Source organism: Cygnus atratus, chromosome 3, assembly GCF_013377495.2.
Source record: "Cygnus atratus isolate AKBS03 ecotype Queensland, Australia chromosome 3, CAtr_DNAZoo_HiC_assembly, whole genome shotgun sequence".
Taxonomy (NCBI): domain Eukaryota; kingdom Metazoa; phylum Chordata; class Aves; order Anseriformes; family Anatidae; genus Cygnus; species Cygnus atratus.
Window position 1 is genome coordinate 107,074,504 of NC_066364.1, and position 68,253 is coordinate 107,142,756.

The 68,253-nt window shown below is 53.6% G+C and overlaps 2 protein-coding genes and 1 long non-coding RNA gene across 10 annotated transcripts; 2 read left to right on the forward strand and 1 right to left on the reverse strand.

Annotated features, from left to right (window-relative positions):
- The first annotated feature begins 13,501 nt into the window (after positions 1–13,501).
- On the forward strand, positions 13,502–39,085 carry RRBP1 (ribosome binding protein 1). 8 transcript variants are annotated; one of them, XM_050709717.1, is made up of 27 exons: positions 14,408–14,788; positions 15,216–16,191; positions 16,506–16,599; positions 16,676–17,349; positions 20,166–20,870; positions 23,131–23,279; positions 23,538–23,660; positions 24,119–24,271; positions 24,596–24,714; positions 25,549–25,702; positions 28,490–28,628; positions 28,914–29,101; positions 29,250–29,287; positions 30,365–30,455; positions 31,104–31,196; positions 31,576–31,668; positions 31,781–31,861; positions 31,960–32,049; positions 32,506–32,598; positions 34,072–34,143; positions 34,352–34,447; positions 34,855–34,938; positions 36,192–36,284; positions 37,191–37,274; positions 37,510–37,608; positions 38,095–38,238; positions 38,522–39,085. In XM_050709717.1, exons 5-27 carry the CDS (start codon positions 20,186–20,188, stop codon positions 38,558–38,560), a joined length of 3,000 nt encoding a protein of 999 aa, XP_050565674.1. In that variant the 5' UTR covers positions 14,408–14,788; positions 15,216–16,191; positions 16,506–16,599; positions 16,676–17,349; positions 20,166–20,185; the 3' UTR covers positions 38,561–39,085. The 8 variants fall into 8 exon arrangements, with proteins under 8 accessions (XP_035414475.1, XP_035414510.1, XP_035414493.1 ...); XM_050709718.1 differs by having other exon boundaries at positions 14,408–16,191; positions 16,676–16,838; XM_035558600.2 differs by having other exon boundaries at positions 14,015–16,599; positions 16,722–16,838.
- Positions 39,086–43,172: 4,087 nt separating this feature from the next.
- DSTN (destrin, actin depolymerizing factor) lies at positions 43,173–53,668 on the reverse strand. The gene is made up of 4 exons (XM_035556559.1): positions 53,039–53,668; positions 44,992–45,299; positions 44,682–44,758; positions 43,173–43,460 (listed from the first exon to the last, which is right to left on the reverse strand). The coding sequence occupies exons 1-4, from the start codon at positions 53,039–53,041 to the stop codon at positions 43,351–43,353; spliced, it is 498 nt and encodes a 165-aa protein (XP_035412452.1). The 5' UTR covers positions 53,042–53,668; the 3' UTR covers positions 43,173–43,350.
- LOC118252862 (uncharacterized) lies at positions 46,887–53,944 on the forward strand. The gene is made up of 2 exons (XR_004780281.1): positions 46,887–52,164; positions 53,741–53,944. It is a non-coding gene; the product is annotated as an uncharacterized LOC118252862 (long non-coding RNA).
- The last annotated feature ends 14,309 nt before the right edge of the window (positions 53,945–68,253 follow it).

The following is a 68,253-nucleotide window of genomic DNA, read 5'->3' on the forward strand; positions in this document are numbered from 1 at the left end:
GCTAGCCTGTGTCAGACCCCAGAGGTTGTGTTGGCTAACACACGTCAGCAAGGAAGCCTTCCATGCTGTCTTTGAAAGTGCCAGGAGAGATCATGAGTCGCAGAGGCTCCTGGAGAAATACCATTAAATTGTATGTAGGAAAAACCTCTTTGACACTTCAAAATACTATGATGAAGGGGAAATAACTGTAAGAAAAGAGAGGAGACCAGGTCTTTTTTCTCTGGTGTAAGGTGACCTGGGGAAAGGGGGGAAAGGGATGGAGCCTCTGGTTCTTGACCTCCAGAGAAGTTAAGTTGTGCACCTGATCTGATCCACTGCTGAGATGGTAACCTCATGGGTAACCTCATTTGGGTCGATGCAGAGCTGGTTCTGGTAGGTGATGCTGAATCTAGCATGGGAACTGGCTCATCTGTCCTCTGATGGAGAGATGAGATCTCTCCCTGTTTCTTCTGGACCATTAGAGGGTAGTTCTCTTTAGCTGGGGCTAGTCTTATTGCATTTCTCTGCCTGGTTCTGCTGCACTGTAGTAGTCAGGACTTAACTTGCCTTTGTTAAACTTCAGAAGTCGGTTGCTTTGCTTTGGCCAGAGTATTAGGCTAGCTCTGTGCCTTGACCAGCATGTCTCTAGTCCTTGGACAAAGCTCTAGGGGGCTGGGACATGGATCCTTCAGGCCCTTCCTCTAACAAAAGTTGGGTGTCTCTAGCTCTAGGGATCGGCAGGGAGGCAGACACCTTTGTAATGCTGATGGCCCTTGAGAAAGTGTGTCCTGACCCTCCCTGGCAGAGTCATAAATTCCACCTGAGAATGGGGAAGTCAATAGGAAGGTCAGCTGTAACACTGACCAATGCCAGAAGATCATACTGTGCCTCAGTAAAGGATGAAAATCCCAAAATGGTGACCATGGCACAAATGTCTGAGGTGCTTCTCTGGCTCTTGGAAGAGGTTTGGTGCTGGGAGGTGACGCGGGTGGGAAGACGTGTTTCACTTCAGCCATGCGACTGACATTTTCTGCAAAGCAGACCTGGCCAGACTGAAGCCACCTGATCTGCTGGCCTTTGATTTCGTAAAAAGGAAACCCGTCTGGTTGCTGTGGTGGGAAAAAAGCTAGGGGAAGAGGCATGCAAGTTTACAGCAGGGGAAGTCCCCTGGAAGCACCTTTAAACCATTAGCGGGACCCAGCCTGGACCTTCGAGGTGGCACACTGAGCCCAAACCTCCCAGAAGGGAGAGAACAGGGCATGGTCCACACTTTCCCAGAGGTCCACAGAGGTCACACCACAGAGGTGGGGTGCATCACACCACCACCAGCGATTCTGAACGTTGCTAATTTTGGGTGCCAGCTCTGGACCTGTGCTGTCACCAGCGTGGAGGGTGGCGCCATGTGGGTGGTGACACACTGCCTGCCTCATTCGGCGAGGATGTGACCTCCGGGGAGTGGATGGTGGGCATGGAAAACCTGAAACTTTGCCGCCACGTCGTCCCACCTTGGTTTTCTCCTCGCCCACAGGCAGATGCCAGCTGTGGGTCTCATGGGTGGCAAAGCTGCGGGGCCCTGCAGCACTGTGTGCCCTTGCAGCCGAACTGGCTCCCAGCTGCTGGCACCGAAGCCCATCAGGCTCACGTCCCTCAGGACAAGGACCTATCCCAAGTGGTTGTGCCCATCTGATGCCTGGGACTAGGGATCTGTGCCTGGCTATGGCTTTTCTGATGTCTGATGGTGGCTGAACTCATGCTCCTTGCTGCTGGGCTTTGTAGGAGCTCTTCTCCATCTCCCTTGTCCTCAGAAAACTCATGGGAACGTAACTATCTTCAAAAGCTCTCACGCCCTGCCAAAGCTGTTTGAAAGCTCTTGGTGGGTTAAAATGTTAGAAGAGGGGGAGTGAGGAGCAGATGCAGCTCTTGCTTAATTTTTACGGCCTTAAGGACCCGTGCTAAAAACAAGTTAAGAAAAAAGTGTTGTTTCCAGGAAAAGTTTTCAAAAGTCTCAGCTTCATTTCCTTTCCAGGGTCATGAAAGCTGCTCTTTGATAAAAATTATAATTTAAAAAAACAAAAACAAAAACAACAGTCTTATTTTTTTCTACACTTTAATGTTGTAAATTCTGTGGGGGAAGGGAGTGCTCAGAAATAATGGCAGAGGAAGAAAAAAAAAGGTCTGTGCTTTCTCACAGCTTGTTCTTAGGAAGATACTTTTTTTTTTTTTTTTTTTTTTCTGACAAAGATCTTTGGAAAGTGGTTTTCTTAGCTCTGCCCTGACCTGAAACTGGGGGTAAAACTTGTCAGCGTGGAGAAACTGAGTGGCCTGGCCAGAGGGGAACAGCACTCATGGTAGCACCAGCAATTTTTCCTCTGACTCCACTGGACCGGTGCTGAGCGATCCCACTCGTGAGCAAACCCTCAAGCTCTAGTGCAGCTGCTGACTCGAGGCACATTTCTTTTCCCAGATGTCACCTCGGGTTTCCTCCCCCTGTCCCCAGCCTCTCTGGATTTCTAGGATGCCTGAACTCATTGCTGACTGTGGTAGTGCTGATGTGGATGGGCTGGGCTGCATATTTGGGATCTGATTCAAAGCCCACTGAAGGCAGGAGCAGTTTGCTGCTGATGTCAGTGGTCTCGGGAGCAGGCACTGTGTAACTGTTATTTGTTATATGGACAATCACAGTTAAAGGGACCGAAGGAAAAAAAACATTCATTTTAAAGGTAAATAAAGGAGGCGTGATTCTCCTGGACTCTTCCTAGCCCATGAGCATCTGGGATCCCTCCCAGACTCTGCCAGCCTCTTACTTTTTGGGGATTTGCAACTGGCCCGCAGCAAGCAAGCATCCCTCTTTCTGTGCCTTCCCTTGGCAGCTGGTGAATGCCTTTCCAGCCTGCCTCCTGCAGCCTGCAGCTGGGCTTTCTCTGCCTCCCGTGGCACTACAGCACCCCAGGCTTTTCTTGGCAGGCTGCGGACGGGGTGTCTGGGGGCGTTTCCAGCTCTGTCTGCCCAGAACCAAGAGGCCAACCCACGGCTGGGTGGCCTGGGGGATGGAAAGATGCCCCCTTGCCCACCTTGATGCCTCTGTGGCCGTTGCCAATAATAATAATAGCAAGGGCCTGTCCACCTCCGTCCATGCCCACAGCTCAATGCCTGCTCTGCCAGCTGCTGAGCAGCCAAAGTAAGGATCCTGCTTAAACCAGAGCATTGCACCCCCAAAGCACAGAGACACCAACTTGCTGAGGCTGCCTGCTTTAAAAGAGAGTTTTTACTTGCTCTTGTGTTTGAAGCAAAAGAAGAGATTTGCGAAGGGAGAAAAAAAGCCCACAGTGACCTTACAATCACACACCTCTGTGCCATGCCTGCGCTGCCAGGGCCCGCAGGAGAGCAGAGCAGGATCCGTGCTGCCCATAGCAGGGAGCAGCGTCTGGGAGGTTTGTACCTTGGAGAGAGGGCAGTGAGTTATAGAAAGCGCTGAATTTGTCAGCTGCGACCAGTCCTGGGATAGGCAGGGGGTGTGATTATTCTTACTTTTTCTCGTAATTTCAATTCTCATAGAGGCAGCTGCTCCGGAAGAGATGTTTATGCACAATGCGTGCAGGCTGGTGCATGCCACCAATGACCGAGTTCAGTGGAGAAAACTAAGGACAATACAGGACCCGTAGAATCAGGCAGTGGGCTTAAAAACCAGAGGATTGGTTAAATGGTTTTTGGAAGAAGGGAACTGTTTTCTTTTTGCATTGCGGACCTCTGGATGGCGGCTGGGCTGCATGCTGGTGCAAACTCCCAGCGTGGGGCAAGGCTGCAGGTGAGGAGCTGCCAGATGAGGTGTGTGAGATTTGGGTGGGTATTTAATTGGGGAGAATTACCGAGTCATTGGGACTGGATTGCTTATTTGACTTTCTTTGGGCTTCATCCAAAGCTTGCTAAAACTAACGTGATTTTTTCCACTGACTTCCGTGGGCTTTGGATCGGGATCTTTGTGCCTACAGGGTTATCTCAATTTCCTGGAACTCGCTCACTGTTTGAATTTGCTAAGTATATTTACCGCCAGCCTTCTTTCTTCTTTAACTCCCGCAGTTGGATTGCAAAAAGTTCCCGGCAGCTGCTGGTCGCAGGGGCCACGTCGCTGTCTCGCAATCCGCCACGGAGGTCCCTGGGTGTCCCCTGCCCTGGCTGGCTCCGTGTAACCCTTACCAAGTCAGATCCGCTGTGAATTTCCCTCTTGCAGGAGGAGTTGAGCCTTCTGAAGCAGCTGAAGATTCAGGAGTGTCAGAAAGAATTATGATGTTTTTCTTTTGGAGCCTCAGACCCTCTTTCTCCAAGGCATGGCTGCCAGGAGATGAATTTGCTCAGAGCTCACCCCCAGCACCATCACTCACACATCGCCCCCCCCCGTGCTGGGGCTCGCCCCGCGGTCCCCGTGTGAGCCTGTCCCCCCTTGTGGGCCCTGCTGGGGATGGGGTTCATTTGGGGCCCTTCTCTGAGCTCGTGTAGGGTTTGGTACCATGGTTTTCAGCGGTGGTGCAGGCACGGAGACCTGCCTGCTGTCAGTAAGAGCGAAAGCGAGGATCTGAGTTTGCACAGTCCACAGTACAAGCCGTGATGTACTGTACTGTACTCATACAAGTGCTGATGGAAATCTCAGTCTTTCAGGAAAATACATATTTGTTTTTCATCCAGGAGTCAAGATAGTCCTTTAATTTTGGGAACCAAATGAATAAAAAAGAACAGCTTTAAACCAGCCCCCTCTTCCCTCGAGCATTTCTGAGCCCTCCAAGTAGACCCGGACTCCTACGTGGGGGACAGCCTGTCTTCTTATGACATGTATTTTCTGGAGACAGTGTTCAACGTGAGTGTCTGACCCTGGACTGCCATTTTAGATGGGCTTGGAGTCTACTTCGAGCTTCGTTCATTTATTTTTAACTAGTGATTTGCATTTCAAAAGTTGATGAGTTAGTCTACAATTAGGAGCAGAGGTAGATTGTAGACAAGCTTTACATTGTCATGCTCAAGGTAAATATTTCCCTTGAGCACACAGAGCCAAAGTACAGCTTGCATATATATAAAACCAGGGACAAGCTGCAGCTTTCCAGCAGCGAATATGCCTGTTTTATTCTGGGTCAGTGCTGGCACAGTCCTCTTCTGCCCGGGTGCTGCGACCTCTTGCAGTTATAGCATGGGCTGCTGCCACTGTGAAGCTCTGCCCCAAGCCTGCTCCTCCAGCATCGTGTGGACATGTGAGATTGCAGCTGCTAGCAGAAAGCACGTGTGTCCATTTCTAACCCGGATGGCCAGGAAAAAGTCTAGAAACTACGACCCTCTTCCCTCTACTAAGTCATATTGAGTCAGAAGGACCCTAAATGAATTATTTGAAGGGATCCAGTGTTTTTTTTGTTTTGTTTTGTTTTGTATTAATTTAAGATAATCTTGGCATGTATGTCACATCATAATGCTCAGGGTTTACAACACGTTGTTCTTGACAAGTGACTTCCACGGCTCAATTACGTCGTATGAAGAGATTAATTAGCTTTACGAGAGTCGCAGCCTCTGGCAGTGGAAGCAGGAACCGCGCCTGCCGGCTGGGCTGGATCCAAGCTGATTCTGCACAAAGACTTTGGCTGGGCGCACTCCTCCTCCCTGGCACCCGAGCAGCGTGCGAGCCCGGCAAGCGGGGATACGGCACACGGGTCTCCAAAGCGTGGAGGTGGTGGAGCTTTGCTGTCCCCCCTGCCACAGACATTCCCCCCCGAGCACAACAGTGCTTTGGGAGGTGTTTTCCCTTTGCACGGGGCTGTCTGAGACCTCCCCACTGCTCCCACTGCGTGGTCCCAGGAGGAGCCCGGGCGGTGCGGCGCTGCTGTGTCAGAGCGCTTCAAACTGACACATGTCGCGATGACCTTATTTCCCCAGCTTTCCCTTGTTCAGCCTCTTCGTGGCCTGGTTTTATTTTTAAGGCCGTGGACAAAGACCGAAAAATGTTCCCCTTTGCCAAGGCGAGCGCTGGCCAAAAGTCCTCTGTGCCGCTGCGCTCCTCGCCACTCACCCACGGCTCGGGAGGACCCCGCACCGGGCTCAAACATCAGCCTGGGACCGGGGCACAATCATGCTCTTACTCGGAGAGGTCTGTCTTATTTGCTAATGTAAAAATCCCTGAGTACAAGGCGTTGTTTTGAGGCTGAAAGGCGAGCACAGCGTGTTCTCGGACGGCGGGGTGCAGGTACGCGGCGCTGCCCTAAGAAGAGCAATTCAGAGCTGGGATTTACCTTGGCATCGCTTGGTGCCACCTCACACAGGTTTAACCTCTCCCAAGGCCTGACGTTCCCCGATGGATTTTTTGGAAGAAAAACTGCTTAACATTTATTTCCCCTCCTCCCCCCTTTTTTTTTCCTCATTTTTTCTCTTAACTTCTTCTTTTCTTTTTCTCCTTCTTCTACTTCTCCATCTTCCCCTCAGGATCTGGTTCACCGGTGCCGTTACGGAGGCAGTGTGTTCAGAGCACTCCCCTCACAGCTGCTCTGCTTCTCTGGGTAAATAACCATCCCTAGGTGTGTCTGGACGCATTTCCATGCTGATGTGGCAGATCCCAGGAGCTCTGCAGCCAGGCTTTTCCTGCACAGACGGAGAGGCACTGCTGGCCCTTTTGTGTAGCCCCCAACGCAGTAGTGAAAAGTTGCTCTCCATCTTTTTTATAAGCGCCCTTTAAGTACTGAAAGGCCGCGATGAGGTCTCCCTGGAGCCTCCTCTTCTCCAGGCTGAACACCCCCAGCTCTCTCAGCCTTCCTTCATAGGATTGGTGCTCCAGCTCTATTTGATTTATACGAGTGTGGGACACGGTTTTCTGGGACGAATCACTCTGCATCAACAACCACAGATGGTGGGACATGCTCAAAGGGGAGTCAGCACACTCAGCTAGGACGTAGGAGATCCCTCCACCACTGGCCCCGCAGAGACCTAGGAGAAGCTGCATCCTCCTGACTGAGCTTCTTTTCCCAAAAAGCGAGGTTGATGCTGCTGCCTTTCTATCCCAAGTGCTTTGCAGCTGCTTGGTGTCACATTCTGGAAATTGGCATTCGTAGCGTGTCCGTGAGGACCCAACACAAAGCCTCAGGGAGAGACTTTCCTGCTGGCTCGTGCTCAAGTGCCCCTGGGCAGCCCAGGACGGTGACTTCGGACACGTGTGTTTGCCTTTCCCACTTCTCTTTGCTGAGCAGGACCCGGGGTAGGAGAGCCTCACACATGGTAAATGCTGCGTGCCAGGATGACGTGGTGGTTATAAATAAAGATGTAAAACCAAATTACCTGTCTGGAGGCGAGCGTCCGGGTGGAAGGCGTTATCTCTGCCTGCAGCTTTGATTGCGTTACAGAACAGCAGAAACCCCTTCAGATCTTCGCTCTCCCTTTCTGGCCCTCATGCCACCATTTCGCCATCCCTCCGGATACACCAAAGCCTCCGACCACAGAGGTGGTTCATACTTTTCTCCCTTTGAATCCAGGAAAAAACAGCCTGGAGAGAAGAGTATGGGGAGCTGGTGTGGCATGGTGAGGGCTGTCCTGATTTGCCTACCAGCCACTCTTTCAGCTCCCTCTTCTCTTTGCCCTTAGGGGGTACAGGTGGCTTGTTGGTGTAGTTTTGTGGTGTGGTTTTTATTGGGTGGGAAGCCAGGCCATCCCTGCTGCTCTTCATGTAGTGGTTAGCCCCTCCTGACAGCTTGTTGTGATTTGCACCATGGACATGAACTCTTATACCACGGAAAGTGAGAAAAGCCCCCCAGATATGACCAGCGATTGCCCTGTTACACTCTAATGGCAGTGGAGGAAAACACGCTGCATGTCCCTGAGTCACCTCACCAGGTTTTGTAAGTCCTGAAGCATTCGCTGTTTCTCATTTTGGAGTCACAGAGCTTCTGTCCAGCCAAACTTTGGGGAGAGGCATAAAGTTACCTAGACCTAAAGCCAGTTTGGGAGGGAGATGGGATGCTCCCCCTCCCTGAATGACCCCTCCTGAGGATGAAGAAGGGCCTCTGAAGGAGCTCCCACTACCTTTTTCCTTGCCCGGAGGGGAATGCCCTTTCTTCCAAGCTGTATACAGCCCTTGGTTGCACGGCGAAGGATTAGGTAATTTCCTTCCCTCCCCTTATGGAAGGTGCTTTGATTAGCGTAACCATTGTGTTCCCAAATTAGCTCCTGTCTCTGGCTGTGCCTTTAGGCTGGCTCTTCCTGTCACAAGCACGCTCTGGCACTGTGATACAGCTTTCCACCCATCAGCCTGCTGCTGACGTCCCAGCCACCCCACTGACACTGGTGGTGCACTGGGCAGGAGGCAGGGGCCTGATCCTGATAAACCAAAGCAAAGATAAACTGCCCGCAGCCCCTGGTCCTCCTTGGCCTCAGGGGCTGGCAGTCCCAGATGGGACAAGAAGGGAGGGTCAGCACCCTGCTGCGTGGGGTGGATGGACGGATGTCATGCCAGTAGCTGGCGTTTCTCCTTGTCTGAATTACGCAGGCATAGGCAGTCACAAATCATGCCAAGGTCGCTGATGAGTTTTCCCAAGATTTCCTCAGGCCTGTCATTGCCAGGCTGCCCAGAAGAAGCAGCACAACAGCTGGGAGTCCTGCAGCCGTGCCAGAAGGACACATGAAATGAAGACATTTTAACAGGAAAAGGTGCTTTCAGGCCATAAAGGTGGATCCAGCTGTTCTTCGCGACTTATTTTTTTCCCTTGCACAGCTGTAATATGAAGATGAGTGACATGGCGAGAAGATCAGACTTGGTGCGTATCAGAGAACCACAGGATGGCTGAGGTGGGAAGGGACCTTGGGAGGTCACCTGGTCCAGGTATGCCTATGTTGCCCCTATCATTCACCAAGACACCACGTGAGCCCATCAGTTTTCGGTTCAGGGTGGATCTGGCTATGCCCCGTCTACCAGCTGCCCTTCCAGAGTTCATGTACCTCACGGTGGGACTACAGACAGCTCGTCCTGCTGCTCTCCAGTGCCTGGGACAGGTGTGTTAAAGCTTTCAGACAAACAGGCTTTGATGTGAAGCTTGTGGGACCATGGCATTTCCTGGGCTGAGACCAGCAGCAGAAGGAACAAAGGTGCATCTCCTTCTCTGCCATGGCATCAGAGAGAACATGGAGCCCTCGCTCAGGGAAAGGGTTGGAGGTAGAGTTTACTGCGGAGCAAGGACAGACTGTGCTGATCAGGCACACGGCACGGCCAGACAAGCACACTGACCAGCCCCTGCAGGGCTTTTGTTCCCTTATCCCTGTTTTCCTCGAGTTACCACACCTGCCATTGTTCCTCTGGGCTCTCTCGGTGTGCCTGCAGACAAACTTCTCACTGCTTCGCCTTGCACATTGTTCCAATGCCTGGCACTGGGAAGTTACGCTTTCTCTGCTCTCTGGGCCCTGCTGGTGCTTCACCCCGTGCTGTTCTCCAGAGCCACAGGTGTCATCCCACTAGGTCTGTGCACATCTTGTTCCTCAGCTCTGCGGCTGTGAACCCTTTGGTTCACAAGCCACCAGGGTAGTTGCTTTTCAAAAAAACTTCATTTAAGCCCCTAGAAGACCAAGTGACTCTTTCAGGAGGAGGAACTGGCCTAGCAGGACGCATGCCTGGAAAGTGTAGCAGGAGAGCATATACTGGCTTACAAATTATGTTACAGGAGACATACGACTTCCCTGCAAACCACGTTAGCTGATCTGAAAGCCAGGGCTCCGGGTAATGTCTGTGGGCAAATGTAGCTGGGATGGCTCCTTCTTCTGCTGCCCAGCTCATGTCCCTCTTGTTGGCTGCAATCAGGCTTCCCCATATGTCTTCAGAGAAGGAAGGGAGCAGCTATGGGGCTACATCTCCTGCTCACAGGTCCCAGGGCAGTGCCGATGGCACTAGAGATGGGAGAAATCAGTGTGCAAAGCCCATGGTGGTCGATCAGGGATTGCCACGGAGAGCAGGACCTGCTTGCAGAGCAGCTCTGGTCAGGCATGCAGCTGGGAAGCTGAAGCTAGCGGTTGGCAAGTCTCTTTGGTGTCAGGTCTTGTCCCCAGAAGGTGTGTCCAGGGGTCCCAAATCAGCTAGCTAACACTCACGGCTGGCTGAGCCATGGGAGGTGGCGTTGCAGTTGCACAACCCCCTCCCTGCTGAGATAAGTCTGTTCAAGAAAATTCGGCAGCAGCACGAGTTTAAATATGCGCTGCCTGAAGCCTCTCTGAAGACGGATGAAGACACTGATGAACCACACGGACATTTGACCTTGCCCCACTTCAAAGCACGTGTCGCCACGCCTTCAAATGGCCCGGAGCAATCTGACACCAGACTTCAGGCAGACTTACACAGTGGGAGCCCTGTTACAGCCAGGGAGGCAGAAGAAAGGACACCACTATGTGATGTTCTCGATGAGGTCAGCGGGCAAAGCGGGAAGTAGTTGGGGAGGAAAGAAAGAGATTATCTAGTACAAAACTTTATCACTTTATCAGCTAATTCAACTCCAGGCTCCTCATCAATGCCATCTACTTCTGTAATAGTTTTATCGTCAGAGGTCCTAAAGTCACTGAACTTTTGGCTTCTGGTTGCCATTTCTGCAGGCTGGAGTGGTTGGAAAAATGAGGGAAAAAAATAAGCTAAAATACTGATGGGTGGCTCGTCATTAGGTGCTAGGCACTAGTACAGATGTGGTCGCAAGAGCAGGGGCTGGCCAGCAGCCTCTGGATCACACAGCCGAGGTGGTCTCATCACCTGGGGACAGCTGTGCTGTGACACTCTTTTCTTCAACCCCCTTGCTCCGTCGCGGCTGGGTTTTGTGGCTGTGTGCTCACCCCCACATGGCTTGGCCGTGCCAGGTGCCTTGTTTTGCAGGCTGAAAATCTGTGGATGGGTTTGTTTGTTTCTCTGCCAGAACAGCCTCTTAACTCCTCGCTTAACGTTCTGCTCTCCCTAGCATGCTTCCCGTGCTGTTCTTAGGGGAAGCCAGGGGATACCTTGCTGCAGAAGCAGGCCTGGTCACCTCTGCAGTGACACGGCGATCTTGCCAACCCAAACCTCAGCCACGCTGCTGCAGAAATGTCTGCAAGGAGCAGCAGGACTGATCCAGAGGTGATCGCTGTGACCTCCATGTGTCTGCATGGCGGCCCCGCTGGTATATAAAGCAGAGCCTGTAGTGCAGTCACATCCCGAGCAAAGGCCGCCTCTCCTCTGGCTCCTACCAGCCTTTGCGGCGTGTTTCTGTACCAGCAAGCCACGGCAGCAAGGGTGGCAGACACGTCCCCACGTCCCTGCGGGCACCACCAGGTCCTCTAACACAACACAGGCTGTCTGCGAGCTGAGCCCCAGCCCTGAGGCAGGACTTGGTGATCGTCTCTGCAGGGTCTCGCCTGGCCTTCCAGGAGGAGGAGGGACCTGGGGAGCCCTGCGGAGCATCCCCCTGCCTCGCAGCAGGGTTTGTTTGACGACCGCTGTGCAGAGCTAAAAATATCCCCGCGATGGTTATGAATTTAGGATAACTAATACATCTAGCGGAAAGATTTGGAGCTGCTCCAGGGCTAAACAACAGCTTCTTCACCGGCGGCCAAAGACTTGTGGATGCAAAAATAACTAGGGACTAAAAAACTTGAGCTGGAGCAGGGGATTTTCAGATGGAACCCAAGAAAAACTTTCTAGCGGTGAGGATGACCGTGGATAGTCGCCAGCACTTCGGTTATTTTAACAACAGGGTACACAGGGCTCTGGTGGGGCTAGATTTGGTCTGGATGCTGCCTCTGGGCAAGGACTGGGCTGGGTGACTTGCTGGGGGCCCCCGGGCCGTGATCACGGCCGGGCAGACCCCTGCACCCTAGCTGCCCTCCTCGGCAGGTTAGAGTGCTGCCCTCCTTGGTTAGAGTATTTCATTGCTTTGCCCTTTGCTTACACCTCTTAGGAGATGAACTTTTTGCTCTTTGGCATGGAAGACTTAAAAAACAAACAAACACGGGACTCATCCCTGTTGCTGTAGCAGAGGACACCCAGGTCCAAAACCTCCATGCCTTTACCTGAAGGGCTGAGCGTTGGATCGCTCTCTGCCCATGTCCATCCTTTGTGCTCATGGGTCTTGCCAGTCCAGGTCCAGCCTGTGGCGGGGAGCCCTGCCCTGCCTTGCCCAACCACCTGCTTTGCCTGCAGCACGCAGAAAACCCACAAAAGTCTCCAAGATCTCACGAGTGCTGAGAATAGAAGTGTTGGTGCCCCTTTCAGGTCCCCCTGCAGAAGCTGCATTATCATAATTAGCCGAAACGTTTCTCCATTGGCATATTTTGCTCAAATTTCATCACACCGGTCTGCATAAAACAGTTGCTTATTCTCCTTGCCATTGTGTCGAGATGTACCAGGCTGAGGACAGGACCTGCTGCCCGGCCCAGCCCGGCCTCAATAGCACAGCTTGTTCTCTGCGCAAGGGGTGGCGATGCCGTGGCAGCTGATGTACATCCCAGGGATGCCGCTGAGAACAGCCCCATTTGCCACCCTGTGAGAGCCGCTGAAACGCATTAACGTTGTTATCCCCCTCACTCTTCAATCGCCTGAAATTTCATTCTGCCCAAATGCTGAATTTTCCCCGGGGACCCAGCTCTGCTGCCTCCGAGATCACAAGTCCCTGCAACAATGTTAAATTATCCCTCCCAGCCACTTCCCATAACAAATTAACTTCTTACTCTATATTCAGTGCCTAACAATGCAGGAGCCATGGTGTGCACCACAACGGGGCCAGGGCTGAGCAGGAGAGGGAAGGAGATGGCTTTGAGCTTGGCTGAAGATGTGGAGACATGAGGGGCATTCCCACCTGAGTCCAGGCCATTTGTGCAAATTTGGGTGAAAAGCACAGCTAATGCAATTCCCGGGTTACAGAGTAGGCAGCAAACTTCTGCTCTAGCCCTTTTCATTGCTCATCAGCCTATGGTTCCTGCCTGGTTGGGTGGTCAGCTGGTTTGTTGGGTGGTTGGTTGAGCAGGTAGTTGTTTTTCTGGGAGGTGGGTTGGTTGGTTTGTTGGTTGGTTGCGCAGGTAGTTGGTTTGTTGGGTGGTTGGGTGGTTGGTTGGGGGGTTGGTTTGGAGGCACAGTCCTATGGAGATGGGCCTCTGGCCATAGCACGATGGCTCTCACGGCACACGTTAGGGTAGAGCATCTCCCAAAGAGTGCCCTAGCTCTCCTCTAACGGTTCAACCTAATAATTACTCCACCCAACGCGAACAGAGCCCCTCCCAGCCCTTTCTTTTTCACCTCCAAGACGCCGAAGCACCTAACCGATCCCACCCAGCCAACTCCCCGTGCCACAAACAGGCCCCCGAGACCCACGCCCCCCGTCCCACCACGGACCAGCACACACACGGCGCCCTGACGGGACCCCACCGGCTGCCCCCGCTCCCTCGGGGCCCCCCCTCGTCTCCCCCCAAACCCCCTCCCCCGGTGCCCCGCGGGGCGGATCGGGGGGACTACAGCCCCCAGGGGCCGGCGCGGCCCGGCCCGGCCCGGCCCGGCCCGCCCCGCCGCGCTGAGTGGCCCCGCGGCCGGGAGCGGGGCGGGCCCGGCAGAAAAGTGCCACGACTCCACACGGCCGCGGCGGCGGGCAGGGACCGCGACACGGCGCCGGTAGGGACCGCCGGGCACCGGCACCGGGGGCGGGGGGCTCGGGGACCGGGGGGGGGGGGGGCGCTGCGCCGCGGGGGGGTCGCTCGGAGCCGGGGTGGGACCCCCACCGCGACCCCCCCCCCCCCCCCCAACAGGGACCCTCTACCCCAATTGGGACCCCCGCACCGGGACCCCCCCCGGTGTGGACCCCCGCACCGGGATCCCCCCAACCCAACCGGGGACCCCCCCCCACCCGGTGCCCCCCCCAGTGCTGCGGGGTCCCGAGCGGGGAGGTGGTGGTGGGGAGGGGGGGGGGGGTCCCGTCCCGCGCCCCCTCCCCGCCGCTGCCGCGTCCCCCACCGGGGGGAGAAGGGGATGGGGGGGTCCGGGGGGGTCCCCCGGGGGGGTCCCCGGCCGGGGGGCGGCGGTGGATGAATGGCCCGCGGCGTGCCAGGGCGGTGCGGAATGGCGACGTGTGCAGGCGGCCGGGGAGGGGCCGCCCCGCCGGATGATGGACGAGGCCGCCGCCTCCTCTTCCTCCCCCGGCCCCCTCCGCCGCTGTGGGGCTGAGGGGACACCCCCCGTTACCCCCAAGCCCCCGGGTACCCCCCCTTCAATCCCGGGGTACCCCCATCCCGGGGCACCCCCCCCTTCCCTCTCCCCCTCGAACTTGGCGCCCCGCTCGCCCCGTCTGCGGTTGTCCCGAAGAAATTGCCAGGAGCCGGCCGTAGGAAATTCCGTAAGCTGATGAAGTGCGGTTGCAAAAAAAAAAAAAAAAAAAAAAAAAGGTCACAGCTACGAGGAGGTTGTTCCTTTTTTTCTTCAGCCAGGCGAAACGTGTCGCCCAGCCCGCACGGCCCTTGGGGAGCGGCGGCAGCGAGGGGTCCGGGCACGGGAGAGATGCTGGAGGGGACCGCAGGAGAGAGGCGGCGTCCCCCGTGTGGGGAAGGTGGGATGGGACGGGGTGTCTGGCACTCCATGGGCACCACAGTATTTCCAGGCTGGCCCGTACGAGCTGTCCTGCAGGTTTCTCCGTGTGGTGCCCATAGCGGGACGTCCCGCCGGGGCAGGAGCCCGGTGGGGAGAGCGTGTGCGAGGCCACCTCCGTGCCCGAAATGTCGGCTTTCAGGCAATGGCTCCTGCTTGTCCCCATCGCAGAAGGGGACGAGACCCAGCAGCAGAGTGCCACTTGGGGCCAGGGAGAGGAGAGAGGTGTGTAATAGCCGCCACAGAGAGGAGTCAAGCCACAGCTGTGCTACGTGTTGCACTGTGCTTCCTTCTAGTCTATATATGTGTGATATATACATCGATATACCCCTGCCTTTTTATTCGGGAAGGGAGCCGGCAGCGCTGCAAAGGGCCACGGGCAGGGCTGGCACTCCGCTAATGGAGCACTAACGCAGATGCAATTAAGTTGGGAGGGAACTGCTGGTAGTGGTGTGGCTGCTAACCTGAAGTCACGGCGTGTTGCTGTTTGCGCTGAGCGCCACGTGCCAGGCGAGACCAGAAAAGCGCGGTCACTTATTCAGAAAGCCTATTTACCCGGAGGCTCCCGGGGACGTGGGTAGGATCCGCTCGAGGCGTGTGGGTTTGGCTGGGGTTTTTCTTGGGCTTTCAATTTTGCCTCTGTCTGTTGCAGCCGGGTGGAGGGAGAAGCTTCAGGAGGTGGATCTGGTGATCGTCTTTTATCTGCTGACAGCGCTGCCTTCTGCTGCTGCCAGGCTGCCCTGCTATCAGCAGGATCTGGCCTCCAAGTTCCCTCTCGCTCCTTTGTGCTGGAGGAGCGCTGTCCCCAGCGATGGGGAGCCCCTGAAGCATCAGAGCAGGGCGAGCCTTTATACCCCAGAGCTGGGGCTGGGCAGCGCCCTCCCAAAAGGGCTGACCTCAGGCCAGTCCCTTAGGTGCTGCTCATGCTGGTGACCTGGGAGATAACTTCGCCCTTTGGCAGGAACCGAAATTTCAGCCTGGAAACTTGTGTGCCAGGTCAGCCAGCCTCGACACACCTGCGTGTGGTTAGGGTGCTGTAAAGCAAAGGGAGCCGCAGGCGCTGTGCAGGCAGACATTGCTTCGGGCTGTGCAGAGCCCAGCTGCACGAACCCGGTTCTCTGCCCTCCAACAACTGTTCACATCTTCTTCTGCGTTACCATAGCTGGAGGCACTGCTTTGGCACTAGAGCAAAGTGCAGGCTTTGGATTGCAGGGGGACGCGGTGCCCTGGTTGCAAAGAGCATCTTATCCCACCCCTTGAAAAGCAGGGGTAGATAGTAGGTGCATTTCCCTTTGGCTGTAGGAAAATAAGGCTTCTGTGGTTGCTGCGCAACCTGTCTCTTCCTTTGCTCCTGCCACTTGACCTGGGTGATTTAAACCAGCACTTGTGGAGGTCTGAGTTTCAGAGACACCCTGTGGATTTTGTGGAAGCGTTTGCAGAGAGGAGGAAAGCTTGGACAGAGGGGAAGGCCGTAGCCGGAGTTTTGACTCTTCCCTGCTTCTGGCAAATGCACATGCAAGGCACCGAGCAGGGCCCATGTGCCACACGTGTGTGGCCACGCGTCCTGGAGGCTGTTCCACGCTTAAAGCCAGCGAGGCCGAGGGCTTTGCTGGTTTCACTTCCTTATGGTGAGTTGGACTTTTGCTCGGGGCAAACAGAGGTGACTCTGTGGTGCGAGGTGGTGAGGGAAATCTGCTCTCCTGGGCTGTTAGCTGGGGTTTTTGGAAGTTTGATGGATAACTAGAAAAAGCCACAGGGACTGAAGAGTTAGAGGACAACTTTGCAGGTAGCTCCTTTACGGGAAAAGGCAAAATAGTGGTTGTCTGTCTTGTTCCTGTTCTGGTGGCGGTAAAAGAGCTTTATCTGAACAAGCTATTTTTGGGAAGGAGCAGGAAGGAGTTTGCATGTGGAGGTGTTTGATGATTTTCACTGTTTTGACTAGGGTGGTGACTAGGGGGTGATCCTGTCTGAGGAACTTCACGCAGATTAACGTGCTCTGTGTCAGACGTGAGCTTGATCTTTGGACATGGACTCAGGTGGGTGTCAGAGCACCCCTCATGCTCAGCATGATGCCAGTCTGGGCATCGGGCTGAAAAATACTCCTGCGGGCAGGAAATCACGGGCTACCCCTGCACCTATCCTCCGGTTTGCGCTTCAGGAGCAGGTACAGAGGGGAAGATGCTGAAGTCTGGAAGCCTCAACAGAGCCCGGCCGTTGAACCAAGCCCACCAAGCGTGAGATGTCGCTCAAGGCATCGGCGAGCAGATAAGCCGCGGTACCTCCGGTGCCCTATTTTCCCTGCCTTCGCTGAGGCTTGGTGCAGACGCGAAGTGTTGGCAGGCTTTCCTGCCGAGCGGCAAGGCACACGCTCTTCTGTCGCCAAGCTCGCGAGAGGGGCTGTGCCTTGCTGTGAAAACCCAGAAGCAAACTTTGAGCCCTTCAAAGGCAGAGCTGGGGCTCCTGGGGGAGGCAGCAAGCTCAGGAAATGCCAAAGCGGAGCTTTGCTCCCGATGCTGGCGCTGCGGCGCGCTGAGTCTTAACATTTGTGCAGCGGGAAGTTCCCGGAGGAAGCCTTTTAAAGAAGACTCCCAGTCCAGGCTGGTTTGGTGTAAATGCACGTGGTGCTTGTCCAGCCTGCTGCCGTCTTAGTGCATGCACGCGTCCCGGAGAGGGCTGCTGGGCTGCCCTGCACCACGTCTCTGCTGCCACTGCTTGCTCCTCGCAGCCAGCCCCACGAGATCCACGACAGGACTGACATCCCCTTCGCCTGGAGGCGTTGCTGCCCGGTTGGTGTTTCTCATCCTCCTTTTGGGTTTTATCCTTGGGAGCAGCCGAGGGGCCGCCTCGGGGTCTGCCTCCTCTGTGCTGCTTCTGGGAGCTCCCGAGGAGCTCTGTGACCGCTCTGCCAGCAGGTTCAAGGCGTCCTCCTAAGTCAGTGGGGTAATGGGATGCCTCCCTCCTCGCAAAGAGGCTTCGTGGCTTCAGCAAAAACCCCCCAAACGCTGCCCCGTCACCACAGCTTTGCCACGCGGATGTTAATGTGCCAGGTCAGATTCTCTCCCTTGTTCAGCAGCAAAACCACTGAAGGTGCCGGAGCCCGGAGGGGGAAAATCAGGACCCTTTGTGCCAGGCAGTGGCTGGTGCTCTGGGTTTTTTGTATTTTTTTTTTTTTTTTGGAGGTGGGGGCTGTTTGGTTTAGCTAGGAAGGACTTCTTACTGCTAATCTCCGCTGTTATCTCGCCCTGGCTGTAAAGTGCACGAGGAGGCAAGGTACAGGCTTTTACTGCAGCGTGGCTGGGTGAGGCTCAGGCACCCTGCTCCGGGTCCCCGCGTGGGCTTTGCGGAGGGGCAGCAGCGTGGGGTGGGACGTGGGGCGGGCAAGGAGCTCTGGCACTGCCTGTCTCACCCCCTTACTGCTCCAGCCCCTGCGTGGCAGCGCTGTCCTGCCTCCTCGGGCTCCCCGTGCACATCGGACGTGTCCGCAGCAGAGGCTGGAGCCAAGTGCTGGGGCTTGAGAGCTGCAGGAGCCTCCTCTGCAGCACCCTGCCGCCGGCACTGCTTGTGGGTACGGCACAGACGCAGCCACAGGGCTGCCAGAGCCAGCAAAATTTTGGGCACAAAGTCTTGGCTGAGCTCTGGAAAGGTGCTTCTGATGCCAGCCTGTTGTTTTTTCTTTTCTTTTTAATTCCATTCCTATCCTCCCTAGGCTCCGTGCAGCTGCTTTTGGAGGTGGTGGTGGCAGCTGGTGGGGCTGGGTTGGATTTGCCAGCTCTTGGTGATGCCCTTGCCCCAAGCTGGAGCAGCACATTTGCTCTAAGTACAAACAGCGTGAGGGCAGGAAGGGTTTATTCTTACCAATGTGTGGCGGCTGCTGGGTGAGAAATGCAGGTCACGTTGTTCTGTCCCCAGAATCATCTCAACAGCTCGCAGACACCTCAGTGTAACCCTAAAACCAGTATTAGGTTGTAGATGCGTGTTCTTCAGCCCTACTTTCTAGTTGCTGCAGGGGAGAGGAAATCCTGCCTTTTTCACCCGGCGGGTTAGGAGCGATCCGTTTCTGTCCTGGTGGGAAAGACCCCGAAGCGCTCACTTGCTACAGCCAGAGGGAAGTGACCCAGCACTCAGTGTGCTGGGACGGAGCAGGCTGAGGCTGTTTAAATCCCGAATGACAGGGTGAGATGTGAAACGGTGAGTGCTGTAGTGTCAGCGGGGATCTAGAGCAGTGCCCGGGGCAGAAAGTTGGTCCTTCCAGGGGCGGCTGGTTCCAGCTGGCATTCAGAGCCCTCCTGCCTGCCAGCTTCCTCCGCTTCGCCCGGGATGCTCGGGGAGGGCCGGGCTCCTGGTGACAGTGCTCCTCCCCGGGCAGGTGAGTGTCTGCAGTGGGAGAGGGCTGGTCTGCGGCTCCTTCTGGCTCTGCATCGTCTTCTTTAGCATTGGAGAAGGGTTTCGATGCGCGTGACGTGTGTTGTGGTGGCTGTCTTCATCGCGCCGTCACCCGCTAGCTGCAAGCGTGGCTTGGGCTTCAGCTCTGGGTGTGAGTTCACTGCTCGGGCTGGTAGAAAGAAAAAGCCACCGAGGGTTTGAAGAGATGCTGATCTCCTTAGTTTTTCTTAGTTTTGCCTACTCCCCTCCCTCCTCAACCCACAACCTCTTAGAAAGGAAACTTGATAATGTTTACAGTTAAGTGTGGGGATGGGAACTTCGAAGGGCTTTCTGCATCTTCCTGATTATGTTTTGAGGCACAATGATGAGAAACTGTCTTTGCCTTCCTGGAAAGCGTTCCTTTGCATCTCAACTGGTCAGCTCCTGCATCCCCATCTGGGGATTAACGATCCGCCTCGGGACCACGTGGAGGTTATCCTCTGGTAGGAGAAATGCAAGCGGGACAGCAGGGAAGAGACTGTTTTAGGAGCTTGGGACATGGTTCAGTTAGAAATTACGCAGCTTGTGCTTTCGCAAGGCGAACGCTCTCCAGAAGTCACCGGTGTGATGGCAAGGGGAGAAGGGCAGGGCTGTTGCACAGCAGGTGCTTCTGCGTTTGGAAGCAAGCAGGGAAAGCTGTCCTCCTCGTGCCTTCTTCTTCCTTTCTTCTTGGTTGTTGTATTCCAGAGTTGAGATCTGAACGTGTGTCTGGGCTGAAGTGCTCCGAGGACTCGGGAGAGGTCCTGGCAGAGCCCAGCTCTTGGCCAGCCTGCCCCAAGCTGTCTGAGGAGGGGCTCTGGTGTTGCCCCTGTGCCACAGTTATTGCCTAGGGTCATGCAAAACCATCCCGGTGGACACGTAAGAGGTGCTTGCTCGTTTCCATCTCTGATCACATCCCTGGTGTTTTCCTTCCGGCTCTTTGGTTCCTCTGGAGATGGCTACCAGTGGCATTGGTTGCAGCAGGAAAACTGGAGAACGGTGGATAGGCAACGTGGTGGAGGGGCAAAAGCTGGTGATGTATATGGCCTGCTGGCCCTCACCAAGGGGCTATGAATCTTGGCCATTTGGCCATCACTGCAAGATGACTGGAAATGCAAATGTTCTTTCAAACTCCCTGCTTGGCGAGGTGATTGCGTCTTTGGGTTTTCCCCTGGCTAACTGTTGCTCTCATGTCTTGCAGGCGCAGAAGAATAAGGCAGGATGGATGTGTATGATCCTCAGACGCTGGGTGTTGTGGTCTTTGGAGGCTTTATGGTGATATCGGCCATTGGGATCTTTCTGGTGTCCACCTTCTCCATGAAGGAGACGTCTTATGAGGAAGCCTTGGCAAAGCAGCGTAAAGAGCTTGAGAAGACCAACCAGCACAAAATAGAGAAAAAGAAGAAAGAGAAACCTGTTGAGAAAAAAGGAAAAGCAAAGAAAAAGGAAGAAAAACCTAATGGAAAGATACCGGAGCAGCAGCTGCCTCAGGAAGTGACAGACTCTTCCAAGGATGTGGTTCTTGAGCCTGCCGCGGTGCCTGAGCCCGTAACTCCCGTTGAGCCTCCGATCGCAGTGGTGTCAGTGCCCCCCCAGGAAAAGGAGAAACCTGCTCCGTCTCCTAAGGAGAAGAGGAAGAAGGAGAAGAAGGTGGCAAAGGTAGAGCCTGCTCCTAGCCCAGCGCTGGCTTCCCCTCCTGTCAGCGTTCCCAAAGGTTCTCCTGTCTTGGAGGTGACCCCTAAGGAGGTGCCTGTTGTGGCCGTGCCACCAGTGGGCACGCAGCAAAGTGCCCCAGTTGTCAGCTCGGTCCCCGTCAAAAAAAACGAGGCTCTTCCAGCCCACGAGGAGCAAAAGCATGATGGACCTGTCAAGAAGAAGGCCGCATCCAAGAAGAAGTCTGAGCCAGGTAAGGCCAAATTCCTGTGTGTATCCCCGCTGAGTAAGCAAACAGGGAGTCGTGGTGCTGTTAAAACAGCTGTCCTGTTCTGAGATCTTTGTTCTCCTTCCCTGTTGGAAACAGGGCAGCTATAGAGCGGCCGTGTCTGGTGAGATGGACCTTCTGTGGGAAGGTGGGTGACTCTAAAAGTTTCCTCCTCATTCAGCGGAGGTGAAAAGGTGCCCGGTGGAGGAGAGAGGAATGAAGTTGTTTTACACTGCAGGGGACTCGTCATGGAATAGTTTGAGAGAAGTGCCTAGCTATGTCAGGGCAAAGGGAAGTTTGCCTGTCACAGTTCAAGCCTCACCTGATTGACTTGGAGATAGAAGAGATCAAAGAACGGGGGCTTACCCTTTCCCGGGTGTGAATAGGTGTGGGGAGGGAAGAAACAGCTTTGTAGCTGGATTCCTGCCTCTCGTTGCACCGATGTGAACAGTTTATTTTTTGTTTTTGGTTAAATGACACTTGCAGGCTCTGAAGTGCTTTAGCTTGTGTGCTGCCCTACCTGTAGAAGTATTTCCATATGGACATGTCACAGAAATCTCTCAGGTGTTCTCAAAAGTGTGATGTGATGCCTGTGTCCTTTTTGTGAGTGAACACTTTACGTGGTGGCCTTCTCCAGCATATCCAAACCCAGGCTGCCATGCAACCCATTAGGTTTTGCACCCATGTTTTGGGAGAGGACCTGCTACTCAGCAGGAAATCTTGCAGCCACGGGTCTCCAAGGTCAGGTTAAAGCCCTTGGATCTGCTTCTCTGACGAAAGGATTTTATTAAAGGCCAACTCCATATAAAAGTGGGGTTTCACATTGTTTGAGCTCGGGAGCAACTGCTGCTGAAGTCTATTGCAGCAATAGGAAATCGGAGGTGACTGGTTTGGCATGTGCACCTGGGGATCCAGCACCGCCTCTCCAGCACTGAAAAACATCGCCATGAATCCAAGCTGGAACAGCTGGGGCAACATGGATGGGAGACAAACTCTTAGCTCTTGTTTACAGCGGGGAGTTTTTTGGCTGCCATGCGCATCCATTCCTTCAGATACGAAGTACAGATCCCGCGTGTCTTAGAGGCCAAGAGTGTCTGAGGTGCTCCTGTGGGATTTTTCAAAGGAAAGCTCTTGGCAATGTTTGCACCACAAAGCTGACTGCAGTTGGCCCGTGGTGTTGCGGGCAGCCTCTCAGTGCGTGCTGCGATGTCTCTCCCCTTTTCAAAGGCAGAAGCAACAAATTATCCCGCGGCAGATAAAAACCCAGGGTGTTCAAAGGCATGTCTTCGGCGCTCGAACAGACAGCAAATCCGACAGGAGTGGCCTGGGGGTCTCGCGTGGTTTGTTTTTAGTCTCCGGCACTGCGAAAAACGCTTGCTTGCAAGTGGTTAATGTGTACTTGGGTCCCAGGTCGTTAGCTCTGATAGTAGGAGCTGGGCTCTGCCTTGAAACGCCTGTGGGTGCCTGGTCTGGGCTGCGCTGCTGAATCAGCTCCTGCCTTTGGGCCTCCAGGCAAGCAGCAATTCGTGTCTCCGGTGCCACGTGTCCCCCGGGGTTTGAGAAGTGGCTCTTCGGGCCCCTCGTCCCCGCCGTGCTTCCCCGTGGCAGCTTCGCCAGGGCATTGCTCCGCCACGGCTTCTTGTTTCGCCGCTTCCTTTTGCGGAGACGGGCTGAGGCGGAGCAGGCCTCGTGCCGTGCCTTGGCAGGCTGCCCCGGCCCCGTTCGCCGGCTGGGAGGTGGCGGTCGTGTCGTGCCCTCCTCGTGCAAAGACAGCGCGTGTAACGCTGCCGGGAGATGGGCAGAATTTCCCCGGTGGGTCCCTTCGCCCAGCGGGACCGGGCTGAGGAAAGGGACGTGCTCTCACCCGCGTGGATGAGATGCGAGCCAGATGTGAGCCATGGGGCAGCCCCGGCCTCTCCTCACAGAGGCGGTGGCTCAGCCTGGCGGGGTCGGGCTGTACCGGGGTGGCCTCCATGCCCGCTCCTGCCCAAGCTTGTCCTTCACACGTTAGCAGATGGATAGGGAATTGTGGAAATGCAGAACGGTTGAGGATGGAAGGCACCTCTGGAGGCCGTCTGGGCCAGCCCCCTGCTCGTGCAGGGACACCTAGAGCTGCTTGCCCAGACGTGGAAGGAACTGAAATATCAGTTGTGGGGTTGGAGCCTGCTTAAGGCATTTGTTTTAAAAGCAGGTGATGCTCTGCCATTGACTTGAGTGGTCCCAGTTCCTCTTCTTTCCTCCCTAGCACCTGCGGACTCGGATGGGCCCCTCTACCTGCCCTACAAGACGCTTGTGTCCAGCATCAGCAGCATGGTGTTCAGCGAGGGAGAGGCCCAGCAGCTCATCGAGATCCTGTCGGAGAAAGCGGGCATCGTCCAGGACACCTGGCACACGGTAGGCCTCTGAGCACCTCGGTGGCCATTTACTCCTGACCCTGCCTCTCTGCTGAGCCTTGGGAGGGAGAGCTCCGTGTTTTTTGGCAGGCTGGGGGCCCCGCTAACCCCAAGGGCCAGTTCTAGAGACCAGAGCTGGGTTTTTGTTGGAAATAGAGGGCAGGAACCTGTCCTGCATGTTGGGTGGCTCCTGCCTGTAGGAAAAGAGGGTGGGTTTGGAGGTGGTCGTCCTCACTGATGTGCTGCCTCACGCTCACAGGCAACGCAGAAGGGGGACCCGGTCACCGCCCTGAAACGCCAGCTGGAAGAGAAGGAGAAGCAGCTCGCTGCTGAGCAGGAGGACGTGTCTGCTGCCAGAAACAAGCTGCGGGAGCTGAGCAAGGTAGGTGCTGTGCAGCCTTCCTGGTGTCGTTGTAGCTCACCCTGTTCTGACAAAGCGGCGGTGCCACGAGCCTCTTGCTCCCCGACATTTCATCCCCCTGGGAAGTGGAGTATTTAATATTTGGTATTTAGTGTTTTTTTTTTTTTCCTCCCTGCTTTGTGCCAAATTTTGTGTGATGATCCAGAGGAAAAAAAAAAAATCTAGACTGTCTTACTCCTTTCTCATTGCTGGCCCAGTGTGGAACAACAGTGGCATCCAGTGGCCACAGTGCCCAAAACAAAATGCAAAAGGAAATGAAAGTGCTAAGTGACTTGGCTTGGCTGTGCTGCGCAGGTGGCTGGTAGCTCTTAAAAGGCAGAACTTTTAAGTCTTCTGAATTAGAAGGCCCAGTTCTGCATTTCCTTGAAACGAGGAAACTGGAGCACCGAGGACTAAGCAGGTGACTTCTCTCCTTGCAGGAACTTGCAGCTGAGAAGGCCAAGGCGGTGGCCAGCGAGAGCAAGCTGAAGGAGCAGCTGGTTGCTCGCGAGCGGGAGATCACCGCAGTTCAGGCACGGATGCAGGCGAGCTACCAGGACCACGTCAACGAAACGCAGCAGCTCCAGGGAAAGGTAGGCTCTGGAGCATCCTCCTCTGGCTGCCTGATGGATTTTGGCCTCTGGGAGTCTACAGAGATGGAGAGCGGGGAGACCAGAGATGTGGGGAGGTGGGGGTGACCCTGTGATGCTCAGTTCCCCTGTGAGGACTTTCCTGGACCATGGTGCGGGTGTGTGGGAGCATCCTCACGAGGCATTGCATTCCTGGGGGCCGTCAGTGTCTGTAGACTGAGGAAGGGGGTGAAGCTCCCGTGGGCATGTCCCTCTGTGCTCAGCAGGCTGGGCTGGGATGTCGCGTGCTCCCCACAAAGTGGCGTAACCCGTGCTGGCTTCCTCTAGATTCGGACCCTGCAGGAGCAGCTGGAGAACGGCCCCAACACGCAGCTCGCCCGCCTGCAGCAGGAGAACTCCATCCTGAGGGACGCGCTCAACCAGGCCACCAGCCAGACGGAGAGCAAGTAAGACCACAGCTGGGCTGGGGGGCAGAGGCTGGGCCTGCCTTCTGGCACACCCTGGGGGTTAGCTGTCCTTGGGTCTCCAAGGGACCTCTGACACCCCCTGCAAAGCCTATCGCTGAGTTGAGGTACCCAGAGGTAGAGGAGGGAGGGAGGAAGAGTCTGCCAAGCGGCTTCTGGGGGCTGGCGGTTGGAATGAGGATGTTTTTCCCATGCTGTGGCTCGTGACAAAGTGGGAGGGCAGGGGAAGCCCTCTGCCGTGAGGCAAGGGCTACCCGTGCTGACGCTGGAGCCAGCAGGCAGTGGGAGGGAGAAGGGACTGGGAGGTAGCGAGGCCCTTCCCTGCTTAGGTGAGCTCGTGCTTCCTGGCTTGAGAAGAAATCCAGCTGGCTCTTGGAAATGAGTGATGCTGCAGAGAAAGAACCGAGACGTGCCTGATGCTCGTAGAACAAATACGAGCTAGATAGAAGAATTTCACACTCCTTTTTATAGAAAATATGAAATAGCTGGTGATTAACAGCGGTAAAATAATTACAGACTGGACTCCAGATGCTTAGAGAACTTCCTCTTGTGTCTGGGAATACAGATCCTCATGTCTTCTACTTCATAAGAAAGGAATGTCTCCTGTGATTGAAATACCGCTTTTGAAAAGTGATTTGTCAACTCTTTCCACCCCCTCCCTGAAGCAGCAGGCGTACCCTAGAAATAGGAAAATGCAACCACTAAAATGTTTCAAGTCCCCTATCAGGCCCGCAGGAGGCTGTGTTCCCCTGGACGTTACACCAAGGATACTCGACTGTCCTGTGGGCTAAAATAACCCTGCTTTTTCTGGTCCAGGCAAAACGCTGAGCTGGCCAAGCTGCGGCAAGAATGCAACAAGCTGATGAAAGAGCTGTCTGAAAAATCCGAGGTGCTGCAGCAAGAGGAGCAGCAGAAAAAGAGCTGGGAGATCAAAGCGGTGGCCTCCGAGAAGCAGCTCGAGCAGTTGCAGGTCAGGCAGGCACTGTCGGACCCGCTCCCCTGGCAGGGACGTGTGGTGGCTTGCAGGAGGGCCCGTGCTAGCTGCGGCTCGAGCTTGTGGCGAGGGGACAGCTGGCTGAAGCAAAACAGGAGTGCGGGGCTTGGCCAGATGTTTTCCCTCTGATCTTGTCTGGGTTGCTTAATCTCCATGTGTTTCTGGTCATTCTCTCTTGAAAGAGCATGCATGAGGTTGGACAGAGGGAGGGAGAGTTCAGCAGGAGGGCCAAGCCCCACAGTGTTCTGGGTTTGTGACCTTATGTGGTCTTTTTTTTATTATTATTATTTTTCTCCAATGGAAATTGAAAATGGCAGCTGCTTAGAGCAAAGGCATCCCATAACGCCCCTTCTCCCTCAGCACCCTTCGGAAGGGAAGGTGCTAATGTCACACCCTGCCTTCTCACCCCTCCCTCTGCAGGGGTGGGGGGGTCACAAGGGACACTGGCTGTGGGGAATCGGGCTCTGTTAATTCAGCTGTCGAGAGGTAAGGCTGTGTGCATGCTGCTGATGGTGTATTGTGCACACACACCTTACCCCACTCAGTAGAATTGTCCCTTTCCAGGTTAGTTAGGGGCTAAGAGGCTCTGATGCCCTGGAGGGGGGCTGAATTGCTTGGGATCTATGGACGTGGCCATGGAAGGAGCTTGGAGGGAGGGATTTACCAGCCGCAGCTGGAAGGCAAACTGCCTTGCGGATCTCTCAGTTGCCTCTCCCGTGGTAGTTTGTCACACGCATTGTGGCTTTCTTGCATCATCCATCACCAGCAAAGCCCAGGCAGCATGAGACCCAGTTAAAACCATTCTTCTCACACACCTCTGAGCCTGGCGTGAAGGTGTTGGGGGAAATCTAGGCTGTGCACGCTGCTCAGTGTGCCTGGTGCTGCCAAATGCCCGGGACCTGAACTGGCAGGCTGCAGCTGGCCGTGCCTCCTGGTCCCTGCTGTACCAAATGTGGCCGGGCGTCGAGCCTGCTCTGCTGCCTCCTGACAGTGCTGAAAGCCTTGGAGGCAGCAGGGAGGGGAGCGCCTGGGAAAAGCAGGGCTTTTTCTGCAGCAGTACGGTGGTGCCTCCTGCTAACAGGGCAGTTTTCTGTTTTAAAAACAAGACAAAAAACACCAAAACCGGAGATGTGATAGAAAACCCCCTGGCCCCCATCAGCTTGGCTCTGGGCTTGTGTAGATGTGGGTTCACTCCCTCACCAGCTCTCAACTCAGCTGTTTTCAAGCCTGTTAATCGTAGCACAGGAGGCAGAGCTCGGCTTTTTGGTGTCACCAGGGTGTGGCTGGCGTTTTTTGGTGTTTTTTTTTTTTTTGGGTGATCACAGGCTGCCTCCCGTGCAGAGACTCTGTGGTCAGAGCACGTCGCCAGCAGCAGGCTGTACGGATGCAGGGAAAGCATTTTCTGGCAGGAAGCAGCACTTGTGCTGGGGTTCTGCTAAGCTAGGGTCTGGGAGCACTGATCTTGGCAGTACGAGGGGTGTTCAGGGTCCTAGCTCTCGATTTTCGGGGTGCCTGAGGATGCAGATCTTCTTCCAGCGGACTGGTTTTGGACCCCTGCTGCTTTTGCAGTCAAATAGCAAGAGAAAGTGAGGAGCCTGAGTGACGTGGGCACGGTGCGAGGGCAGAAGCTGCCTTAAAACATCAACTTATAGGCGTGCTTTTAGGAGAACTTCTTCGGGGCTGTCAGCTTGCTGCATGCCTTAATGTTAGTCAAATAATAATAATAATAATAATAATAAGCTGCAGGTCTTTAAAGCCAGTGATGTGTTTAAGGTGCCTGCGGTGATGGGGAAAACGTGCTTCTGGAGCTCGGAGCTGAGGACTTGGTGTTAAAGCCTCAGGAAGTGGAGAAGCACTGCTTTTTTTGGCAGTTCTGGAAGCATCGTTCAGGCAGAGACTGGGCTGCTCGTTAGCCTCGCTTTGTCCCCGTCACACAAAGCGCTCGCAGTGGGGTGATTCGTGGAGCCGCTGGTTTGCAGCACGCCTCACACCCCTCGCTCTGCCTCTCCCCTCTAAGCGCATGCCTTGGCCAGGCCTCTTCTCTGCTGCTTTCTAAGGTGGAAAAAAGTCTTCCCTGGCCCAAACCACGCAGAAAATTCCACCGCCTATGGAAACACGTGGCTGGCCGGCTGCGTCCGGCTAATTGCCGTGTCAGTACCTCTCCGTGCTGGGCTGGGGCACCAGCTGCCTGCACGGGATCTGCTCTTCGGGAGCCAAAAGCACCGAGGCCGCTCTCCCTGGTGTAAAGAGCACGTGTCGCTCCCTGCGTTTTGGCAGGGCGTTTCCCTCTTCTCCCTCCCCACTGCACAGTGGCAGCTGTGAACGCCGTCGGTAAACGGAGCCGCGTGGCGGCTGCCAGAACAAACCCATAGCAGAAAGGTTTGGAGACGTCGCTCCGGTTTGGAGACCCGGGCTCCGAGCGGTGGCTGGGGCTTTGCGAAGGGGAAGCTTTCTGCAGGGCTGCCCAGCCAGGGCTGTGCTTTAGGGCCGGAGCTTGGGGTTTTTTCGGCATTCAGCTCCCCTCTTCCAGGCTGGAGGGGAAGAGAGGGGGTTGGCGGTAGTGTTGACCCAGAACTGAGACATCGGGGTGTTGTCTGATTCCCACCTGATTACAAAAGGAGGTGCTTCACGCAGAGGGGAAGCGTGACAACCCTGCTCCCCCAAAACACAGCGTGAAAATAATGCTACGTGCCGCTGAGCTTAGCTTCACGTTGGCCGGGACGCCCAGTGTGCTGTTTAAAGCCTTCTCTTCCCGCTGTGCAGGCTTCCCAAAGAGAGGTGGAGGCGACGCTGCAGAAGAGGTTGGATGAAGTAAGTGACGAGCTCCGCAAAACCCAGGCCAGCTACAAGAGCCTCTTAGCAGATGCAGAGAAGTCCAAAGGGCAGCAGCAGAGCATCGCTGGTGAGGACCGCGAAACAGCACAGGGAGAGCCGTGGGGCAGCTGAAACACGAGGCAGATCTTGAGTTTTTGGGGCAGGGTGTTTGATGGGGCTGTTCAGGGCAGGATGAGTAGATCTGGGGGTGAGTTGGGCTTCCCAGTGTCAGTGCAAACAAGACGCGGGGCTGGTCCATGGTCTTGCTGATGCTGTGTCCCCAGAAGGCATCTGTGGCCAAGCGACCAGGATGGGGAGTCTCTGAGTTTGTTTGCACCTACCTGACTGTGTTCCTCTCCCCTTCCTCCAACAGAACTGCAGGCCAAGCTGCTGAGCTCCGAAGCAGAGCTTAAAAGCAAACTGTCGGAGCTCGACAGCGTGAAGGGGAAACTGCAGGATGCCAGCTCGGAGAACGCCAAGCTCCTGGAGAGGATCAAATCCATCGAAGCTCTGCTGGAAGCAGGCCAGATGAGGGAGGCAGAAAAAGACAGAGACCTGCAGGTCCTGTGCGTTTTTAATTGGGGTGGGAGGAGGATAATATTAATGTTGGTACCTGTGTTAGCTCTGTTGTCTCGCTGTGGGGTGCCAGAGATGGCTGATCTGCATCTCTTGCCTAGGACGGGTGATGAAAGTGATTTCTGTCTTCCAGGCAGCCAACGAAGCAGAAATGAAGCAGATGCAATTAAGGTAGGTCTAAGTGCTGCTTAGCGTACAAAAGCTGCTTGCTCTTCCAGCTTGCTCCTTGACCCCAAATAACAGCCAGTCCGTGCCGAAGTGACGCTTTGATTGCTGTCAGGCACGTGAAGGCTAACTCTTCCTGTAAAACTGACTGTGCAAGTTGTGTTGGTGCTGGGGGTGGTTAGGGACCTGGGACGCCTCTGATCCAAGTCTGTGCTAAAAGCTGGGCCATTCAGAGTAAGGCTTTTGGGGCTATTTTAGGTGAATTTGGGGTATTTTCAAGGATGGAGATTCACCACCTGTCTGGTTCCCTCTTCCACTGTCTGACAACCTCCAAGTGTCGGTGAAAAAGGGTTTCCTGGTGTCTCACTGGTTTCCCACATCATGACTTGCGTCTGTTGCCTCTCACCCCTGTGCAGGGCACCTCCGAGAAGCTCAGTCCACGGCAGGAGAATTTCTCAGGTGCCCTCGCTGTGGGCAAGCACCTGGTGTTCCCTCTAAAGGAGGGCAGTTGTTCAACACAGGGTCCTGGGACCCCAAGAGATTTGAGTGATTCACGTCAAGGGCTTGCGTCGTCTTTGGTCTGCTCCAGCTGAGCCTCCCTGCAGGGCAGCTGGTGGATCTGAGGGTGTGGAGGGAAGCTGCAGGCTCCGAGGTGTAGCTGGTGGTGCTGATTCATGGCTATTCAAGATAGTAGGGTGATGCTTTCAAGACGCAGAGCTGTGGGCTATCGCGGTCTAATGAGCCATGAGTGGGAGCGTGTTGGGAGCAGTTCCAGTTGTATAATCCAGCGTTTGTGGCCTTTGGCTCAAGTTGTTTCTTCCTCGTCCTCGATGCACAGCTAGCCAGCTACTCACTTGTTACTGATGATAAGTCAGTAGAAAACTAGACCCCGCTCCAGCATGGCTACGATCTTTCGTTTCTGCAGTCCTGGTTTTAGTCCCACAAGTGCAGCCCACTCCCTCCATCTCCCCATGCGAGTGCAACTCCCCGCTGCTTGTAGATCCCAGAGCAGACCCCAGATGCAAAATCCCACCCGGGCGGGAGGTGGAGGCGGAAGCTCACCCCTGCATCATCTCATTCCAGGCTGCAGGAGAAAACAGACCAGCTCTCGTCTTTGGAAAGGGAAGCAGCGGAGCTGCGAGAGGCAATGGAGCAACAGAAGACAAAAAACAACGTACGTGAGCGAACCGGGCATGGATTTGCTGCTCGGATCACTCCGTGGTGCAGCACCGGGCTCTTCCAGCCCCGTGGAGCTCAGGGGGTCTCGCCTTGTCTGCCAGAGAGCAGGAGGGCCCCTGGCCGGGTGTACACCTCATGTGCTCAAGCTGGTGGGCTGCATGGGTGGGGTGTCCCTCCCCTGTCCTCCTGGGAGGCTTAGGACCTTGTAAGCAGGGAGATGCTATCCAGCAAGGTCTAGGGAACCCCTGCTCAGGGGTCCCTCGCTCCTCATTGCCTCTCTGCTCCTTTTGCCTCTACTGCAAGGCTGCATCAGTTGCCTGGAGGCAACCTCGCAGCCTTCTGCCAGGCCTACGTCCTCTTCAGTCAGCTCTGAGGGCTGCTTTTGGAGCTTGTCTCCACCCAGGTCTGCTCTGCTCCTGCAAGAAGGCTCGAGCATTCGGGCATTGCCTGAGCAACGTGCTGCCTTGGGTGGCCGCAGGGTTAGAGGAGAAAGGAGCGCACGTGGGTGGTGGGGTGGGAGATGCTCGACAAAAGTGATGGGCTGCCCATTTCCCTGAACGGAGGCTTTGGTGTCCTCCAAAGGCAGCTCGGTGGCCTTCAGCATGACGTGTGGCTTATTGCCTTGTGTGTGTGGTCGTGGCAGGACCTTCGTGAGAAGAACTGGAAAGCAATGGAGGCGTTGGCCACGGTGGAGAAGGCATGTGAGGAGAAGCTACTTGCTGCTACAAAAGCAAAGGTGAGCCTGGTATTTCTCCTCAGCGGTGATGTCGGTGTTGCAGGGGAAGCAGTCAGTCTCCTCAGGCCGCCAGAACTGTTTGCCCTGGGTTTCCTGTCTCGTCTTAGGAGCAGCGCTGGCCTAACCTTCCTGACAGCTTCTCCAAATCTCGTCTCGAGGGCAGTGTAACCACAGTACAGGTCACAGCTGGGGAACCAGGGCCACGGGTGAACTGGGAGGGATATTTCAGTGACCCTCAGCAGCAGCAGCACTTTTCCCTGCTTGCTGGGTTTCCCGTGCCAGCTTACCCGTGCAGACACACAAAAGCAGGACTGGTACAGGCAGCCTGGCCCACAGGCACCTCAGACCTCCTCTCCATGCCAGTTTGTCCCTCTTACAGGAGGAGTTGGCCCAACAGCTTGACACCTTCCAGACACAAACCAAACAGACGCTGCTCTCTGCCCTCCCAGAAGTCACCGTGTCCCCGCAGCAGGTAGGCACCTGCCTGTTCAGACCCCTGCAGGGCCTCTGCTGTGCAGGTACGTCAGGCATCTAAGCATCCTCTTCCTTTCTTTTCCCCTCCTTGTCCTGTTTTTCACACTCAGGATTATGATACGTGGCTACAAGAATTTAAGGAGAAGACAGTGAATGTGCTAAAGCAACGCATCAGTACAACAGAGCCCGCGGTAAGTGAAGGGGCTGGAAAGTGGAGGGGCAAGGGAGCGTTTAAGTCGCTTAGTTCTTTTCCTCATCTCTCTTTTTCTCCATCCTTCTCCCCTTTCAGGATTCAGCACTTAAATTAAAAGAGGCAGAGGAAGCGCAGAGCACTTTACAAGGAGAATGTGAGCAGTACAGAGCTATCCTCGCAGAGACGGTAAGTTACAACTCCTCGTGTTGGTCTTCTAGTAGAAACACAACTCCATCTCCCAGCAGCCCAGATCCTGCCGATGGGCTTGTGGTGGGCATCACACGGTATGCTGGGGCTACCATGGACAAAATTATTTGCTGGTGAGACAGGGGAAGAGAACAAACGCGAATTTCTAGAGTTTTTCTTCAGTCTAATTATGCTGGAAACCTTCCTGGTGGTTGTGGGATGTTGTTTGAGGCAGGGTGGCACAAGCAAAGGCTCCACTAAGCAGGGTGGGTGAGCTAGTCTGGGAGCTGGGAGTCCCTAGCCCCACCTGGGGCCCTTAATTCTCTTGCTCATGCTCTGGCCCAAGTCCTTTGGGAAGAATTGGGTATCCCAGGGCATCCAGCCCCAGCAGCAGCTGTGGTGCTCCCCTCCGGAGGGCTGGAGGATGCTGGGGCTCAGCTGGGGCTTTGCCAACAGGAGGGGATGCTGCGAGACCTACAGAAGAGCGTGGAGGAGGAGGAGCAGGTCTGGAAAGCAAAGCTCACAGTCTCTGAAGAGGAACTCCAAAAGGTGGGTGTTTGGGGCACACCTGGCTTGGTTGCTGATGTACAAAGGCTCCTGGAGCAGGGAGGCTGTTGGCTATAAGGCGGATGTTGACCCTCACTGTTCCTGCCAGCCTTGAACTCTGAGGCACGAGGCCTCCTGTCGCAAAACTACCACAAGAAACCCACCTCACTGAGCCTTTCTTCCACCTGGGTCCCACCTCCCTGCCTGGTATGTGCGGGAGGAGTGGGTTGCAGCTCTCTGGTAGTTGGGAAACTACATTACTGCTCCAGTAATCCAAGCTGTGAGGCTTGGAAGCCAGGCCGAGTCCTCCTGGTGGGCACTGGCTTGACTGAGGCAGAGCACGTGCCGTGCTCTTGGTCTCCCCTTGTCAGAAGAGCTTGGCTTGCTCTCAATATCTAGGTTGTCCTTGGCTTTGGTGGAGGCTTCAGAAAGGAGCTGAGGTCCAGGCATGTGCTGTGCTTAGTTTTTGGACCAGCTGTCTGTCTAGCTCCGGGTACCACTCTCACTGGTTAGAGAGCCAGCCAACAGCTGCCAGAGAGCCAGTGTGGCCCAGAAGTCTGGGGGGACGTGTTTTGTGAACTCCTGTAACTTAGCTGGAGCCTAGGAGAACCTGGCTGGTCGTGCCTCTTCTGCCAAGCTCTCTGCCCTCAGTATCCTCTTGAATGCAGAACTAAAATGAGACCGCTTTCCGCGATCAGGTTGCTCGCCACCACACGGGGTTTTAAAGCTCATCGGGGCTGCAGAGAGACGGGCATGCTCTCATACAAGAAATCTTTAATTTCTCAGCCGGTCGCTGGCTCCAGCAGCGCTGCTGGCTGCCTGGCAGTGAGGGCTGGCGGTGAGCACACGGGGGTGACGTGGCTGCTGCTGGTGTGTGCTGACAGCACGGCGTGCGTGGCGGGGTGAGCGTGGCGGCTGGGGCAGGTCCCGGAGCAGTTCTGCCTCTCCGTGGAGAAGAGGCGAATTCCTCCCTTGCAAAGAATTCCGCAGCCACGAAGTCCTTCTCCGAAATAAATCCGGGCTTAAATGCAAACAGCATACTTCGAGCTTTCGGATAGCTTGGCTTCTCTTCGTAGCAAAGCCAGGGACACCTCATTGGAAAAACTGCTCTGCTGCTTCCAGACCCCAGGTGCTCTCAGCAGGAGTCGCGCTGGGTTCGGTGCCAGTTTCTTGGGTGTTGAAAGCTGACTGCAGCCAGCAGGCAAAAGCTGTTACCTTGCTTCACGATTTATGGCCCGGGCTTGTTGGACTAACCTTTCCTGGGAAGAGGAGCTCCTGCTGGCCGCAGGCCAGGGAGCTCCAGGCTGGTGTCAGGATTCCTCTGTGCAGGACAGAAGAAAGTGGGGGAGGTGGGAGCGAACCACAAGCTGGTTATTGGTTGTGCAAAATGCGTTCAGGACCACAGTGAAATGCCATTTACTGCCCCATTTTTGTTTGTTTGTTTATTTATTTATTTATTTATTTATTTTGGCTTAGTCACAACTCCAGTTGAAATCCCTTGAAGACATGGTAGAGAAGTTGAAGGCAGAGCTGCAGAGCACGGATCAGGTAAGGCTTTTTGGGTGCTTGGGAAAGCCTGGGTGCTGCCAAGCCTCTGGGAATTCCCTGCTCAGGCGCCAGGCCGATGCGTGCTGTGCTTGGGCTGAATCAGAACCCACCTCCTGACTCACCCCGTGGAAGGTGGGCTTGCAGGGTGGCGCGTGTTTGGGATGACTGGCACCTCAAACACCCTCTGTGCTCTTCCCTTTTAATCCAGCTAAAGGAATACATCTCTCTTCTGGAAGCACAACTGGAAAATCACTTGCAGACAGCCAGCTCCGAGCGCCAAAACTACACAAAAGAAGTTGAAGACGTGAGTGCGACAACCATTACCTTCAGTATTTCTTCTTCTAAGCCCGATTCACCACCCGTCCCCATTTTGGGGATCTGACGAGTGCCCTGGGGGTTTGGAACTTTGCAAAGCAGGAGAAAATAGAGAGCTGTTTGCTCCAGTCTGGGTTGTGGATGCCTAATGCCAAGAGATGCATTAGCAGGCTGGTACAGGGAGATCTGCACGGAGATGTCCACAATGTGTCCGTAGTGCCCCGGGGCATCAGGATGATTGGGTTGGGGGGACCCCAGGGCAGCAAGAGAGGGGCAGGGCTGGATTTCTGTGGTGTAGTGTGAACCATGGTGGTTTGGAAGTGGGGGGGGGAAAAAAGAAAAAGCCCCAACCCTAATGCTCTTCCTTACTCATTGCTTTCTGTTTCTCCCGGCCAGTTGAGGCAGCTCTTATCAGAGTCCCAAGAGCAGCTGGAGGCGGCGAAGACAGAAACACAGAAGCAGAGCAAAGAGCTGGCCCTGGTAAGGGAGATCCCTGGAGGTGCACCACCCGCCCGCATGCAGGGCAGCTGCTTGGCCTCGGGGCAGTTCACAAACGGTGACCCCAGGGTTCGTCTGCCTGCTGGTAGCCCCGCTCCTCCCCGCGGGTCTGGAGAGAGGAGAAAAGGCACAGCCAGCACGTGGGTAAACCTGGTACTCCCAGGCACGAAACTTTCCGAGCAAATGTTTGTGACCAAGTAGGGGATTTTACTTGCCTTTCTTTCTTCCTGTGGTGGTAGCTGGAAGGAATAGAGAGCAGCACAGCTTGTGTGAGCTGGCACGTAGTGCAAAACCCCAGCTGTCCCCCTGATGGACACTGATTACCCCCCCTATACCACTCTGGGCAGACATTTGGGTGCCTTAAGTACCCTTCCATCCAGCTCTGGGTGGGATGAATTTTGTAGTGTATCCCGTGGGTGTAGGAGTTGCTTGGAGGGCTGAAAGATGGGGCTGGGTTTCTGCGGGTAAGTGGGAGAGAGGCCTGGGATAAAGGGCCAGGAAAGCCATCAGACCTGCCAAATTCGTGAAGGCTTTTGCTTTTTAAATCAGTCCTTTGATTGAGACAGCAGTCGCTGCTTTGGATTTTAATATGTAAATGCTTCATTCTTTGAAAGCATATCTCACCAGTGAGGTTTAGGAGTCCGGGTTAGGGTAGGGCTCCGGCCAGTCAGTGCTCCCATGAGCCCTGCTGCAGTGAACTGAGGGTCAGGAGGTTTGTTTTCAAAGTCCTGGGTGGTATCCCTGGCTTGCAGGGGTGCTCAGAGCACAGTGAGCTGGGAGCTCAGTTTCTCTTAAGTCCTGTGACTCTTCCGAGCGTTGTAGGTGCTGTCATCTGGCTCGCTGAGCAAACCAATGCAGCCTTTTGCTCTTGGGGCAACTTGGTGCTGGGTGGTCATTAGAGCTCATCTCGTTAGATGGGCAAGCAGCTGTAGGCACTGAACACGTTTGTGTCCATCTAGAAGCTTTCCCTGTCTTCTGGACGGGGCGAATGGTGAGCAGGCAGTTTTAACTGCTGATGCGGGATTGAGTGGGGCTCCAGTGGGTGGAGCTGGGGGCTTTAACTGGGGAGGTTCAAAGAGGCTGCTCCCCCCAGCCCCGTCCCAGCAGCTTCTGACCATTTCAGCTGGTGTGCTGGCAGAAAGGCTGCCAAAACTGCTCTGTAGGTCCTTGTGGGTCTTGTAACGGCTGTGGTGTGGGGTGTGTAACCGAGCCAGGCTTGCTGCTCCTCCTTCCAGGTCAGGCAGCAGTTGGGTGAGATGAAGAGCCACGTGCAGGACGGAGAAGTCGTGGGGTCACGAGCTGAGCTGAGCGATCCCACGCCCTTCGAGGTTAGGGGGGTGAGACCGTGGCTCGCAGGGGCGCTGCCCCTTAACCGTGTCCCTCGTCCCGTCTCACCGTCTCTAACCGCATGGAAAACCGCGCGTGGCTTTGCTGTCCTGTCCTGGGTGTACGGGGCTTGGTCGTGGAGCCTGGGGGAATGCATCCCCCAGCCCCTTCAACCACACGTCCCGCTCCTTCACCAGCAGGGCTGTTCCCTCGGGAGCCCTCTGTGCCAACATCAGGCTGGGGACGTTTTTGGGGGGCAGGCAGGGAGCGCTGCCTCGAGCCGGGGTTGCCACACGGTGATGCCCCTTTGGGCGCAGGGCTCGGGTCTGCTCGGAGGCCATCCCAGCGCTGCTGCACCAGGAGCCCCTCCTGGCTGGGGGCTGGGGATTAGGATTACAGAGCTCACGTAGGAGCAGAGGCCCTGCAAATCTCGCCGGAGCCGGGCTGAAGGCATTAGCAGCGGCTGTTCCTGGCGGGCTAACACCTCTTGCCGGTGGCAGCTGCTGCCCCAAGCTGGGCTCTGTCTCTCTCTCCTTTAATCCTGTTAACCGTGGAGCCTTCTCCTGGGCACTGCTCATCTGCTGCAACACGGGGACCCGCCAGATGCTCCCTTCACTCTGTCGTGCCTCTTGTCCCGAGTCCCAGCTTGTGCTGCCCAAAAAGCAAGCAAAATTTGGCGATGCAAAACCAACCCCAGGCTCACCATCAGCATCCTCCTGGCTTTGTGCAGAGGACAGATGATGTTGCCCCTCGGTGCCTTGGACAAAGCTCCAGGTTTTGTTTCTTCTCTGTAGCCCAGCTTCCTTGGTAATGGAAGAAGCTCGTCATCCTCCTTGTTCAGGCCTTTGCTTTTTTAATTATTATTATTTTTATTTTGTTTCCTGGACGCTTTCCCCTTCTCCACGCAGTTGAAAACTCAGCTGGAGCAAAACGAAGCGCTGGTGGAGAAGGAGCAAGCGCTGAGGCAGAAGCTGGTGCTGGAGCTGGAGGAGGTAGGTGCTGGGGGAATGAGGCCGTGCTCGTAGAGGGGCTTGGGGCTGCGAGCGAGCACCTCTGGAGAGTGGCCAAGAAATGCTGGGGCAGTGCATCCCGCCGCCTGACGGTGGCTCTGTAACCCGCTAACAGCAGAGGGACAGCCACCGGGGCCCCGCTGCGTGGGGCAGGGTGCAGGAGGGGCCCACTGGTGCCGGCTGGTGTGTTGTTAATGGTTGCGTGTCCCCCTGCCAGGCACAGGGCTCAGCACGCAGCTTGCAGGCGGAGCTGGAGAAGCTGAGACTGGCTGAAAACGCAGCGGCTTCAGGCACGGAGGAGGCCCAGCATCTCAAGGTGATTTGGCTGCTGCCCTGGTCTCTGCTGCCACGGCTCAGCACCAGGCACAAAAAGCCTTTTCCAAGCAGGGCTATGGGCGTGATTTTTGGTTCCTGGGGATGGCGGGGCAGGGTGGATAGTTCCCATGGAAGGTGCTCCCTGCCCTAACGTGGCTGAAGGACAGCAGGGTGCACGTTACAGCCCCTTGTTGGCCAGGGTACGGGTGATGCTCTGAGCTGACCGCTTTAGCACGTGGTTGTGCAGGCGTACAGGGCAGATCAGTGTGCTCCCTTGAGGTTGTTTCATATCTCCTGAGTTTGCTGGGGTGACGCCTGGCCCCTACAGCAAGGAGAGAGCTGGCTGCTCATCCAGCTCATGGTCACTGAGGCCCCTGGGTGCAGCCCCGAGGTGACCAGGTGTGTTTTGGAGGGGAAGGGTCCCCTGCAAGCAGCCTAGACTGCAGAGGGAGGCTCAGGCGGATGGCTTCTTTTTACTCCCATGTAGGAAAGACTTGAAAAAGAAAAAAAACTAACAAAGGACTTGGGCCAAGCAGCAACCAAACTACAGGAGCTACTGAAGGTTACCCAGGACCAACTGGCCAAAGAGAGAGAAACGGTGAAGAAGTTGAAAGAACAGCTTCATGAAACGGTACTTGTTCCCAGCACCAGCCACAGCCGTGCCTTCCCTTGATACAGGCAGGGAAACGTGTGTCAGGTGGTGGTTTAAAATGGTAGCAGTGGGGCACCTACTGCCAGAAACCACCTGGCTGGCTTTTGGCAGCCCCTGGGACTGCATTGGATGGTGGTGACGATTCTCCCTGCCCAGACGGGAAGATCTGGCCAGCCTGTGAAATGCTCTGCTGCTTAACCTGCAGTGAGAGTAAGAATGAGAGCCAGCTGAGTAACTGACCTCTCCTGTGTTTCTTCTCCAGGGGGAAGAGGACAGTTCAAAGGAAGGGACTTCGGTTTGATGAGTCTGTGACTTAGAACTTACCCTTCAACTTACCAAAATGCCTTACACATTCCTAAAAATAAAAGTATATGCTGAATTTACTGTAGATAAAATACAAGCCATTAGTGACCCAAAACCTAGTTTTGAAACTTTAAAAAAAAAAAAAAAAAAAAGGAAAAAAAAAGAAACCAACAACCAGTAAACACTGCAGGTGTACGTTTGTAAGAAAACCTTCATGCTGTTTTGTACAACCATTCGTTCCCGTGGGTGCTGCTCTCGACACGTTGGGGCAGATGCCGGGGCTCGACCCTCCTGTAGCGGCAGAACCCACGAATGTGTGAAAAGGGAAGACTGTGTTTGTACATCAACCGGTGCAATTATTATTTTATATATATATATATATATATTATTTTTTTTGGAGTGAAAGAAGTGTGAAAGTAAGACCCACCAGTGGAAGGAAGCCTCTCTTTGACGGGTGGCTCTCGGTGCGTATCCTTTGTGTACTTTCTGGGTGTCGATGCAATTAAAATGACGTCGTAGTGAAGAGCGCTTGTTCTTTATTTTTCTGGTTAGTTTTCAAAGTTGCTGTGCCAGGTGCGTCTTTGGGATGACTGAAGTGTGACCCTGCTCTGGTCAGAAGTGGATGCTTTGTTCTCTTGCTGTGCTGCAGCAGCTGTCCCCTGATTTTCTTCCAGTACAGGTGAAGGAGGCGCAGAGCTTCAGCCGTGGTGCTCCAGGTGTGATGAAGTGGCTGGGGTCACGCAGCCTTGAGGGGTGCACTGGTGTGGCTCACGCTGAGCACGGGGACAGACAAGGAGCCTCTCCCTAGCAGCTCCTGGAGACAGCAGTGCCAGCAACTCCAGCCTGCCTGGGACTGTCCTGTTTTGCTTAATCCTTGGGGTTTCCCCTGTCCCTTTGGCCCTGTAATGTGGTGGTTCTTGCTTGCTGCAGGGATCTCCAGCTGTCTGTTCTTGCCTTTGGGGGGGCTGCTTTATTATATTTTATTTTATTTTATTTTTTTTAAAAAAAAAAAAGCTGGTTTCTTAGGAGAGGGCACGTGATCGCTTGGTGCTTGGTTCCCCATAGTAAAGCTACTGAGCCTAATGCTGACATCAGCTGTGTTTGAGAGAAGGGGAAGAGGGCTCCAAAGGGCCCGGTTCCTCCAGCATTTGAGAAAAGGCAAAACCAGAACGGGGTAGCGAGCAAGGGAAGACGTGCCTCCAGTTTGGTCCTGGGAAGGGCAGTGTGCTCAGCCTCTCCTAGGCACCAGAGGCTTCAGGCAGCTGATGCTGGCGGCTGTCCCAGGAAAAGCTCTGGGTTTGAGGCCCCAGAGCTGCAGGGCCTGGGTAGGAGGCTGCAGGGAGGGAGGGGGTGCCCCATCCACCTCCCCACCATGGTGCAACGCTCGCTGCAGCCCCGGCTGCCTCTTCCTGCAGGAAAACCACAAAGCTGCCTTCCCCCGAGGGTGGCGGCTCAGGACCAGAGCCGCTGCTGGCCCTGCTCCTTCTGCCACCCGGGCTGGGGGCTGAGCGCTCCCCTCCAGCGCTGTGGCTTTGGAGGTGGGTTTTTTTGAGGTGGTGCGGTGGCTGGGCAAGCTCGATGCTTCTGTACTCACTGTGGGGAATTGCTGAGCGGCCCAAAACTGAGCTTTGGGTGTGGACAGGGTCCTAGGGCTCACACACCTGGCTGGAGGGGAGCTAATGGCCGTGTCCTGCTGCAGGGTGGTGGCCTCAGCCCCTTGTGTGGCTGCCACCCGCCAAAAAAAAAAATCTAAACCAAAAAAACACAACACAAAAACAAACCCACCCTAACGAGAAAACCCTAGGCTGGAACAAGCTGCTGAGAGGCTGGGGGCGGCCATCACGCCAGAGAGCAGTTGGTGGGATGTGCCCCAAAGCAGTGAGTGTAATATGATGAAACCCTTTGGTTTTCTCAGTTTGTTGCTTTTGCAACAGCCGTTTCCTTTATCGTGCTTGCTTGTGCAAAACAGACCACGCTCAACAAGTGTGCCTATGAGAGCGGTAGCAGCACCCCCCCCCCCCCCAACACAGCCAAAACGAGAGGGGACGGGATACAGTTATGTAGGCACTGCAGGGCTGGGTGGGCTCCAAAAACCACGTGAGAGTAGATTCGGGCTCCTCAGCATGGGGGACATGTTGCCCTTCAGGCCATCACCAGGCTGGCTATTTTTGGGTAGCAGAGAGGGGCTGGTCGTGTTAAGTAAAGCTGACGATGGAAAGGGGTCTCTGGGGGGGCCAGATGTTTAGCTCCGTTTCAGCTCCTGGAGTGGCACCGTGGGGATTTCCTGTCGCAGGGCGTCGGTTTTCTGATGGCAGGGGAAGGACAGCAGCCTCCAGAGAGGCCAGGCCCTTCACCCCTCAGGTACCTGGTGAGCAAGGTGTGCCTCAGGGCAGGTATGAAGGGGGCCTGGATGCCGGGGCGCTGCAGCCAGGCACTTCATTTAAAGATCAGCGGCTCTGCTCGGTGCCCCAGGACTGCCCGGGGACGCTGCTTCCCCTTTTGGTGCAGGAGGGCGCCTGTGTCGAGCCAGCAGCTTCCACCGTTTCTCCTGGAAGGCCTCTGCACCCTGCAGGCGCCGGTTATCAGTTGTCTCCTGGATGGGAGTTCGCTTTGTCAGGCACCACTCCCACCGTGTCACTCCCGTTTTCTTATCTGAGCCCGGACTTTGGACAGCGCTGCAGACACTGAGGTAAGGACAAACACTTTATGGGGATGATTACCCACCTGGGCGAGGTTTGAGGCCAACTAAGGCACGGACTGGGAGCACCCACAGGTACCAGCCCAGCTTCCTCACACTCATAAAGCTTCGCCGCAGCGGATCATGTCAGAAACCCTGGTGCTCCCACCCCTGCGGCCCCCTGGGTGCCAAGTTAGAGCGCACAGACATCGCTTGCCTTTAACGTAACGCTCCAACACAGCACAGCCAGAAAGGGCACGCGCAGCATTAGGTAAAGGACCACTGCTTCCCGCTCTGCCAGGGAGCTGGGAGGACAAGGAAGCTCCCTGCCCCTGCGTCCCCCAAAGGCTCACAGAGGAAGGGGCAGCCCCGAACTCCGTGGGGCTGGCCGGACTGACTCACGCTGGGTTTCTCCTTGTTAGGCTGCAAACGCGAGAAGCTTTTCCCACAAAGCTCCCCTCCCCCTGGAGATCTGGGTGCAGAGCCTAAGACCAGAGCCTAGAAGGAAGGGCCCAAATGGCATGGGGGAAGCCAGCGGTGCCGCAGGCTGGCACTCACTCAGCTGGTACACGTGTGCGAGGCCAAGGAGGGCATTAACGCTGCAAAGAAACGAAGGCGCTTTCTCCCCAGCCCCTCCTTCCCCGCCCCGTGTCTCACCCGTGAGCAGCGGCGCGGAGCTGCAGGGGTGCGCCAGCTTCCTGAGCGCCCGGTTTAAGCCCCACCGCAGGAGGGCTCAGCTGGAGGCTGCAGAGGAATCAGTCACCGACCCAGGGGAAGGAAACCCCGTTTATTCAGGCTGTTAGAGTTTGGCACGCACGGAACATATCACAGTAACGCACTGGAGGCTAAGGGTTTGGTTTTTTTTTTCTTTTTTTTTTTTTCTCTACAGACATACAGGAAAACTCTATGCAACTCCCATGTACACATTACACAAAGGAAACAGCTTTAATCAACCACTGGTGAAACATGGAAGCTTTTAAGATCTCTGTAGCTGGCACAGGAATGTTCTCTACCCCCTCCCCTCCCCCCCATACAAAAGGCATTTCAGGTCAAACTTTCTAGTAGGTGATATTTCCATGCATTTCTACAGAATTAAAGAAGCTAACAGACAAAAAGTCCAGATCAAGCCATATTAGTCAGGCTGATTGGTTCTACTAAGTTAAATCAATATTAATTATGGACAAATGGACCAAGTGACCAAAGACTGGGGCTGAGAACACCACTTTTCGTCTCCTAATGTTTTTCAAGTGGCTCCTTCTCGTCGTACTACCCATAGCTGGAGAGCTCTGATATAAGAATCTGCACTTGTAAAAGCCTTAGAAGCATCTGATCCGCTATAAGTGTGTATTAGTGAAACTAAGGTAGTTCTAAATTAACCTATGTCAAAAGAAAAGCAAATTTAATAGAATTGTTCAGGCTTGGAAGAGATCTCAAGACACTTCATAACAAGGAAATCGAACCTGTAGAACAAGTGAGCCTTTAAATATCACTGCACAGTGAGTTTACGGGAGTGATTAGGACTCTTTCTCCAGAAAAGTGTGTCCCTTTTATCTCTATTTAAACTTCATAATTAACCTTTAATTAGCATGGCTCTGCAACTGCAAGCACTAAGAGTTTAACCCTGTTTTGGTGCTAACAGGTTGCTTCAGCCTACCTGTAACTACAGGCTTACAGCTTTAAAGTTTCGCATTATACAGTTACAGGGGGAAGTTTTGAGTTTGGCAATTTGGCCAGTCAGCCTCGAAAAGACTGACCGAATTTACCTTAATTACAATTTAGAAAAGAACAGGAACCGGACTGTTCTCACACCTCCCACCCCTTTCATCCCACGACACACTGCTGCATTGGACCAAAGTTTTTGGAGACCTTTAGTGTTAATCCATTGGGGACAGTATTGGGCTGGACAACCAATGCAAATATTAATACACCAAGATAAATCCTTAATTTGATTTATTTATGGTCATTTGTACATACAAGCTACATCTCCATAATCTACTTTATTCTATGACAGCTTCCCTACAGTTAGTGAAACCCTTGCCTAGAATGGATGTTTTACATAACTGATATATTAAAACATGGAATGCTTGTAGAGTTGTGGCACTGTATGACATCTACACGGGACTTCCTTCAAAAGCTACGACTAGGGAGCCTCCTAGCTTCTCAGCAATACAAGCTCGGTTGAGGTCCTCTGGCCCATTTGCTTGGCATTCATGCTTTATGCCTAAAAAAAGAGGCAAAACACTCAATAATGCAGCATTTCAATACGCTAGTAACCAACCAAAGAAACACATTTAGTAGTAATATTAGAACAGGCAATCTGCTCACTCAAGCGGTCAAGCCCTGCCTTAGCTTAGGAGAACAAGGAAATTTGGATGTTCCCCTCCCCGATAGGTCACAGGGGACGTCTGGCTACACATCCCCACAGAAATACCAGGGAGAGCATTTTCACTAGGTCAGTGCCCACTGTCAGCCCTCTCACGGCAGTTGTGAGCGAACTGATCTTGTTTCCAGTGCTACCCGGGACGTGGCAGCTGAGGGAGCTACCAGCAGGCGCTGAGATGGCTGACAGAATCCAAGTGGGAACTTGCTGTAGACACTGCAAGGACTTTGCCTGTATACAGAATTAACAGCGGTTTCTTTTTTAGAGGGCAGGGAGCCCAACACTGCCTTACGTGGAGAAAAGCAGAAACGGCCCGTTATTGCTTTCCAGTTTCAGCCTGTGCATGCGCAGCATACCACATTATCCCTGAGCAGCTCCGATCCACTGGCGAGTTGTCCTGTGACGACTGGCACTGCGGTGTACTGCTGCCGTCAGCCCTACGCTCTGCGGGACTTTGGCCCGGGCACAAAGAGCTGAAGGAGTAGTGCTGCCTGGCCAGGAGCCATCGTCACCATTTATCTAGAATGAAATTTCTCAACGCTGCAGCAAGGTGTTTACTCCTTCCTTAGCGGTGCCTGACAGGCTGAATGAAACTTTGCTTCTCCGCTCAGAGATGCGATGCCTTTGAAATGAGTAATCACAATTGCGTGGCTAAATCGAGCGGCTTGTTAATTACTACTGCAGCACAGTAAGGCTACGAGACTCTGTCTTTCAACAGGCGCAGGCCTGGTAGCCCTCTGCCACATGTGAAATCCAGTGTAGTGTTAAGGATCTAACGGTTTGCAGGCTGTATGGTGCAAACCAGTTGCTCTGTGCAGCAGCGTCGCACACTTTGAGGCCTGCTCTTGTCCTGAGCACAGCTCTAGCCCCTCTAAAATCTAACACAGTCAGACATTTTAAGTTTTAACCAGAGCTTATTTTAGCTCTGTCACAGGGCATTTTACCTGTCAAGTTCTCACCTCACTAGCACCTCAAAAAAGCCAATTAGTCAATGGTTAAGCCTTGCTGTGTAAGCATCTCAGGGGGCATGGCACAGCTAGGAGCGTTGGCTGCGCTACGTACCTTGAAACTTCTTTTTGATTGCATCCTTGGAGCTTGCGTAGATCATCTTACTTTTGAGAGGTGCTTGTTCTGGCGCCCTAGTGGAAAACACCAAAAATAGTCAAATTAGTGGCATTTATTATCCAGCAAGGACAGAAACAGCATCCTGCTGCTCACAAGTGAAACCTCTCCTGGCTCACAACACAAGCATCAGGCTGTTCTGTGCGCTTTAAGCCTGCCATCTTGCAGGCCCGAGCAAAACAAACGCTCCCAGACCTCGCCCAGTCTTGGACCTCATGCTAGGAATGAGTGAGCTGGCAAGGCTGCTTACCACAAGAAGAACATCAGCTCTTCTTTTTTGGATTCCTTGGTCTCGAAGCTTGCATCATACAAGGCATAACGGCAATCCTTCTCAGGAAGCATCTGCACAAAATGCTTGAAAGGGTCGGTAACTGTCACACCGACATCTCCCACTAGAATCTCTTTGCCTTCTTCCACGATAATGCACTTTTTGTCTGGACTGAGGCAGAAGATGACAGCCTTCTTCCTCTTCTTGACTTCCTCAGGCGTAGAGCACTTCCGCACTTTCATGTCATAGAAGATACGGCATACCTCATCGGCAACTTGTACTCCAGATGCCTGCAAAGATGAGAACAAAGACTTTTAGAGCCACCACTGAATGTTTTCGCAGCTACGTTACTGTACTGCCTTAAATCTGAGGCTAGAAGACAAGCAGTGCTTGCAATAGTCACCCACAGCTTCAGAGTCTAGTCAGGGAAGGCTGCAGGCCCTCCTTCTGCAGTCCAAGTAAAGAATCCGGAGCCTCGATGCTGCCCACAGCCAGCTGCCAAACCAAAACTATTCCGAACAAGGCACAATCCTACTTATATTAGAACATTGTTTCAGAGCAGTTTTACACGCACATCCACCCCTCGTCCTCTGAGGTTCAGTTGCGCCAGATGCTTTGGCATCGCAGCAACTTCATTTTCTTAGCCACTGCAGGCAGGCTGGGCAGTCAGGTCTACCAGGATCACTTCTGTTCAGTTTCCTGGCCGTTTCCAGTATACTTGCTATCAGCTTCAGGTAAAACGCGGTCAAATTCCATGCTCGTCACCTGGGCTCGGTTTAGAGGTCAACAGAGATACAGTGGGGGTGCTGCCATACAGTTTCTAGCCATGGACAAGCTCACCTTCAGAAGCTGCTCTTGATTCAGCATTTTAAAGGGAGAGCTTGCAAGTCTCACAATTCATTGGTCTACTTCCCAGCAGTTCCTCCATCAGTAAAAAAAAAAAAAGGCAGCTTGCTTTAATCCCCTCCCCCCCCTTTCTGACGAGAAATTCCAGTTCATTAGCGGCATCCTCCTGTGCTAATCGTGACAGGACGTGCAGATCCTGCACCACCAACCTAAGGCCAAAGGCAGCTGCACAGGGCTGAGGACAAGGCCTAGCAGGAATGCCAAGAGGCTGAACCGCACTTTGTCTGCTTCTTTTTTGCAAACGGGAAGGGAGAGAAGAGGTGGCAGGACGGAAGCGTTTGTATCTGAGTTTTATACGGGGAACGCAGCAAAGTTTGAGAGCTTAAAGTCGGCTGTGCAACAGGGAACGCCGCGATACGGGGAACCACACTGGTCACCGCTGGAAGAACACGGTCAGAGCAGGGAAAAGCTAACCGAAGCCTGCCCAACACCCGTCTCTCTGTTCCAACCACACCAGGCAGTGCAAACAGCGCAATGCCTTTCTAATACTGCCTCTCCCCCTGCTGCCGTTGGGTCTTCCAAATTCAAGCAACTTCATGCTCGGATATGGCGATTCCTATCGCAGGAGGCAAAACCACCCTCCTCCCTCTGTGTAAACTGCCACACGTCGCTGTCTGAGCACGGTCAGCCCCACCAAACAGGCAGGTAAAGCATCACGTGAGAGATACCAACCGAGAAAGACGGAAGGTTGTTACTTATTTTAGTTCCCCTTAAACTCAAGCCCCAAAGCGTGCCTGACAGACGCGTTTTGTGGGGGACATGACAACATCCCCGCTCCACCAAGGCATGAGCAAGCAGAGTTCAGGCAGAAAACCAAGGAAATCAGAGGTGAAGGTGAACTGCACAGTGCTAACTTCCCTGTCCTTCAGAAGGACTGGATGGCTACTTAACACATTTCCCCCCCCCCCCCCCCCCCCCAAAGCCTTGACTAAGGCCTGCCGTGCATCACTCCTCAGATGACCTGAGGTTTTCTTCCACCGAGATTTCTTCTGTAACTTCCAGGAGCTAGCACAGCTCTGCTAAGCCAGCAGAGGTTGTCCCAAGCACCAGCACACACAGCTGGCGCAATCGATGACCACGGGGTTTGCCTTCAATTTCTACGAGCAGCACTTGGGAGACCTGGCTGCCGATCCTATACAGCAACGAATCTGAGCTGGAAGCTTTCTTTAGGGGTTTCCTCAAAGAGACCCTCACAGATCTACCTGGAACCCCTTGCATTTACTCCGGCGAGCAGCAGGCACGCAGCCGAGGGAGGAAGGCACTGTGCCTCAGCTGCCTGGCAGGCGGCCACCCTTCTGCGCGTCCCCAGCAGCACAAGGAAAAGTCAGCAGGGAAAGCTTATTCAAGGATAAATCCAAGCAAAAGCGCAAACATCGATGCAAAGTGACTCACTCCTCTGCCGCCTCCTCCATACCGAGGGGCCGCACTTTGTCAGGTAACTACCGAGGAGCAAAGGTCTTTTTCCTCCTGTCTCTGAGGCTGGTGTAGGCAAGAGCTCTGTGGGAAGACAGGAAATAATACAGGGTTGCCCTAATAAAGCAAACAGCACAGCAACTGGGACTATTGCATCATTCACTACGGTTGTCTTAAGTTCACTGTGGATCAGCCCTTTTTTTTTTCCTTTTTTCTTCTACGAGGTTTGTCTTCTAGCTAATGGCACCTCAGCAGCTGACAATGGATTGAAGGCTCGGCTTTTAGATTCACAAAAACCTTAAGATTCTGCGTAGAAAACGCCCAGAAAGCCTGAACTAGTGCAGTCTAATGATGCTATAAAAGCAGTTAACATCAACTACCTCCACCGCTATCAACTCTTGATCTTTGCTCCAAAAGGACATTGTTACTTGAGTGTGTGCTTGTGGCTGCTGCACGGCCAGAAGCGTGCCTTCGCGCTGGGAGACGAGTGTTTCCTTATAAAGGAACTGAGCACTGCTGGCAACTCAGTTCAGATTCCAAAAACGTTGAGAGCATTCAGTCTGGAAACTCAAAATTCACTGTTAGTCTGCAGCTGATAACCGGGACTGAGCAGAGCCCGAAGGGACAACAGTTAAGGACTGGATTTTTTTGTTTGTTTTACACTTTCCAAAGTAGAAGAAGGTTGTTAGGAGCTGGCGCTACTCTTTTTCACAGCTGCTGTACAACCTCTGGAGTCACCACACAGGCTGACGCTGGCGGTTATTAAATTGCCAGGGACAAACCAGGTATCTTCAGCCTGAGGAAACCTTACAGCCGTGTCACAGTACGGCTTGAAATGAACCCACACACTCCCAGTGCAGCTCACTGCTTCCAAAAAGAGGGTAAATGCCTGTAACGAAGGCACTCCCCCTTCAACACGGGGCTCGTACCACGATGGGAGTCTTGTAAACATACTAAAAAAGGGAAAAAACCAAAACCCTGCACAGCTTTTGTGGTAATTTTAATTGTAATTTCGCTGTAAGTGTGCAGGGCAGCAGCGAGATGTCTGCGAAGGCCACTGCAGCAAGGAGGAACACGCCAGGCTCCCAAGCGCGTGTTCTCAGCTGGCGTTTTAACCCTGCCTCTGCTGGCCTGCCCTGAGGAACAGCTGGCGAGGAGCCTCCACCCGCCAGCAACGACCGAATAAAGCGGCTGTTTGTTAGCCTGGATTCTCTCTTTGGCCCAGCACCACTCCGCTCGAGGATTCAATACAGCACATTCCTCTTGTGCGTGTGTGCGCGCGCGCGCACTGGCTGGAATACCGCTGGGCTCAGAGAGAGGGCTCGGTTCTGCTCCTTTTCAGTGTGGAAGCACTTGCCCAGCTCTGGACCGCACACAGAGCTGCAGGGGACACAGCGACCCCTCGACACAGGCAACGGTCCCTTGAAACCGTTCTCAGGGGGCAGCGGGGGAGAACAGCACGGCCCAACGGCCAGGCTGCTCCTGTTCCAGGGCCTGCCAACCTCACCGAAACGAGGCAGCGGCAAGGAGGCACGCCAGCGGCCGATCACAGTCGGGAGAGATGACGACACCACGGCACATCCAGGGCGACACGCGAGCGAGAACGCGCAGGTTCCTCTGAGGGGTTCAGCAGAAACGAGCTCTCCCCCCGTATTGCCAGGCCGCTACCCCGCGGGCAGCGCTGCCGCCCACGTTGCCCCAGAGCCCTTCCACCAGGGCCCCCATTGTACTTCCACGCGGCCCGCCGCAGGCGCATGAGGTAATGGGTGCATTCAATGCCTCGTCAGCGTGCGCCGCGCTAACACAGCGGCTCTTCTTCCCCTCACAAAGCCCTCGCTCCCGCCTCGAGCGCAAAGCGCTGCCCGAGCCCCGCGAGAGCAACTTCGCGAGGGAGATGCATCAGATCCTCGACACGCTGGGTTTGTAGCACGCCTGCATTGAAACGCAGCTCTGCCCACGACGTTTGCTTCGGGTTTTGCTAAAAAGCACTGTGGCCTCCAATATTTTCCCTGAATAGTTAAAATATTTTACCTAAAACCAGCCCTTGCTCCTTCCTCACCTCTAAGAGGGGCGGGACAAGAAATGCTCAGTTTGTCTCACAACAAGCTGGAAAGACTAAACTTGTTTTCAAGCGTTGCATCGATAACTTCACACCGTAGGCTTTCTTCCCTGTAATCAGTGCCTGAGAGCCCTCGGCAGCGATGCCCGCGCACGGTTATCTACAGAGACACTTTGGGAACCAGTTCCGGACTTGTTTTGTTTGGGAACCACGTGCGCGCGCTGCATATACCAGCACGGACTACCCACAGCTTCTCAAGTGGAAACTTTTGCTTCGCAGAGAAGCATCATCAGTTTTTCCACCGACACCACGAACACACTGAGGTGTGCCTGCCCTAACTGCAGGGATTTGCGAGCGGCGCGCTTCCCTGTCTGCCGGCCACCTCACTGCCATCTACTTGCTCCCCAATTCCGTGAGCAAACACCTTGTTCTCCCTAGGCCTGGCGTGCCACCCCACACCGCCCCTCCGATCTCCCTTACAAACCCCTCCCTGCTGCCAGAACCGCCTGGGCAAGCAGGCGGCGCTTCCACCTGACTCAGTACGGCGCCACACCACACGCCCGCGACAAACACACTGCTTTCAACTTAAACTGCTGGCACCGGACCGCTCGGGGACAGCGGCCTTCCCAAAGCTGTCCCCTGCGTTGCCACGCAGCACCCTGGGATGTCGCCAGCACCGAGACCTCGCTGTGCGAACGCAGCCAAGGCGGACACGAGGCCACGCAGGCTGGCTGCAGTCGGCAGCAGGAGATGAGCTGACGCCTCTCCCGGGCCTGCTTCCGCACCGAGGGGCGAGCCACGGCCAACAAATGGACTGAAAGCGAGGGTACTCAAACACGGCTGGGTCTTAAACGTGGCTTTGCTTTTCCCCTGTTACCAAGATAACCCCTGGGACAGCAGCACTCCCACCTTACAGGGTAGGGAGGAGGCGCACTGCTTTGACTCCATTCACCCCAGCGCCGGTGTGGGAACAGCAGCGACCCCCGAGTCCCAGCAGGACAATTTCCCCCACAGGGACAGACACCCACGTTACACCGGGCAGTCTGTGCACCCGAAGAAGCCTGAAGCTTCAATTCTTACCTGAAGCACAACAGGAAACATAACTGCTTTTTTTTTTTTTTTACTGCTGTTGTGTAAGAGGCCATTATTTACACACCATAAACCAGCAAGAAGTACGGGGTTATTTGCATATCACTTGCAGGCAGACCTTGCCAGCTGGACTCGAGTTTTTTTTTTTTATTTTGCTTTATTTGGTCTCTTTTTGCAGGGAGGGCACAGGGAAGGGAATCAAAACCCCATTCAGCTATTTCTTTTCCTGCCGATAGGGGGTTACCAACTAGACTAGGAGAGATGAGGAGAGCAATCACAGAGAGCCAGAGGAAAAATAAATCTCTCCTGAATTCCTGGAGGTTATTTCCTCTGGCTGAAAGCTGAGGAAAGCATCACCTTCACCCAGTATCGCGAGGCTCGCTCCTGGTAATTGTCCAGGTAGGCAGAACAAGCACTGCCTGCGGAGAGAGGCAATCCCAGCAGCACTGCTGAAAAACAGGAAGTGTGGCAGCCAGGGGGAGGGCAGAAATTTTGAGCAGCGCCTGTTCCTCCGCTGAAACACATGTTTGTGAGGTAATGCGGGTGTAAGCTGGTACTCAGCGGGACTCTTGCCGGAAAGCAAAGCTTCTTAGGAGCACATTCAGCACAGAGATCAGCTAGTTCGAGCCCAACCGTCTGCAGGAATTTTCTCGTGGTCCTCTGCACTCCTATAGCAACCTCAAGATCACCCTTAAAAACAGCTTTTGAAGGCCTCTCTGGGCATCCCAGACACTTTTTTTATCAAGATATCCTTGAGACTGACGCCAACAGCAAACAGTCAGGTGAGCAGAAGGCTCCGAACAGCTTCAGATGCAGGTTCTGGCTGTCCGCAGGCTCTCCCGCATGAGATTGCTGAGCTCAGCCCTCGCTCCCCACTGGAGCCTCCCGGTAGTGATATCCCGGCGGTGCGAGCAGGAACACGCCACACGCCCACACTGCCCATTGTCAGGAGGCTGTCAGCTCGCATACGAGGCACACGTACCTTGTAATTACACGGATTGGGGAATACTGTTGACTAACAACGAGGAAAAAATGATTTGCACAGCCCTCCAAGGACCGTGGAATCATTTAATCCAGTAGCAAAGAAACCGAACCTTGTGGCAAGACAGATAAAAGCAGAAAATCCAGTGTTCTTCTGATGTAAAGTGATGCCCTGCTGCTTGGCGTTATGGTACTCTGCCAAAAGGCCTACACTCTGCCGAAAAGCAAAATCATTTGCTGCAACTAGAACACATCTAAAAACATAGGAACCAAAAAAAAAAAAAAAAGCCAAAAAAAACACACCCTGTTCTAAAAAGATCACTGTGAGAAATACTAGTTCTGGCTGACTTGGGAATTGCCTGGTTCTGAAGCAAGATGCAGCCTGACACGCTGAGGAGTCATTTTAAACTAGGTTTGCGTACTGCAGAGGTGGTAGCTAGCTTGTTCAGACAAGCCTATTTTAAACAAGAGCTGCAAGTCTCGTCAGACTTTCAGCAGCTTCATCTGCAACTCCCATTAGCTCTGCTCCACGCTGCAGCCCGGCCAGGGATGCTTCGGCTGCGTTTTATAGGAAGCAGGGAGATTAACAGCACATCCCGTGCACTGGGGCCGTGCGGGATGGGAGTTTATTTGCGAGCTGTGCCCTGTGTCAGGGACACTAACGGCGAATGCTGCGGGTGGGCTGCGATGCCCTTCAAAAGCTAGCGGTGAATAACCTAATGGAGGGTGTTAAGAGACACGGGTGTTTGGTGCTGGAAAGGCGTTTGTGCGCAAGGACAGGGCGGTAATTTGAGTTGTGCGAGCTAATTCACGCGAATTCATCAATCTCAGCCGTGCGGGTTAAACGGGGAGGGGGGGGGGGGGGGGGGGGGAGGGGGGCAAACTTCGCCTTTACCCCCCCCCCCCCCCCCCGATCCGCCCACACGGCGCCGGGGCACAATGGCCGGGCGGCTTTCTGGGGGCGTTTCTCCCCTTACGGCCGAGGCAGGGCTCACACCCTCCTCCTCCTCCTCCTCCCCCAGCCTCCAGCGGCCTTGGGCGCCCCTCCACCCCCTCCCCTTGAGGAAGATGGCTCCCGCCGCGCGGCCGGATGCGGCCAGGGGCAGCCGCAGCTTCCTGCCGGGCCGGGCCGGGCCGGGCCGGGCCATACCCCCCCCCCCCACCCCCCGACCTACAAAAGCCCCGGGGGGGGGGGGGGGGGGTTGGGTGCGGCCGCGCCCTGCGGCACAGGCTGGGAGCGCTGGGAGGGGCCCCGCGGCGCGCTCCGTTCCTCCCCCCCCCCCCGCGCCGCGAAATGGACGCGCTCAGCCCCCCGCGCGCGCACGCGGCCCGGGCCGTACCATCGCGCCTCCGGGGGGGGGGGGGGGGGGAGGGGGCGCTCTGAGGGGATGGAACGTACCACCGCAAAGCGGGGGGGGAGGGGAGGAACGTTCCACAGCACTGATGCGGGGGGGATATGGGGGGGGGGGATTCCGCCGCCTCACGGCGCGGCGCCCCGAGGGACCGGAGCCCGGCGGGGAGCCGCCGGTAGGCTCCCGGGGCTGTGGGGCGGAGGGGGGGGGCGCCCCGCGGGTCCCTTACCATGGCGGCGGCGGCGGGCGGCGGAGCGCGGTGCGGCGGCGGCTGCTCCCCTCGGCGGCTGGGCGCGGCGCGGGCTCCGGCGGCAGGAAGGGAAGCGGCGAGGGCGCGAGCCGGGCGGAAACGCTGCCGACGTCACGGCCGCCGGGCCCGGAGGAGGAAGCGGTTGCTATGGTGGTTGCAACGCCCCGCTGCCTCACTAGAGACAGAGCGCATGCGCGCCCGCCGCCCCCAACTCCGTACGCCCCCTGAGGGGAGCGGGCCGCCCAATCGGAGGCGGAGCCGGCGGGTGATGGATGGCCGGCCGGCCAATGGCGGCGGGCGCTGAGAGAAGCGGGGCGGGGCTACCTGCCCCAAGGTGTGCGCGGCGGGCGGGGGGTGCGTGAGGGAATGAGGGGGGGGGCAAAAGGAGGGGGGGGCAAAAATGGGGGCGTGAGGGGCCAAAACGAGGCGTGAGGGGCCAAAGTGGGGGCAAAAAGGGGGCAAAAGGGGGGTGTGGGGGGGTAAAAAGGGGGTGTGAGGGGGTAAAAGGGGATTTAGGGGGTAAAAGGGGCAGCGGGTGCGGCTGTGAGGGGTAGGGAGCGATCGTGAGGGGGAGGCGGCCGGGTCGAGGCCAGGCGGGGGCGGCGGGCTGAGGAGGCGGTGAGGGGGAAGTGGCTTCGCTCGCTCGCTTTTTTTTTTTTCTAATTTTTTTTTTTTTTTCAGGGTTTTTCACTACCTACTTTGGTGCGATCTCAGCCAGCCACTCGTGATTGGCTGGCGCCGGCCGTTGCCGCGGCGAGCTGAGGAAACCCTGTGCATCGCGCCGGCCTCCAGACAAAGCACCCGCCGCCGCCCGGCCTCCGCTTCTGGGGCGCTCGCCCCGAAATGATGAAAAAAAAAAAACAACAATAAAAATAATGAAAATGTTATCGTTTCCTTAACGTTTCTGCGCGATGTGTTGCGGGGCTTCTGTGAGCAGGCTGTTAGCTGATTGCAGAAGCATCTAACGTGAAAAAGTAGAGGTGGTTTGGCTTCGTTAGTGGGTGCAGTGATGCTCCTGGCTTGAACTGCTATGAATTGATGAGCAAAGAACCCCCAGCATCAAGCGTGTTTGTTGAGCCTCTCTCTCTGTGCCTGCTTGTAAGCAGAAAACAAAGCAAGACTTGTGTGGCTGTTTTCAGGGCTGGCGTATGAGGCAGCAATATTTCTGGCCTACATCTAACATAAAGCATCAACAACAAAGGTGTAAGCCATACCTTACAGTTTTTATCCGTATTCCCCTGTTCTAGTCACGCACATAATTTTTTTTTCTAACCTCCTTGCAGCATACCCCCGTCGTTTCCCTTTTTAGATGCTGTTGTGCCTGCTCACTTGAGATACATGTTGCTGAAAGATCACATATTGAAAATGCATGTGTTGGAAAAGCAGTCCTGTTCCGGCAAGCTCTTTTGTTGGGTGCCTTGTGCTGGCAAGGGGTCCCTTTTGCAAGAGCGTTTGCACCAGATTTGTGGTGAAATGAAGTGGTGAGTCTTTTGCTAGACTTAAATGGCAGTGGGTGGGTTGTTCCTCCCTACGCTCCTTTCTGATGTATTTAATCAAGGAATGCTAAATTGGGAGCAAAGTCTTTGTCTTTGAAAGTAAAAAGAATTGAGTGGGAACTTTTTTTTTTTTAAATGTATGGTTCTAAAACAAGTCAGGTAAAATGCCTCTGTAATAGAGCACCAGACCTACAAATGCATTTCTCCAGACAACTCTTTCTGGTCCTGTATTTCGATGCCAGCTGTTGGCACGGTGTGGGTGAAAGCTACAGCTCGTCGGTGCTGGGAAGGGAAAATTGAGGCACACGCTGGCTGCCGGAGCCTCTGCACAGTGCCGTAGCAGACCTCCATCTCTGGTGGCATGAGACTGGGACCCGAGGCAGCTGTGCTTTTCGGTTTTACTTCATGTGGGCGATTTGTCTGTGGTTGTTCTGAGCTTGCTCTTGATAATTTGGTTTCACTATGAGAGAGCGAGGTGCAGAAATCAGATGTCCTGGGGAGGAGGGGAAAGGATGATGTAAGGCCATGAGAACAGGGCCGGGGCTGTTTCATACTGTATACTTATAAGGGAAAATGAATTGAAACTGGCCCCTTGGCTCAGTCTGTTTCAAGAGGTTTTTGTTGTGTTTTTGGAAACGTTGCAACGGGTTGAGAAGGTACCTGACAAGTTAAAGGCGCCTCAGCAAGGAAGAGCTTTTGCAAGGACTCTCACTTGTTTCTATCTCGTGTGACAGATGCGCTCCCTCTGTGAAGGGCAGGTCACCGAGAGCCACGATGCCTTTTCAAAAGGCTTTGTGCCCCAAAAGACAAAACGGTGCAGCCCAGTGGGGTGTAAACCCAGCGGGTGCGGTGCTCTGAGGAGGCTGGATGCCCACGACCTGGCTCTGCAGGCTGCGTGTGCCATACCGCCATGGCACAGGCACCGCTGAGCAACACAGCTCGGGTTTGTCACAGTTTGGGAACCCCTGCTCCACAGAAACCTTCTGTGAAGGGGAATGGGAGTCTGCTTTTCCAGCCCAGCAGCCGAGCAGCCTGTTCCTCGCAGGCCCGCGAATTTGAGCATCGCCCGAGATGCTTGCAGTGCTGCGGCTTTCCTCACTGAGGCCTCGCTGCAGGGCCCTCGTGAGGCTGCTTCATAGCTGCCTGCTCGCTGCCTGAGCCGAAGGGAAGCTCCCGCGTTTGGGGAAGGAATTTTGGTGCTTCTTTTTACTGATTCCCTCATCGCCGGGCCTGCCCTTTGACGGGGCAGATACCCGGGGCAGAGGTGAGGAGCCTGTGCCCTTCACCTGTTTCGGTGGGCCAGGCTTCCAGGAGCCCAGGCCTTCCCCTTCGGCCCCAGGACATAAATGCAGAGCAAAGTTCTTACAGAGAAAGAAATGAACACCATTGATTGCTACAATAGTGCTGTGGAAATGGAGTTGCTTTTCGTTTTTTGTTTTAATTTGCTTCTTTCCAGCACTGAATAAACTTTGTCCTTTTTTTTCCTGGTATTAGTGCTATGAATAAGCTAGGCAGAAAGCTCACGCTGGATGTTCAGACAAACCACCTCAAAATGTGAACCCCCTCTGAATTCCCCTCCCTCTCTCAAGGCAAACTGCCTTTGCAATTAACCTGAAACCTCCCTCCAGAAAAATCTGTCCCCCAGCCACAAGTAAGCCTGAGAAGCTTCAGCAGCACTACTGCTGCTCATGGCTGCTTTCTGCTTTGGCTGCAGTCTGAAACGCTGGATGAACTGCAGCCAACAAGCTTCTGTTCGGTGAAGGGCCACTTCAAAACCCAGCACGGTCAATATAAAAAATTGTCCGCGGACTCCTCTTTGTGGATGAGCCCCTGCATCTACAGACATCGGAGATCAATACTATCTCCACCTCACTGTGTTTCTAGCATTTGAGATGGTGACTACTTGCTTACTTTATATGCCTCAGCTATGTGAACTCCCCCTCCTGTCCTCCAAGCTACTGACTCATTTCCTCCTCTAAAACCTTCCTTTTTTAGCCTTTCGCTCTCAAGTATTTGGTAGCTGTTTTGAGCCGCCTGTTCCATGCCTTACTTAGGCAAACTCCTACATGACAGCCCTGCAAGCCTTGCTTTTGTACCACAGAAATCATTTTTTTCCCCCAATACTTACAGTTCTGAGGGGCAGTTTTGGCTACTGACTGTGCTCTTTTAGGCAAATTGCTGCTTTGCTGCTGGAACTCAGGGAGGCAGACAATTGGCAAAGCAGCTGGTGAGCTGAGGCTGCTGCTGCTTATGCTAATTGCTGTTGTCTCCCTTTTAGCCCCACGTTTCCCCCATCTGTCTGTACCCACCTGCTGCCTTTTCATACACTTTTGCCCCGCTCTCCCAGTTTGCTGTGTTTCAAGCAGGGATTGCAGAGACTCCTCTTCGTTTGGACAACCCCCCCGCAACTGTGGAGCACCCGGGTGGCAGGATCAGGCCCCGACTTTGTGTGCTGTCATGCAGCAAAGAAACAAGTGGTCCCCTTGTGCACGGCATGGCGGGTGCTCTGAGCTGTGGTCATGACTGATGGATGCTGCTGTAACCTAACTTGCTCTGTGTGCCTGAAATTCAGTAGTCCATATTTCTCAGGGTTTATGGAATATTGGCTCTGTGCTCTTGGCATCGCAAGGCTCAGCAAAGATAATTTTAGACAGGAACAGAAAGTCTCTGTAAACCTTGCAGTCATTGCTATTTCACTGGCAGAAACAAAGCAATGAGAAACCCATTGCTGTGCACTGCTGAAACGTTCAGCTTAGTAGATATGCTGGCATCAAAATTTACAGGGAAATCTCAGGGGAGGGGGTGAGGCTAAAGATGCTCTGTCCCTTTTCTAAAGACATGGTGCAGCACAGCAGGCAGTGCACAGGAGCCAAGAGCCTGGAGTCTGGCCCAAACCCCTGCCCTGGCCTCTGGGGTGAGGGTGGGCCAGCTGTTTTACCTCTTTGCCTTAGTTTCTCATTTGCGAAGTGTTAACCTTGTTACTGAAGTGTGATTTGAGATTTTTTAGTGGATATCGAAGCTGGATGCTGCTTATAAATACATGCTATTTTTGCAGTAATGAAAAGGCTGTCCTAAGTTGCTAAAGATTGAATGTCAGAACTCGTATTATTTTAATTTGCTCTCAGCTTCCACAGTTGCTGCAGGTTGCAGTCCTCTTAATTCCCATATGGTAAAAACTGCAGCCTGTGAACAACCGGAGAAGAATCTGACCTTGCCTACTGCTATAAATCCTGGCTAGTTTTACCAACCTCATCAGAACCATTCTGGATCAAGCGTGATGGGGAAGGTATCCAGATGCTTCTTTACCACCTAGTGGCATTTTCATCACTAGAAAGATGAAGGAGGGAATAAAACAAAAAGGCAGCTCAGGAATGGAACAGCCCCATGTTAATTTAAAAATGCAAGAATGTTGTCAAGCTACTCTCATAGAAGGAATCATAGAATGGCTTGGGTTGGAAGGGACCTTAAAGATCATCAAACTCCACACCCCCCCCGACATTGACAGGGATGCCACCCGCTAGATCAGGTTGGCCAAGGCCCCATTCAGCCTGTCCTTGAACACCTCCAGGGACGGGGCATCCACAACTGCTCTTGGCAACCTGTTCCAGTGCCTCACTACCCTCTGAGTGAAGAATTTCCTCCTAATTTCTAATCTTAATCTAACCTCTTTTAGTTTAAGACCATTCCCCCTTGTCCTATCATTATCTACCCAGGTAAAGAGTCCTTCTCTGTCCTTTTTATACGACCCCTTTAAGTACTGAAAGGCTGCAATGAGGTCTCCCTGGAGCCTTCTCTTCTCTGGGCTGAACATCCCCAGCTCCCTCAGCCTTCCTTCATAGGAGAGGTGCTCCAGCCCTCTGATCATCTTTGTGGCCCTCCTCTGGACTTGCTCTAACAGGTCCACATCCTTCTTGTGCTGTGGGCCCCAAACCTGGATGCAGTGCTCCAGGTGGGGCCTCATGAGGGCAGAGCAGAGGGGCACAATCACCTCCCTCGACCTGCTGGTCACACCTCTGGTGATGCAGCCCAGGACGCAGTTGGCCTTCTGGGCTGCAAGCGCACGCTGTTGGCTCCTGTTGAGCTTTTTGTCCACCAGAACCCCCAAATCTCTCTCTGCAGGGCTGCTCTCAGTGATTTCTGCTCCCAGTCTGTACTCCTGTCTGGGATTGCCCTGACCCAGGTGCAGCACGTTGCACTTGGACTTGTTGAACCTCATTCGGTTCACATGGGCCCACTTCTCCAGCCTGTCCAGGTCCTTTTGAATGGCATCTCTTCCTTCTGTTGTATCAACTGCACCACTCAGCTTGATGTCTCCTACCTGGCTTGTTCATTTTATTTTATTTTTTCTGTTGTTGCCACTAGACTGCCTGCACTAAGTCCTCCATATGATGAGAATGAAATGCATCCTGCCCCAGAATCAGCCTAAGGACTAACCACTGCTCAACTCTCAATTAAACCATCAAAATAGGCAACAAGCAAAACTTAAAATGATGTGTTGGCTTCCGTGCATATGCATGAATTGTGTCTTAAATCCCCCTCAGTCTGAGAAGGGAAGGGCGTGTTGAGCACACTGAGGCCTTGGACTGCTCTGAACCTGTGGGTAAAGGTTTAAGCAGTCTCTCTGGCTGTATTATCTGAATGCTTTGCCATGCCAGTGTGGTTGTGCTCCTGAGCTTTTGCTGTGACACCGGGCTGTGTCTGCAACCTCTTTTATAGAGGGGCAGGGCTGAGCTGTGGGAGGCTGCGTGACTCCCTGCCCCAGGCAGGAAATCTGTGGTAGGGCTGATGCACTCTTTATGGGGTAACACCCTAACCTTTAGGCCATTTCTTCTCTGAGCATGTAAGATGATCATGTTTGTCGAAGGCAGCATGGCTGTAAGAATTTCTTAGAGAATAAGCATTTGTGGCTTATGTGGGCTTTGCTCCAGGTGTGGAGGTGGTTGCTGCGGACATCTATCTGCAATGCCATTAATATATTTTTTTTTCTTTCTGACTAAATTAACCCCTGCTACTCTCACAATGTGACCCAGGCAGAAGGTTTTTGTAGCAGGTTGTTTTTCATGACAGGGTTTGCACTTGGCTGCCTCAGAATAATGACAAAATCTTGTGGCGCTCTGTTGCTTCTGCAGGATGGCTGTTTCTTCTGACTTGGAAACTCCAGGCCTGTTTGTGTTTGTTGGGGTTGAGGCCACTTGTTGAACCTGTCTGGGAATGGGGGGAGGTTGGCTCTTGTTGCTGGGGTGGTTAAAATTAGCAGTTAATTTTACGGAGGGTTTCTGAGGGTAAGATTGGGTGGCATGTGAATTAGCCCTACCACACGTATCACCAATCGTGCAAGGTGCTGTACAGGCATCGACTGGAAAGTCCCCGCCCTAATCTGCTTACTATCTAACCATAAGATAAGAAACGTATGGGGTAACGAAAAAGGAAGCAATGTGACCATATTAGTCAGCATGACGGTGTTCATCAACAGCAGCCTGATAGCTGGGAAGGCCTATGAGGAGGTTTGCTAGGGGGTAATGAAAGCCCCCAAACTCCCTTCAAAACTGTCCAAAACCAGCGTTCTAGCACTGAATATGATTTCTGAGAATGTGTTGTTGTATGCGGAGGGCACGGGGTGCTGCTCTGAGAATTCAGGATGGTTACCAGAGACAGGTGTGGAGAGGTAAGCCCACAGCCCGCATGGGCAGCAGGACAAATCTGCCCGCAGGTTGTGCTTGCTTTTTTTTTTTTTTTTTTTTGGCTTCCAATACATTGGGCAGTCTTAAAATGGGTGTTACTTTCCTTGTGAACCTGCCTCAGGCACATATAGACGACATTCCTACCACTTCTGCCACGTGGGCTGTGCAAGGTGATGGGTGGGTGGCTATCACAGGGATGGATGCTAGGAGAGATGAGGGTCTGGCTGTGTTTCCTCAAGTGTGCAGGCACACAGTGGATACAGCAGTCTGGGGCTGGGAAGCTTTGACTGTATCCCTGACCTGTGTCTGTGTTGTGGGCACAGTCGGCCAGCAGGATGTGGTCTGTATGTGTTCACTGAGAATGGGGTCAAGAGGGGCTTGGTAGCTATTGCTCTGCTAGCCAGCTGGGCTGACAGCTGGGCCGTGGCGAGCTATACATTCCTCTTGTGGCTGCTCCTGTACAAAGAAGTGCCTGTGGGGAAGCTTCCACTGACAAGCAGGGTGCTGCGAGTGTCTTTCTGAGCCACAGCACTACCAGAGCGTCCCGGTCTCAGACGGCCAGTCACGACAGCCGTACGTGGGTGCTGGCACGGGGCATGGCTGCGGCTGCATTGCCAAGGGAGGCCAGGAAGCACAGGCAGCCAGCCGATGGTGTGTGGGCTAAATCTGGCCTGCCAGAACAACTTCTCCCTCACGCAGGCTCCCCTGATATCCTTCCTCAGGGCCCTGCTGCTTCCCCAGGCTCATAAGGACTGAACATAACCAAAACACAATTCTTGGATCATGCTCTCCCTGTCACAAAAGTCTTTCTCCTGACAGACAGCACTTCACCCCTCCCTGGCTGCACCTCCAGCCGGGCTGTCAGTTGACTTTCCTCTCCCGGTTTAGCCTTTGGGTCCCAAACTCAGATCCCACGCAGCCTGGTCAGGGTGGAGTTGTTCCAGCTGCCCTCAGATGGCTGCTGGGGAGGACAGGACCCATCAGACACTGCTGGAGCAGGAGAGCAGAGGGCGCAGGGCCTGGCTGGCCGCTCCCGTGAAGACACGGCACCATCTTGTGGCACCAAAGTAATTCGTCCTCACAGCTGTAGGAGAGCAGTCCTGACTTTCTCAGCCAGACACAGCCTGGTAGTTGCCGGCATTCTTTTTTGTTCTAGGCCAGCTTCTCTCCTGTGGCTTTAACTCCTTTCTGTGGTTTTCCCTACCTGCCTGGTGCGCTTGTTTCTCCCCAGCTGCTGGGACCACCTCTCGCAGAGAGGCTTAAGCTAACATATTTGACCAGCTCCTGGTTGACCCTGTTACGTTTTCTCAGACTGAGAAGGAGTGTTACGGAGCTGCAGAGGGAGTTATCTAAGGACAGGCTCTGCTAGGACTTGAGGTGTGACAGCTCCACTTCCATCAGAGCTGCTTGAGGTCGGATCGAAGGTCCATGTAGCCTCGTGTCCTCTTCCTGACAGCAGATCCCTAGGGAAGGATGGATGAAGGCAATGAGCCAGCAGCAGCAGATCTGCTAAGCAGTCTACCAGCCTACAATGTGCAGAGCAGGAACATCTTGACATAGTGCCTCTGTTGGAACAACCTTTCCGGTTGTTCCAACAATTTTCCCTGCACTAAAAAGCATCTTGTCCCGTCTTTCATTTGGCTCCTCTCTGGTGAGAGGTGCTCTGGTTGGATCTCCTTTAAGAGAGGGCAGCACAGGACTGTTTTTCAGCTCTGCTCTTGTGCCTTTCACATGAGCAGGGAAAAGCAGTGGGGCCGCTGAAAATTCGCCTTTGCAAATTCACATGTTGCCACCAGAGAGCTCCCATCCTTCACACCAGTCCAAGGGTGAAGAAATGCTGACCAACATGGGAAAACGGTCTCCACCACATCCCAGCACGTATAGCAAGGGCTGGACTTTGTCTTTGCTCTGCCTTATTATTATGGCTATTTCTATTATTGCTGTTATTATTATTATCATAGAGCTTGGATGAATTTTGCCCCTTCATCGCAGGCTTCTTATGGAAGGGGGAGTATTTAGGTTGGGAATGTTGAGACTGGCTGATCAGCAAAACACAGCGGGCAGGTGGAAATCTGGTGGCAGCAGTGCAGTTTTCCTCTCTGGTGGTTTTGCACAGTCTTGCTGATGGGATAGCAAGACTTGAAAGGCTTTGCCTGCAGCACACCCTCACTGTACGCAGTCTTACAGAAGAACACAGCACTACAGAGGAACGTGGCATTTCTGCTTGCACCTGTGACCTGTGCTTCTCAGAGCTGTTGGCACATACAGTAGGTTTAAGTTTGTACTAATTTGAGCTTGTAATCACTGGTGATAACACTTTTCCTGTTTAATTACCGGTTGAAGCATTAACTCCCCAGGACAATCCAATTCTGGCTTTTTCCATATTCTCTCCTCCCTACCGGTGCCTGGCTCCTGTTCCCACTCTTTCCTGGCTCTTTTAACAAACATGTATTGCCCCCCGCCCCATTTCTGCTTTGCTGAGGAGACAAGTTTTCTGCCATTGGAGGAAAAGATGGGTAATTGGTTTAGTTTGGTGAATGACTTACATTGTGAAACTGAAAAATGTTCCTGACTGAGCAGCCCAGATGCTACAGGGAGGTTGGAAAATGACCGTGCTCCCTTCTTTGGGGGCTGCTGTGATGTCTTGCCTTCCTTCTGCACCTGTCTGCCTTGTCCCTTACCTGTGCCGAGAGCCTGAGGAAGCCCTGGACCCTGTGAGATGTCAGGCTAGGAGCAGGTCTTCCCTTCATGGTCTCCCCATGGCGTTCTGGGGGAGATGAATCTGGAAACAAAGAGTCTCAACTGCCTGCTCCTGATTGAAGGGCCCATCCTTCCAACTGCTCTCAATTCACTCAATCTACTCCATCCTTCCTTAGACACCCCTTATCTGTGATGTCCCATACCTGACAGAAATCCCAAAGGAATTTTGGAACTTGGGGAACATAAGTCACTAGAGGCCAAAACACCCAAATCTCATCAGATCTAGTCTCTCGTCTCCTGCTTTAGAGCTATGTTGTGGTTTAGCCCGGCTGGCAGCCAAACACCACACAGCCGTTCGCTCACCCTCCCCCCTCCCTCTCCGGGATGGGGGAGAGAAACGGGAAAGTGAAGCCTGTGAGTTGAGATAAAGACAGTTTATTAAGACAGGAAAAATAATAACAATAACAATAATAATAATAATAGTATTAATAGTAATAATGTGCACGAAATAAGTGATGCACAATGCAATTGCTCACCACCCGTTGACCGATGCCCAGCCTATCCCCGAGCAGCCGGCCCCCCCACCCCGGCTAGCCACCCCTATATATTGTTCAGCATGACATCAGATGGTATGGAATACCCCTTTGGCCAGTTTGGGTCAGCTGTCCTGGGTCTGTCCCCTCCCAGCTCCTGCTGCACCCCCAGCCTGCTCGCTAGCAGGACAGAGCGAGAAGCTGAAAAGTCCTTGGCTTGGTGTAAGCACTGCTCTACAACAATTAAAACATCAGCATGTTATCAGCGCTCTTCTCATCCTAATCCAAAACATAGCACCCTGCCAGCTACTAGGAGGAAAATTAACTCTGTCCTACCTGAAACCAGGACAAGCTATCTGCCAGCAGTTCCTAAAGTCCATACCTCGAAAAAAGCAGCCTCTGTCTGATATTTAAAGAAGCCTTTACCTCTAGAGCCTCGGCCCATTGGGTGATAGCTGTGCAACCGTGTCCGAAAGAGCAGCCCCTTTCCCAACTCGCTTCGTTAGCTGCATATGAGTGAGGGCCACATTTGGCTGTAGTGGTGGCCAAGAGGCAATGCTGTTTAAAGCCAGTGCTCTTTCCTGGAGAAGATGGTGCAGAGCCATCACCCCTGGTTCCTGGAGCAGCTCACTGCGCAAGAGCTCAGTCTTCCAGGAGTTTTTATGGCAATTTATTCTGCTCTGAAAGGGGTCTGGTGGAGACGTAGGGTTGTTTTTCACTGCTCATCTTGCTACTTGCGTAGAGTCCTGCAGGTTGTCATGGGAGATAGGCTGCCTGCAGCTTCCACTGTGCTGAGCACTGACCTGCAGTCACAGGGTAGGGGAAACAGAGACTGTAGGTAAAGGTAAAAGCTCATGTTAGTTTAGAAAGCGTGATCTACAAGGGAATATGCAGGGAGCTGGAAGGCTGCTTAGTTTAAGGATGAAAGCACTTAAGAGTTCATAGCAATCTCCAAACTTATGTGAGGGTCAGCTGCAGAAAATTAACGTGTTCTTTGTGCTCATGCTAGCTGAAGACAAGCTGTATTGGTCTGAGATCACAGAAAGGGACATTTGGGGTTAGATGGATGTTTCCAAAGGTGAGAAGAGCAAGCCAGTGGACTAGGTTATTTGGGAAAGAAATGAATGTCCTTTCTTGGAGGTACTTAAAAAGCAGCATCCATCAATAATGGTGTAACTTCCACTTGTGTTTCAGCTGGTCTGTCAGGGCAAAGGAATTCCACAGCAAAAGCTTCTGTGGCACAGGAAGAAAGGAAAGGCGGTGGAAACACACCCCCAGTGACCTGCCTGGCAAATCCCCTCTTCTCGGGCCGAGGACCTTTCTCATGGTGAGCCCACAAAGGTTGTGCATGTTGTCTGTTGGGAACATAGTGCTAAGGAAGAGGAGAAGGAGGTCCTTCACAATCCACATGCTTACCAGGAGAGCAATTTTACCCCAGGAAGCCAAGGACACAGCTCCGGCACTTTTCAGGCCAATGTGGATTCCTTCTGACCCTGGCTGGAGGTAGTGGTCCAGAAACATTATCCCAGCCTGGGGAGACAAGACTGTTCTGCAACATTATCCCTTCTCTGGTCATGACCAGCTCTGGCTGAACTGGACAGGAACATTGCATCAAACAAGATCGCCCCAAGCTAGAAAGAGAAGCTTGTGGCAGTCCTAAGTACCGATCAGTCATGTATGTCCTTGTTTGCATCAAGAGACTATAGCAGCTCCAGGTAGCTTACAAGAAGCCCTGGGGTTGCGGGTTCGTTCTTGGGAGTGTGGGGTTAGGCAGAATTGCCAAGGAAAGCCAGAAGCTCTGCCTGTGCTGTCTGACATATGTTGTGAGCTTTATCTCACTGAGAAGCAAACCAGGAGAACAGAACAGCCAGCTTGGAGCTGGAGATCTCATCAGCAGAGCCCTCTCCTTCCTGCTGAGCTCCTTGGTCCGGGTGCGGAGCCTGATTCTCACGCCAGCGTGCTGGGATTTTAGATGGGGTGTGAATTACTCTGGCGCCACGTGAAGTGTCCTGTTTTTGGCATGAAGGACCTTTAGCATAGATGAGAATTGGCTCTAATGCTGCAGTAGCCACGAGCTAAACAAGTACCACTTTAAGGTGAAGTAGGTTTTCATGAAGCATTGTTGCTCTTCAGATTTTTTTTTCACCAAAAACATATCTAAAGAATGTGTATCTTGGGTGATCATCACAATGTCTTCTTAGCCTGGAGGAATCCTGCTGCTGCAACAAAACCGCAACACAACTGCATCACAGCACTAAAACCCTGCGTAGAGATACGCATCCTGGAGGGCTTTCTGCCCTGAAAAGGTACTTCGAAATAGCAAGGCACCTGCAGTTATAATCCTGGCATAGGTCTGGGGAAGTGTTTCAAAAGTTAGGGTGCACCTGGGGGCATACATATAGCAAGATCGGCGTATGCTAGTGCATGTGTGTGTGAATGTCCACATGCAAAAAAGAGCCAGGGCTCTTCTAGAGTGGGAGAACTTGTGTCCTCATTTATTTACACGGTCCAACACTTGCATTTTCATGAGGCTTAGATATTTCACGTGCTTGCCAGAACAAACACAGCACAGGACTCTTCTAAGCAGTTGAAATCATTAAGGGGGCTCTGTGTCTACTTGTGATTTTCCACTTGTTTGAGCTGACTTCAAGATGTGAACATAAAATCTGGCATTCGCAGGCACCATGTGGATTTGTGATGGTCTTGGGAGCACTGCTTCTCCATAAAACAATGTCTTGGTCACATCCGAGCACAGATGTTGTTTGTTTTTCTGTGACAGGTGCAGTATCAATGATATTTGCTTTTTGAGCCATCCAAGTCAGGCTTTAATGGAAATTCTTTTAAGAAGTTACAGATAGTTCATTTCAGTACACTGCTTCAGTAAAGACTGCAGCAAACTCTTTGGCAGAGAGAATGAATGATAAAAATAAGAGAGTTGTCTGTGGAAGGGAAACGGACAGCAATTTTTTTTAATGGCACATTGTAGTGGTTACTAAGCATTATGGTCTTGTCAGCAGTCTCAGGATGTTGTATATATTTTTTTTCTTGAATTCCCAGCTGCTGGAAGGAAGATATTGCATAAGAATCTCCATTTTCTCATTTTAAAAAAGTAAATCTCTAAACCTTGTGGTTGCTTAGAAAAACATGAGAACATGAGCTGAATGTTCCAGATAGGATGTTGAAATCAAAACCAAAGACAATGGAAAACTTAGTTCACAGCTTTAAAATCCAGACGGCAGATAAACAGCCTTAGCTTGCTTTAGACTGCCATTTGGAAATGTATCAATATCTCACTTCTTGGGGCCTGACTGCTGGCAGGAGGGCACATATGATTTCAGAATCAGAGTTCAGTCTCTTTTTGGTTAGACAATATTGATTTTTATCAAAAGTCAGTATTTCTGTGAAATAAAATCTTTAATTTTTTTTTTTTTGAGAGCGCCTCTTTTTCAACTTTTTAGCATTGCTTCAGTCTCACTTTGTCTCTTGTTTTGTTTCCCAACTCTGAGTTGGGAATTGAGTTCTGAGCTGAGAATTTTGCAGGATCACAGAATGGTTGAGGTTGGAAGGGACCTCTGGAGATCATCTGATCCAACCCCTGTGCCAAGCAGGGTCACCTAATTCCATCCTGAATCTCTTCTGGTTCATGCTTCTTACCCTTTTGGCTTTAATGTTTCTGTCTGGAGACTTGCATTTGGTTTGATGTTCACCTTGGGTTTGGTGTTTTCTTCCTTTCCTTATTTTGGCTTCTTCATCCTGTCTGTCACTTTCCAGCTTTGTTTTGAGCTGGTGCTGGAAAATTCCACCTTGAGCAGTAGGTGGAGGTGCACCTGGATATTGCCTTTTATCGGCTGAGCACGTGATGTTTCTGAGTGCAGCGCCGCCACTCAGTCATATTTGAGCTCATCTTCTCGTGACTGGGGAAGTTATCGACTTTTTTTTTTTTTTTCCAGAGATGACTGAATTTTTGGTGAAAGACATGCACGTTGCAGGAATTCATGGAGATGGAGGTTGAGTTCTTCAAGCAGAAGTATCCCTGAAGGTCTGTAGGGGGCCGTACTGCTGATAAAGCTGTTGGATGGTGTGAGAAGTTGGAGGATGAAAAACAAGGAGAGCCTTCTCTCTCTGATCCCCTACTTGCATGACATGGGAATAATGACTGTAAATCTTCATCCGTGTTGCAGCTGATAGTCCAGGTTTTTCTTGCACACCATTCCTGGAGCTAAAAGACCATTTCAAGCTGAGATGCTGGCTTGGCCCAAAGCATGGTGCTTTCTGAAATTCAGAAGATGCAGGTGTAAACACACTTGCTGCAAGCCTATGATCTTGCTCCTGGGAGCTGAATGAATTTGGCATGGCCCAGTCACCGCAGCTAACCTGAGCCTAGTTCTTCCAGCATAGGTATTTCATGCCCAAGCCACGGTCACCTTAGCAGCCTGTAATGAGAACAGAAACCCTGCTGTCTCCCAGGGCTTAACCCTGCCCATTATCTTGCAGAAGAGGTCTCATTTCTGACCCTCCTGAGTGACTTCCAGTTTCATATGGGGAGCTGTATTTCCTATTTGCAGAATGAAAATAAAGGGTCTGCAAAGCACTGCTTGTTGGAGTCCCAAGGAACAGCAGTGGAACGAGTATGACCTACACAGGAAGCTCATGGCAGGAGAACTGGGGAAGTCCGGGCCCAGGGAAGGTGAGGAACCAGCGTGTAGCACTGCCCAAGGCTGACAGCCCATCTGAAGAGGACCCTGAGGTACATATGACTGCAGTGAGTGTAGGAACAAAAGAAA

Excerpts from the sequence above, each read along its gene's own strand:
- RRBP1 (XM_035558582.1), top strand. The coding sequence starts at position 20,186 with ATGGATGTGTATGATCCTCAGACGCTGGGTGTTGTGGTCTTTGGAGGC. Across the intron at positions 25,703-28,489 it reads AGCAGCTCGAGCAGTTGCAG|GCTTCCCAAAGAGAGGTGGA; the intron begins GTCAGGCAGGCA and ends CCCGCTGTGCAG. Across the intron at positions 38,239-38,521 it reads AAGAACAGCTTCATGAAACG|GGGGAAGAGGACAGTTCAAA; the intron begins GTACTTGTTCCC and ends TTTCTTCTCCAG.
- DSTN (XM_035556559.1), bottom strand. Across the intron at positions 44,759-44,991 it reads GAGCTGATGTTCTTCTTGTG|GGCGCCAGAACAAGCACCTC; the intron begins GTAAGCAGCCTT and ends GTTTTCCACTAG. Across the intron at positions 43,461-44,681 it reads AATCAAAAAGAAGTTTCAAG|GCATAAAGCATGAATGCCAA; the intron begins GTACGTAGCGCA and ends CTCTTTTTTTAG.